The sequence below is a fragment of the Olea europaea genome, unplaced genomic scaffold (genome assembly GCF_002742605.1).
Source record: "Olea europaea var. sylvestris unplaced genomic scaffold, O_europaea_v1 scaffold490, whole genome shotgun sequence".
NCBI lineage: Eukaryota > Viridiplantae > Streptophyta > Magnoliopsida > Lamiales > Oleaceae > Olea > Olea europaea.
The window spans coordinates 177,218-249,306 of record NW_019263214.1 but is presented as its reverse complement, the minus strand read 5'-3'; the positions used below and the strand labels follow the sequence as shown (position 1 = coordinate 249,306).

Below are 72,089 nucleotides of genomic sequence, written 5' to 3'. Positions count from 1 at the left end.
ACTCATTTAGAATGTTAGACTCGATTTTCCGATTTTAGTTAATTACCTATCTTGAATGAAATTATCCTTAATGAATTGGTTTAACCTATTATAACTCTATGTGGATTATAACCAAACCACATTAAAAGAAGAGCAATCACTAAACACATACATTTATTGGCCAAATAAATGAAGAGCAACAACACAATAATAAACACAAACAAAAATAAATAACTTAACATTAAAGAGCAAGTATTAAAATAAATAATGTTAGGTTAAGCTACATCATAAATCCCAACATCAAGAACTAGTTCATTATATATATAAATGATAAAAAAAGGAGAAGATTCATAGAATACATTACAAATAGGGGAAAATAATGGTAAAATACAAGATTAAAGATAAACCCCTTTTTGGTTGGATTATTGAAGCAATGATATGTATTGATCTTGATTTTCTCAAATTTTCTCTACTTCCTTTGAGTTATTTCCTTTTTTGTGTCCTTGTTTAGGTCTTTTTCTCCCAAAAATGAAAAGAAAATGAAGAAGAATCAAGAGAGGGATGAAGAGTAATGGACTTAGTGCTAAAAATTTTAGTATATATTTGACCCAAAAACGAGCCCTAAAAAATAACAAAAAGCCCCCAAAATTGAATTGAAATTTTAAACATGAACCAAACTTTTTTTTTGTCTCGAAATGGCCGGCGTAGCCGAACCAACAACCCTAGTGTAGCCACGTAGACAATGGGTTGAGGCTACTGCCCAAACATTTGCCAAGTCGTGTGATTGAACTGATTTGTAAGTTATGGCCGTGGTACCTTGCTGTAGTTTCTTTGCGAGTTTTGTCCTCTCTAATTGCATATCAAGTCCCTCAACTTTAATCTTATACATTTTAATCTTCAAATTTTGACTTTCCTTTTGACTATGCCCTCCCTATGGTTTCTTTCCATCCTTACATGGGCTCGGACAAGGTGATCCCATCTCACCTTCCTTATTCATTATTGCTGTAGATTATTTATCTCGCTTCTCACTCAGAGGTTTCAGGCCTACTCCAATATACGATATTGGCATGGAGGCAACACTCATGTCTCACACCTTTCTTTTGCTGATGACATGATCATATTTGCTAATGGCTGGAAACAGTCTATCAGAAGGTTCTTAATCGTCTGGATCATTGCGAAAGGGTTTTTGGCTAGTTGGTGAATAAAGACAAAGCGGTCTTATACTACCTAGACGGGCATAAGATATTTGGATGAGGAGACTTGTATCCTTAATTGGGTTTACTTATTAGCAGCAGTCGTTTACTTATTTGGAAGTCCCCTTGTTTAAGGGGGCCAAGAAAAGTTTTTTTTTTTTTTTATGATGACCTCATCATGAAAGTCAAGAGCAAGATATCAGGCTAGGCTTCTCGACTACTATCACGTGGGGGTTAAATTACTCTATTAAGATTAGTACTATCCTCTCTACCACTTTATCTTTTCCAAATTATATGGCCTTCTAAGGCTATACTGAAAAAGTTGGAGAGCATCTTTACATGGTTCCTATGGGATTCTAAAGAACAGGTATGCCGATTACACTGGAGGAGTTGGTACTGGACAAACGTTCTTCTAGCATGATTGCTGGATCGTGATACTACACTGGCATCCTTATTCCCAAATAGGCAATACACATCTGCAAGGGTATAGAAATTTTTTGATGACACTAGGTGGGATTTTGGATTATTATTACAGGCTCTTCATCCTTACATGACAGGGCAAATATGGACGATACCTTTATGTGTAGATGCCCCGGACCATATTTTTTGAAGGATTACATTAGATGATAGCTTTTCTACCAACTCAGCATGGTAATTAATCTATTCGGTTCACCAATCTCAGGGCTCGTATCGATTACTGTGGAGTTCCATTTTCCCTACTTCTATTTCATTTTTCTATTTAAGATTATAGTAGGATCTCATTCTAGTAGATATAGTCATTTAGAGGAAGATTAAGTACCAGTTGGCTTCTCGATGTTAGTATTGCTTTGAGATTGAGACCATCAATCATATTTTCATAGGCACTAGCATCTCTGATCTGGTATGGCAACACTTTGAAGACATTTTATAAATACCTATGAGATTAGAAGAGGGAGTTAGATAGAGGTTCTAGAGATGGAGATATTATAGACAGTACATTCGCTGTGTACGCATTCGCACTATCATTCCTCTACTAATATTTTGGTTTTTATGGACCGAAAGGAATGATGTGAAGCATAAGAAGATCCACATGGTAGCTTGATGGATTATTTTGAGGGTATATCGTATGGTCTCTTTTCTTCATATTGCAGGACTTTTAGAGCTGTGTGTTCACGAAATATTTTCTTTCGATTTAATTCACCACAAGTGTACGATTCGTTAACAAGTAATAAAGTGGAATGCTAAGTTCCGAGCATCATCCCACAGAGATTGAGCATTTCAATTCTAACTATTTTAGCCTTAACCGAAACAAATTTATCAAAACAAGAATTTATTCTTAGAAAAACTCTAATTTAGGAAAATCCTAATTATGCAAACTTGAAGATTGGAATGAACTCAGTATGCAAAATGATATTTTAATGAATTAAAATGCAAATTATGTGTTTAGAACGTGAATTGGTTGTATTCAATGAAAATTAAAAGCACTAGGATCACGAATTCCTATGCAATGATCAATCTTAACCCTAATTTCACACAATGACAACATTATTGACAAATCAATGATCCTAAATCTATTCAATACTCTCTTTCGAGATATATTGGACCTATTCTTATACACCACCGGCCTATATCTCTATGACAAATGCATATATAAGAATGCATGTGATTTTATAAATATCTAAAGATTCACGCGAAGTATAGGGGTATATCTCTACCCCCTATTGGACCCTACGATGATTTATACTGTATCTCATTTATTTCTCTTCTCTCAAACAGATTAAATAAACCACCAAACATCACATAATTACGTGCACTTAACTATGGACGAAAATTATTGTATATAAATCATTCAAATATTCAATACGTGTTTATTGTCAAATTGAAAATTAGAAATTAGAGAAATCACATTATATGGTACATCGATCTCCTAGTGCATGAAAAATCTAGCTTATCATGGAGAAAATTACTGAATACATGATAAATTGAAGAAAAAACGTCACCGGGTTATGAAATTGCTTGAAATCTTGATGATCTTCATGTAAATCCTCGTTAATTCCACTTAAAGTCCTCTCCAAGATGTGGTTTCTTGTCTCCCAATGTGTTCTTCTCCAAAATATGACGGTTCTAGGGTTTTATATTGCGTCCCAATCAAGTTCCAAAAGAATTATAATGCAAAAAGGAAACTGTAGAATCGTGAAAGAAATTAATCGCATGGTGTTTGATCTATTTCTTTGGTTTGAGTTTCTGATGGGGGTTGTATGGTCGCATGGTGTTAAACCTTTCACTTTGTGTAACGCCCCCACCCCTAGTGGACCGGAACGCTACTTACTTTACTTAGCTTAACCTGTGGTTTAGTAACAAGTGTATACGTTTTAGCGGAAGCTTACATCTTCGAATAATAATTTAAATAACAATATTTCAAACAAAAACACTGAATCATTTTTCAAAACAACAAAATATAATTTATTTGAAGAAAACATAACTTGTTCTCGCATTCTGCGTTATTCAAAACTTTAAAGAAATAACATTGAAAAACATTTCATAAAAATAAATTCAAATCACTTATTCACCAGATTTCCATAGGCTCGTTGCATCACTCTCCATCTTCTACTCCATCCATGCCCGAGGTAGAATTTCTTCAATCTGTAGAGATGGAGTTAAACCCGTGAGTTGAAAAAGTTGCTTTTGAAACTTTGAAAACTTGGATTGAAAACTTCGATGAAACTTGGACGTTGAAAGAAATGTACTCCTTGGATATTTGAAAATCGTTGAGAATTGATGCTTGAAAACACTTCTTAAACTTCTAGGAAAAATAGTTTTCCTCCCTCTCTTTTTATCTCTTGGAAACTCTTTCTTTAGTATGTAAAAACTTTTTCTTTTGGTGTGAGAAAAAATGAATGAAATGAGGTCTCTATTTATAGGTAAATATCCCATAACTTAAAGCAAATGAAGGGTCAAATTTCATTTAAGAGAGAAAACATGGGTGCCATTTAAGTTTGAGGTTAAATGCTTCAATTTAGTGGGGGGTTTTATTGCCAAAAACGTGGGTGGCCCTTTGAGAAAATAATTGATGAAAACAAATATTTAAATTCTAGAGAAAAACGAGAATTTTCATTTCAGGCAGTTTCGGTCGACCGGTTGTAGTCCGGTTGACACTGCACAGCTTTCAGTAATTTTATCATAACTTCTTCTCCCAATATCCGATTAAGGTAATTCAAAGTGCGTTAGTTAACTCAAAGAGCTACAACTTTTATTCAGATATCATTTTCCAAATCGAATGTTTCCTATGTCAAAAATGGGTCTTAAATGAGACTAAAAATCTGAAATATGTTTTAGTCATCCAATATTCATGTCTTAGTGCCACTAAGGTGCCTAGAATTATTTGGGGTTCTACTCCCCCACACTTTAATTAAAATTTCGTCTTCGAAATTTACCTTCTGATTGGGCGAATAGCGTTGGATACTTGTCTTTGGTTTCTTCTTCTTTTTCCCAAGTGGCTTCTTTTACGCCGTGATGATTCCACTGTATCTTAACCAGCTGAATCTCTTTATTCCTTAGTTTATGCACTTGTTGATCCAATATCTTGATCGGTAGTTCCTCGTACAACAAATTTTTCTGTACCCCCAGGGTTTGATAACTCATTACATGATTAGGATCATGTACATACTTCTTTATCATCGATATATGAAACACATTGTGCACTGTCGATAATTCAGGTGGCAAAGCTAGTCGGTAAGCCGCATTTCCGACTCTATCAAGTATCTCAAAAGGTCCGATATACCGGGGTCGTAGCTCGTCTTTCTTTCCAAATCTAAGTACACATTTCATCGGTGCTACTTTCAGAAACACTTTATCCCCAACTTAGAATTCTAAATCATTCCTCCTTATATCTGCATAGCTCTTTTGTCGATCCTGTACTGCCTTTATTTTTGCACGGATCTTATTGATTACCTCAACCGTCCTTTCAACTATTTTTGGTCCTAAAACTCTCCTCTCTCTGACTTCGTCCCAATGAACAGGGGATCTACATCTTCTACCATAGAGAGCTTTATATGGTGCCATTCCAATAGTTGCTTAGAAACTGTTATTATAACCAAACTCTACTAGAGGTAAGTATGACTCCCAATTACTTCCTAGATCCAAGACACATGTTCTCAGCATGTCTTCCAAAGTTTAGATGGTCTTTTCAAACTGACTATCGGACTGAGGGTGATAAGCTGTACTAAAGTTCAGCTTCGTTCCCATAGCTCCTTGTAAACTTTTCCAAAATTTGGACATGAACCTTGGGTCTCTGTCAGACACAATGGATACAGGTACACCGTGTAATCTCACAACCTCTTTAATGTACAACTGTGCCAATTGGTCTAAACTAAATGTCATTTTCACTGGAAGAAAATGACTGACTTCGTTAGTCGATCCACTACTACCCATATAGCATTATTTCCTATTGCTGACTTCGAGAATCCAACCACAAAGTCCATCGTGATATTTTCCCATTTCCATTCAGGTATATCTAGTGGATTTAACAATCCAGCTGGTTTTTGGTGTTCTGCCTTAACCTATTGACATACCATGCACTTCTGCACGTACAACCCTATACTTCTTTTTATATTTCTCCACCAAAATGTATCTCAAAGATCTCGATACATTTTCGTACCACCGGGATGTGCGGTGTACGGGGTGGAATGAGCTTCTTTTAATAGCTCGTTTCTCAAGGCTTCATCCTTAGGCACACAAATTCTTCCTCTAAATATTAGTGCCTGATCGTTAGTTATTCCAAAGTCCTTTTTCTTATCGGTACCAACTTCATTCTTAATCTCCTGCAAAAATGAGTCTTTATTTTGTACTTCTATAATTCGATCTCTAAGAGTAGGTCAAATTATTAAAGTTGCTAGACGAGCAGTGACTTGTCCTGGTGTGGTAACCACTTCGATCTACAACTTTTCCAAGTTCTTGACTAACTCCACTTGAGAGGTGGGTAGTGACATCAATTTTCCCATTGATTTTCTACTTAGAGCGTCGGCCACAACATTAGCCTTACCCGGATGGTAGTGAATAGTGCAATCGTAATCGTTCACCATTTCCAACCATCGTCTTTGTCGCATATTCAATTCCTTCTGTGTGAAGAAATACTTGAGACTTTTGTGATTTGTGTGATAGTCCATACAAGTAGTGTCGCCATATCTTCAAAGCGTGTACTATCGCTGCAAGTTTTAAATCATGCGTCGGGTAGTTCTGTTCATGTTTCTTCAATTGTCTTGAAGCATAGGCTATCACTTTTCCATTCTGCATTAGTACACATCTCAATCCTCGCTTGGATGCGTTGCTGTATATAACAAATCCTTTCGTACCTTCAGGTATTGTTAATACAGGTGCTGATATCAACTTTTGCTTAAGTTCTTGGAAACTTTGTTTGCATTTTTCCGTCCATTGGAATTTTACTCCCTTCCTTGTAAGCTACGTCATTGGTCCAGCTATTTTGGAGAATCTTTCTATGAATCTCCTATAATATCCAGCCAATCTTAGAAAACTCCGTACCTCGCCAGCATTTGTTGGTGCTTTCCAGTTGGTTACTGCTTCTACTTTTGCTGGATCTACTTCAATCCCTTGGGCAGTAACTACATGTCCAAGAAATCCAACTTGTTCAAGCCAAAACTTGCACTTCTTGAATTTAGCATACAGCTTCTCCTTGCGTAATACCTCTAAGACTATTCTCAAGTGCTCTTCATGTTGCTCCTTACTCTTGGAATATATCAGAATGTCATCGATGAAGACTATGACAAACTTATCCAAGTATTGATGAAACACTCGATTCATCAGGTCCATGAACACTATAGGTGCATTGGTTAGCCCAAACGGCATCACCGCAAACTCGTAGTGTCCATATCGAGTTCCTAAAGCTGTCTTAGTATATCCTTTTTCTCTACTTTCAGTTGATGGTATCCCGATCGTAAGTCGATCTTGGAAAATACCTTAGCTCCTTTCAGTTGATCTAACAGATCCTTGATCCTCGGGAGTGGGTACTTATTCTTGATGGTCAATCGATTTATCTCCCTATAATCGATGCACATCCTTATGCTTCCATCTTTCTTCTTTATAAACAACACCGACGCACCCCATGGAGATACGCTTGGTCATATGAAGCCCATATCTAGGAGTTCTTGCAACTGCTTCTTTAATTCTTGTAGTTCCTTTGGGGCCATTCGGTATAGGACCTTAGATGTTGGTGCCGCCCCGAGAATTAAGTCTATGGTGAATTTCACTTGTCTATCAGGTGGAATACCAGATAGATCTTCTGAAAACACATCTACGAATTCCCGTACTACTGGTACATCTTCAACCCTTATCATCTCTTGTTTCCCTCCTGAGATACTTACTAGATATCCTTGACATGTTTCTTTTCTCAACATCTTCTCAGCTTGTAAGTCTGATACTAGTTAAATAAGGGGTTTCGTCTTCATTCCAAGGAACGAAAATGATTCATCTCCTGGTTTTTGAAATGATACTTCCATTTCCTTACGTCGAATGGTGGCGTAATTACAACCTAACAAATTCATGCCTAGTATTACATCAAAATCCTCATTTCTGTCTTGTATAGGTTCGCTTCCATTGGTTTTCCCTCAACTTTGATACTTACTGACTTGGCTATTCTATCAGTATTCGAAGGGTTATCCAAAGGAATACTAACTTCTAATGTACCTTTCGACTTATCACAGGTAATACTAGATTTAGCCATAAAAGTTATTGAAGCAAAGGAGTGTGTAGCTCCTGAATCAAACAGTACACAAGCAGGTGTATTGGCTATAAGTAGAGTACCTGCTATGACATTAGAGTTTTCTTCTGCATTCTGTTAAGTCAATGCAAAAACTCGTGCTTTCCCTTTTTGGTTTGGTCGCTGTTATCATCCTTCTTCTGGGAATGTGTGGGACAATCCCTAATGATATGTCCTGACTTGCCACATCGAAAACAGACATTTTTCCTTATAAGCACTCACCACAATGTGTCCTTCCACACTTAGAACAGGGCGCAATAACCAGCACAATGCTTTTGCTGGCATTGGCTCCACCATTAGCTTTCTTGTTCTGCCACTTGCCTTTTCCCTTGTCCTGGCCATTCCATTTCCTTTTTCCCATGTTACCATTGTCCGGTTGATTGAACAGTTGACCATGTTGTTCGACGCTAGTCTTCTGGTACCAAATAGCATGAGCTCTTTCCAGCATTTCACGATATGTGGTGAAGCGATGGGACATAAGTATCATGCTTATATCCGAGTTCAGCCCTTGTTCAAACTTTCATACCTTCTTATCCTTCGTATCCACCAGATGTGGAACATACCTTGAAAGTTGATCAAACTTCCTCTCATACTCAGTCAGGGACATAGTCTTTTGCTTGAGTTGGAGGAATTCACTTTCTTTATGATCCCTCAAGGACTGGGGAAAGTACTTTTCCATTACTTCCCCTTTGAATTGCTCCCAAGTCAATTCTGCTTGTTGCTCAGGGGTCCTTGTCCTTGACATTGAGTCCCACCAGTGACTTGCATCACCGGAGAACATGAACTCAGCACACTGGACTTTCTAAGCGTCTGTGCACCCTATCAATCGGAATATACGCTCCAACTTGCGAAGCCACTCCTCGACTGCACGTGGATCAGCTGCTCCGTTGAAGGTAGGGGGCTTGTGCCTTCGAAATTGATCGACCATTGAAGCATGGTTTAGAACATTAGGAGCTAGTGGTAGGGGTTGAGCTTGGTTCAGGTTTTGCCTGCCTAAGTCTTGAACCGCTCGGAGGAGGTCTCATATCAAGTTTTGGTTTGCGCGGGTCATTTCCTTTAGACAAAGCATATGGTTCTTATTAGTTTCATTCTTTGAATACTAAAGCAAAGAAGATAGTATTTTATTTCTTGACATAAGGGAAGCTATTACAAGGATTTAAATCTAATCCCAATAAGTTCTACGGATCTTCTTTGGTGGAGCTTCATCTTCGGAGGAGTCTTCCGCCTCAGGTCCGGACTCTATGTCCATCTCAACCTGTGGCTCAGGCTTAGGATCATTCTTTAAATCATCCTCGAGTTCTTCTTTGGGATCTTCTTCCTTAGCCAAAGGTTCCTCCTCAGGCTCCTCATGGATTACATCATCCCACAAATCAATCAGGGCATGGCAATGCCTCTCAAACTCGAACAGGTTTGGGTTGCCTTCTAACATTTCATCTCTAACCGTGACTCCTAAATCTCCCCATTGAGGTGGGAGGGAGTGTAAGAGGTTATTTATGGCCTCAATATGCGTGATCTCCATTCCAGCATTAACCGTCGTCATGCATCTCTTATAGATGTCATACACATGTTCTCTAAGCGGTCGGGTCAGATTAGTTACATAGTTTTCATAGGAATGAATAGCAATTCTATGACTCAATGCTTCTCTATATGCCCTAGCCGTTCTACGAGCCATATCTGTTGCGTTTTTACATACATCATACTTTTTCTTTGCTTAAAAAAATGCAAATATTTAAACTTTCATATCGTGCAATTCCCTTTCAGCCCTTAGCTTTTGCCCAAGTCCATTACATATCTTTAAATAACACATCTCTAAATTATATTAAAGCATCATAACATAAACATAATCATTAACTTTAAACATGAACATACCTGGGCCATAGGATGAGATTGATGGATGGATGCACGATGTCATGGAATACCTTAAACTTTTCATTTTCCTTTTGTTTAAAAAAAAAACATACTTGGTCTACAGAACCGGCTAAACCTTACTCTGATACCACGCTGTAACGCCTCGACACCTAGTTGACCGGAACGCTACTTACTTTACTTAGCTTAACAGGTGGTTTAGTAACAAGTCTATACGTTTTAGCAGAAGCTTACATCTTTGGATAATAATTTAAATAACAATACTTCAAATACTTTAAACAAAAACACTGAATCATTTTTCAAAACAACAAAATGTAATTTATTTGAAGAAAACATAACTTGTTCTCACATTCTGCGTTATTCAAAACTTTAAAGAAATAACATTGGAAAACATTTCACAAAAATAAATCCAAATCACTTATTCACCGGATTTCCATGGGCTCGTTGCATCACTCTCCATCTTCTCCTCCATCCATGCTCGAGATAGAATTTCTTCAATCTGTAGAGATGGGGTTAAACCCGTGAGTTGAAAAACTCAATAGGTGTCATAGGTGCATTCGTGATCAAGCTATACAGTTCAAAACATTAACTTTATAGCTTTTCATACATGCCGTACCTAGAGGCACCATTTGACATGAAGGGGTATGCCGTACGCGAGGGCACCATTTGACATACGAACATTTCTTCAATATAGAGGGGTATGCCATACCGGATTACCATTTGACATACAACCATTAACATAGAGGGATATGCCGTACCGGAGTACCATTTGACACACAAACATTAACATGAATCGAAATTTATAACTTAACACGATTAAACACATTGCACCTCTACCTACCTTGATTGATACTTTTGAAATTTTGAAAACTTAGATTGAAAACTTCGATGAAACTTGGATGTTGAAAGAAATGCACTCCTTGAATTTTTGAAAATCATTGAGAATTGATGCTTGAAAATAATTCTTGAACTTCTAGGAAAAATAGTTTTCCTCCCTCTCTTTTTCTCTCTTGGAAATTATTTCTTTAGTATGTAAAAACTCTTGCTTTCGGTGTGAGAAAAAATGAGTGAAATGAGGTCTCTATTTATAGGTAAATATCCCATAACTTAAAGCAAATGAAGGGTCAAATTTCATTTAAGAGAGAAAACATGGGTGCCATTTAAGTTTGAGGTTAAATGCTTCAATTTAGTGGGATTTTTATTGTCAAAAACGTGGGTGGCCCTTTGAGGAAATAATTGATGAAAATAAATATTTAAATTCTAGAGAAAAATGAGAATTTTCATTTCAGGCAGTTTCGGTCGACCGGTTGTAGTCCGGTTGACACTGCACAGCTTTCAGTAATTTTATCATAACTTCTTCTCCCAATATCCGATTGAGGTAATACAAAGTGCGTTAGTAAGTTAACTCAAAGAGCTACAACTTTTATTTAGTTATCATTTTCCAAATCGAATGTTTTCTATGTCAAAAATGGGTCTTAAATGAGACTAAAAATTTGAAGTATACTTTAGTCATCCAATATTCATGTCTTAGTGCCACTAAGGTGTCTAGAATTATTTGGGGTTCTACACTTTGTGTCATTTTAGTCCCCAAATTCAGTCTTCTTGTTTCTTGACCTCTTTTTTCGACTCTTTTGTTCCATCTACTCATTTGACCTCCAATTGGTGCTTGGCACTCTCAATTTTTCGATTTCTCCTTTGGCTCATCTTTTGGATATTTGTACTTTGGTCCTTGAACTATCACTTTGATTCATTTTGGTCCTTTTTGCTTCTTTTTCTCATGAGTTCGATCAAGTCCATCAGAAAACCCTACAATCCAAGAATCAAGCAAATTTAGGTCACATTTCGTACTCTTTGCTCATATTTTGGTTATGTTTGTGAGTTATATAAGTCCATAAAAATGCACTTATCAAATCTCCCAAACTTAAATTGTTGTTTGTCCTCAAACAAAATGGTGACTTAAATCTCAACAATCATGGTTCAATAACTTGCCATATCTTAGGATTGGAATTCAATAATTAACATAAGAAATAGTTTCAATAGTGCAAGAATAGAATTTACCTTTACTTGTCGGATGCAAGACTCATCGTGTGTGTGTGATCTCATACCAACATAGCAAGCTCATGATTAGTTCAATTCTATCCCCAGAATGGTCAAATATATCCTTACCTTGCTCGAGAGACACACAACCCCCCAAACTTATTCTTTTTACTCAATTATCCCGGGGTTGTGTTTTAAGGTTAAGGGTTTATTTAATTGTAGTCCTTACTCTCTCTTTGTTTGGACAGATCCCACCATTACAGGTTCGCAGGTCAACAAGTGAAGGGTGATTTTTATCAACCAAATATCCAAGGGCTTTTTCCATACTATGTTACTCTGTATTTTAAATTTTTTTTTTTGTTGCCATATTTTCTTTTGCTTTCTATATAACCCCTATAGCGAGCTTTAGACCGATGACTTCCAAACCAGTTGGCTTTAGGGAACCAGGTTTCAAACCCTTACAGGCTTATTCACTTGAGTTATAAAGGATCGATCGAATGACTTTTTATTGACCTCTTTCCCTCTTGCTTTCTACATGACTCCTATAACGAGCGTTGGGCTGGTGACTCCCAAACCAATTGGCCTTAGGGCACCAGATTTTGAGATATCCTTAAGGGCTTACTTCCTCAATTCATAAAAGCTTGGAAAGGTGTCATATTTTTTTAACCTATTTTTATGCCCCTTCATTATTTTTCTAGACATTTGGTCTTTGGAATCAACCCCCGAATTAAGACTTTCTCCTAGTCTTCATCTCAACTGTCTAGGCAATCCACATAGCGTAATTTATGCACGCAACCCCCACTTATCTCAATGTTCCCCTATAATTGTTAAACTGTCTCCAAACAATGCATTAATGCATTTTGGTTTATGGATCTACATTATGGCTAAATCTAGTCGAGATTTTCTAGTTTCTTATGCTTTATTCAAACCCAATCACTTCCCTGACATGTATGGTATGAGTGGCGTGCTTATGAAATGTCAAGTACTATCCCAACACGTATCGGTTAATTAAATTCTAGACTATATTCACAGTTCCTAACACATACCTATTCCAATAATCACATAATTATCGACAAGGCTATCAAACCCACACAGGTATGCAATGAGCCAAATACAGCATATTAATGTAATAGTCACTCGTCAAGCACACACTGTTCAACTAGTGTCAAAGAATTGATGGATTGTGATCATTTCAAAAAATTTACATTACATGCCGATAATTGCATTTTAAAAAGGATCACGTTCAAAATATGCCACCACCCACCAAACTTATACATTACATTGCCCTCAATGTGAAAAATAAAGGTTTCAAAAGGCATATTTTGAAGACAAGTCCAAATTAGAGTTAGCAAATGAGTGAAATAAAACTACCTTGATCACTGTGGTGGTGGCGGTGCCTGGTAGCTAGGTCCTATGGTGTCGTTGCCCGGTGGATGTAAGAAATGAGCCAAAATCTGCCTCAGTAGATCCGACTGCTGGACTTGCTCTGCCTATATGGCTTTCATCATGCTACTCTGTACTCTAACTTTGCCCTCCATGCTATGCAGTCGGTCCCAAGTGTCGTTCACTCTTATCTGTATTCCATCCACTCTTCCCACATATACACTCAGATGCTCGTTCATGGTTTCCATCTCCCTCCTTGCTGATCAGGCCTCCTGATATGCAAACTGTGCCATGTTTTAAGTAGTATTGATATCACGCCGGGCTATCTGCATGTCAGTCATCAAAGCCCCTAGAGCTTGCTGGATTCCCTCTATATCACATCTAGTTCTTGTTAGAGTTATAGACATCTGACGCAGTACCTGTGTATTAGCTCCCATCTGTGGTGGTGGTGGTGGTGCATCTCAACATCATCGGGTCCCTGGCCCTGTGCAGCTTGCTGCTGTCTTCTTTGCTCTCTCTCTCTTGTTCATCCCCATGTCTTATCTGAGCTCGCTCCTGAGCCTCAAATGTAGTACGCTTTATTAAAGGGCTGGATTTTTCTGGTACCTCTTCTAGTAAGATTGTAACACCTACAGCTCGGCATATGTTGCTGATGAGGCTGGGAAAGACCAAAGTGGTACGCCGATCCCGTCAAGTGCCTAATGTCTAGATTTGATTATAGATAAGGGTGGTGAGGTCTGTTTCGCAACCTCAAACCAGATGATAAATGAACTGCTATTTGATTAGGAAGTGTGGTTCTGTGTGATGTGGGCTCGATGTTGTGGCACATGAAGAGCTATAGAACGGTTGTGGATGGTGTGAGCTCTATTTGATGCCACTCAGCAGTCGCTAGGGGCCATATATTTTCCCTTCCCAATAAAATCTCAGCTACTTCAGGCCAGTTGAATTCGGTGGGAATGAGAACCACATTCTCCATGTTCAACTGATAATAATAATGGATAACTTTCTGAGAAAACATAATCCATATCCCTATCACCTATGTCTGATGTATGTGCTCTGAACTTGGGGTATCGATTTCACTGTTGAAATTTGCATAGAATTCTCGGACGAGATTCTCATAAACTAGGTGAGGTCTCTCTACAACTTTTTCCCAACCACAAATATGGACCAAATTTACCAATTCAAACCCCGGGAAATCTTCAAGTTTAAATGCTCTTTCATGTTTCATTGTCCAGTGGCGTATGATATTCTCATACCGGGCAATGGTTTCGGCACTGAAGAACCTCTGTAAATTTCCTCCAAGCTCCCTAGTTCTCGCAGTTCCAGAGGATGAACCGACTTTTTCTTTGCATTTCGAAGTTCTTTTCGGCAGTATCCTGCAAAAATAAGACTTCGAATGTCAAAACCATAGAATGCAATAAAAAAGGCATGTCAAAAACACGAAAGTTGATTATAGATGCATGAATCCCCCAAACTTAATCCTAGATACATGTGTAACATGTTAATGTGCATTATTCCAAATATGATGTTCAAGATAGTAGAAATATTATGCCAATAGGAAAAAACTCAAAAAATTAGGCCCAAACATGCACATTATCAAAATTTGGCCCATGACTAAGTGCTCACTTTCGACCTCGGGCATCATCGAGAATTATTTAAAATTTCCAGGAAATCTCTAGGCATATGGAAGTATTCAATGAGGTCTAGCATATACTCAAATTTCAAATCAATTGGATTTCGTTTGGTGTGTCAAATTATGTGCCAAATTAGGTAACGTGAGGTGCCGTGACGTATGTGTTGCAAAATGGATATAGATGTTTTCTATTTCAATTGATGTGGAAATTCATCACAATGTGTTGGTCACCAGGTCTGTCAATCATTACTTACGCAAAAAGCACCAAATTGCACACAAATTTTCACTGAGGCATTTCATCAAACACATTATGAGCATTTTGAAGTTCTCACTACTTTGGTATATAAAGCTTCCTAAACTGGCATCCAATGTCACACAATAAGCACAAACATGGCATAGCATTCTATATTCACCAATTGTTGGAAAATAAGAAAACTTAAGCCCTCCAATTCTAAGTAAAAATTTAGGGCTTAGAGAATTGTACCTTGAACTTGGTGTTAATGTGGATGACTTAGTTGCCCTCCAATTCTTGATAATGTGATGAACTTGCGTGTTGGTTGTGTGAATATGGGTAGAAATCGTGCCCTATGACTCGAGTGAGGTGTGTGTTTTGGTGTGCTGGGCGGGAGAGATGAACGGAGAGGGAGTGGTCATTGAATGGTCAAGTTACGGGTTAAAAACCCGTAACTGGTAATACCATGAGGCTGCATGGTGTTAATCCATGCGATCGCATGGATTTGAAGTTTTTTTTTTTCATTTTGTTTGCAGTCAGTGTACATGCGGTCACATGGACACTTAGTTTATATGACCGCATAGACTAAATTTTTTGTATATATAAAATAAAATGAAACAAAATAAAGTAAAAAATTTGATTTCCCCCAAAAACACAACCTCAACCAAACTTTGAACTCTCAATCACACATCGGCCCTTAAATTTTTTTGAAAATGACCTTTTGTCTGGAAATATGTGAATTATACCCCTAATCACCCAAAACCACTTCAAGCTTACCGAACATGTGTCCCATTGATGTGGGATTCGTGTGAAGGGTGCTTAGACTCCATTAATATGCATGGATGATCGATGACCTAACTAATCATGTAAACATGAAATCAAAATTTCCTAAGTTACTACAAACGAAGATAAGATAAATTAAAGGATATAGTGGGTTGCCTCCCACCCAGCGCTAGTTTATAGTCGATAGCTCGACTTTTCCACTTCTACTTCAGTTAGGCATTCCGAGTTGAACGGTGGACTTTTGCTTGGAGAAGTCCCCACCCCAGTAGTGTTTTAGCCTTTGTCAATTAACTGTGAACATTCCTTTTATTTCATGGCTGACCTGTATAGCTCTATATGGCAGAACTTGAGTGACAGTGTAAGGGACCAACCACCTTGATCTTAATTTTCTAGGGAATAGCTTGAGCCTTGAGTTATATAATAGGACTTTTTGCCCCACTTCGAACTCTCGTCTCTGAATGTGTAGATCATGCCACTTTTTGGTGCGTTCTTTGATAAGCTTCAAGTTCTCATATGCTTCCATTTTGAATTCATCCAACTCATTAAGTTGCAATAAACGCTTTAAACCGGCGGCCTTCAAATCCATGTTCAACTGTTTTATAGCCTAATATGCCATGTGTTCTATTTCCAGTAGAAGGTGGCACGCTTTTTCAAAAACTAGACGGAATGGGGACATACCTATTAGTGTCTTAAATGCTATTCTATATGCTCAAATGCATCGTTCAACTTTTTAGACCAGTCCTTCCGGGAGAAATTCACTGTAACTTCTAATATTCTCTTCAGCTGCCGATTGGATACTTCAGCTTGCCGCAGGTTTGTGGATGATATGGGGTTTCTACAAGGTGTTTAACCCCATATTTACTCAATAATTGTCGAATTGGTGATTGCAGAAGTGTTTGCCCCTGTCACTGATTATTGCCCACGGTGTGCCATATCTGGTAAAGATTTATTTCTTCAAGAACGCAATTACCACTGTCGCATCATTTGTTGGCAATGCAACTACTTCCACCCATTTTGATACATAATCAACTGCGACCAGGATATACTAATTTGTTGATGATGGGGAAAACGATTCCATAAAGTTGATTCCCCATAAGTCAAATATCTCGACCTCCAATATGCTGTTTAGTGCATCTCATTCTTTCTTGAGATGTTTCCAGCATGTTGACATCTATCAGACCTTTCAACAAACTCAAAGGTGTCTCTGAACAAGGTAAGCTAATAGAATTCTGATTGTAAGATCTTAGCAGCAGTCTTTGAAGCTCCCAGGTGCCCTGCATAGGTAGATGAATGACAATGCTCAAGAATTTCAGGTACTTCATCTTCAAGTATACACTTTCTCACAATTTGATAAGCCCCTTGCCTATAAAAAATAGGATCTTCCCAAAAATGATATTTTAGCTCGGCAAAGAACTTCTTCTTTTGGTGACTCGAGTATTCTAGCGGTGGGATTGACCTAGCTAAATAATTGATGATATCTGCATACCATGGGGCTTCTTCTATACTGAACATCTACTCGTCTGGAAAAATTTCATTGATTTCCACTAACGCTTCTGGTTCTTCTTGTTCTAATCTCGATAGGTGATCTACCACCACATTTTCACTACCCTTCTTGTCCCTATTTTCAATGTCAAATTCTTGCAGCAATAATACACAACAGATTAATCTTGGCTTAACATCCTTCTTTGTCATTAGATACTTCAATATAGCGTGATCTGTGTAGACTATGACCTTAGATCCCAAGAGATATGATTTGAATTTGTCAAAGGCATAGACCACCACCAAGAGTTCTTTCTGAGTGGTCACATAGTTGATCTGGGTATCATTCAATGTTCAGCTTGTGTAATATATTACATGGAAGATCTTGTTCTTTCGCTCTCCTAATACTGCTCCTACGGCATGATCACTAGCATCACACATTAACTTAAAAGGTAACTCCCAATCAGATGCTACAATTACTGGTGCTGAAGTGAGTTTCTCCTTCAAAGTGTTGAAAACAGTTAGACATTCCTCATTAAATTCAAAGGGCACATCTTTCACTAACGGGTTGCAGAGAGGTTTGGTGATTTTTGAAAAATCCTTTATGAATCTCTTGTAGATTCTGGCATGTTCCAAGAAGCTGCGAACCCCTTTAACTGATGTTGGTGGTGATAACTTTTCAATAACCCGAATCTTTGCTTTGTCTACCTCAATCCTTTTTGCTGAGACCCGATGTCCAAGTACGATCCCTTCTTGTACCATGAAATGACATTTTTTCCAGTTCAGTACTAAATTGGGTTCCCTGCATCTTTGTAATACCAAATTCAAGTGTTCCAAACACTCGTCAAATGAAAACCCGAAGATTGAGAAGTCATCCATAAATTTTTCTATAAATTTTTCTACCATGTCTGATAAAATCGCCATCATACAATGTTGAAATGTGGTAGGGACGTTGGAAAGGCCGAAAGGCATCCTGCGGTATACAAAAGTACCGTAAGGACACGTGATTGTAGTTTTTTCTTGATCATCTGGTGTCACTGGTATCTGATTGTAAACTGAATACCCGTCAAGGAAGCAGTAATGTGAGTAGCCTAACAATCTCTCAAGCATTTGATCCATAAATGAAAAGGAAAAGTGATCTTTCCTTGTTGCTGCATTGAGTTTGCGGTAATCAATGCAAACCCTCCATCCTGTGACTGTTCTGGTCGGTATCAACTCATTCTTCTCATTGGGCACTACCATTATTCCTCCTTTCTTTGGCACCACCTGAACTGGGCTAGTTCATGCACTGTCTAATATCGGATAGATGATTCTAGCATTAAGAAGTTTGATTACCTCCGCTCTGACCACTTCTTTCATATTTGGGTTTAACCTTCGCTGATTTTCTATGGTTGGCCAAAAATTCTCTTCCATGAGAATCTTATGCATGCACAGTGATGGGCTGATCCCTTTGATATCTGCTATGTTTCATCCAATCGCTGTCTTATTCTCCCTGAGTACCATAAGTAGTTTTTCTTCTTTCACTTCACTAACTGTGTTTGAAATGATCATAGGGAGTGAACAGGATCCCCCCAAGTAAGCATATGTGAGATGTGGTGGTAACTGCTTGAGTTTTAATTTTGGTGGCTGCTGAATGGATGGTAGTGGTTTCGTAGGTCCTGTTACAAGCTCCTTAAAATGCCTTCTGCACGTATAAGGTGGGTTGGTATCCAGAAACCTTGCACAAGCTTCCATCTCCATTGAATCAGAGTGCGTTGACTGCGAATGTGCAATGTAAGCTTCATATATATCTGATGGGTTGTGTAACAAAAAGGAGTCTTGGATCACCATATCAATCACGTCGATCTAAAAATAGCTATCTATCTCTATAGGTAGTTTTATTACCTTGAAAACATTAAACAAGATCTGCTCTTCTCCCAGTCTCAATATCAGTTGCCCGTGCTGAACGTCGATCAAGACTCTTCCTATTGCCAAAAATGGTCTGCCCAATATTAATGGAATATCCTTGTCTCCTTCCATGTCTAAGATTAGGAAATCCACAGGGAATATGGATTTTTCCACCTTGACAAGCACATCTTCAATTATTCCCCTGGGATATGTTAACAATCTGTCTGCCAGCTACAGCGTTACAGTAGTTGCTTAGCCTCTTATAAGCTAAGTTTCCTGAAAACAAATAGAGGCATTAAATTAATACTTGCACCAAGATCACACAAAGCTTTATCAAAATAAACTTCACCAATAGTGTAAGGAACAGTAAAACTCCCTGGATCTTTCAATTTTGGTGGGAGCTTTTTCTGAATTCTGGCGCTGCATTCCTCTGTTAGCATTACTGTTTCATGATCCCCTAGCTTGCGTTTATTTGATAGTATGTCCTTCAAGAACTTTGCATAGCTAGGCATCTGGAATAATGCATCGGTTAGTGGGATGTTGATGTGGAGTTTCTTAAAAACTTAAAGAAATTTCTTTTATTGCTGCTCTAACTTCTGCTTTTTTAGCCTATGTGGAAAAGATATGGGAGGCTTGTGAGGGTTAACGTTTGCTTTACTTTGTGTGTTGCTCGATTTTTCAGTTGGGTGGATTCCTCCATCTGTTCATCATGCTCTATAGGTTCTTCTATCATTGGAGATTCTACTTCTTGATTTACATTCGACCTTTTTACATGGATTTCTGGTAGCTGCTTTCCAGTTCGAGTTGTAATTGCCTTAGCATGCTCCTTCAAGTTTAATTTCATGTTACTCGATAGACTACCTAGTGCTCTTCCGATCAAAGCAACTGCCATCTGTCCCATCTGAGTCTCTAAATTTTTTATAGTTGTATTCTGGTCTTGAAGAGTGGCTTCAGTTTTCCTCATGAATTGATTGTTAACTTCCATTTACTGATTAGTCTTCTCCATGAATTTACCAACATCTTTTCCAATTGACGCTTTTTCTCTGACTGCTGATATTGACCCTGGGTTATTCTAGTTTTGATTGCTCCAAGAGAAATTTGGGTGCTTTCTCCAACTTGAATTGTATGTTTTCCCATTGGTGTTGTTTTGCTACCGCTGTCCCCATTGAGCAAAATCTGCCTGCTCTACTTCTTGTGCCAAAATTGGATATTCTGTTGTTACATGTTTAGCTCCACATTCTTCACAACTGGTCTTCTTCGACTGTGCTACGGTGGTTGATTGTGTCATGTTTTCTACCTTGTGAAATAATGAATCAATTTTCGCTGACAAGGTAGAATAAACATCCATTTCATAAACCCCTGGCGTCTTCTTCTGAACTGCTCATTCCGATGTCTACATAGCTGAAGTGATAGCCATAGTCTTGAAAAATTTTAGTGCCTCATCAATTGTCTTTGTGGATAGTGATCCGTTTGATGATGAGTCAACCATGCTTTTAAAGGCTGGAAGTAATCCTGCATAGAAGTATTGGACTTGAAGTCCCTTGCTAATCCTATGGTGTGGATACTTTCACAGCATATTCTTGAACCGATTCCAGGTTTCATCAAAATTCTCCTAGTCGCCTTGGCGAAAAACAGAGATGTCGTGCTTGAGCTTTTGAATCTTAGCTGGTAGGAAGAACTTAGTGCAGAATTTCTGGGCTAGATCATTCTATGCGGTGATGCTTGCGATTGGTTGCAAATTCAGTCATTCAATTGCATTGTCACGTAGTGTATGTGGGAACAACCTTAATCTTATTGTATCGTATTAGATTCCTAGATATCTGAAGTGCTGGCACATCTCTAGAAAACGAGAAACATGTGTATGTGGATTTTCTTCGATCCTTCCATAGAATTGATGGCCATTTTGAAATAATTGTATCACATTACTGTTCAGTTGGAAGTTTGGCTGTCCAAACGGTGGATACACGATACTTGATTGGCTTTGAATTATCTGAGGGGTCATGAAATCTCCCACGAGCATATTTCCTTCATTCGCTGTCCCTTCTTCATTGGCCTAAAAAATTGGATTATTCTACACGTTAGCCATTTGTTGATGTGCCTCTCTATTTTCTTGCTGCCTTGATGGAAAGTTCGTTCGATTTCTGGATCAGCTGATATCAATTCTCCTTCAGCGGATCTTAGCATGCAAATCTGCGAGAAGAGTTAATAGGAGTGCTTAATGTTAAAATGAAATAATAACTAGAACAAACCAAAATAAAATTAAGTGAAATAAAATACAACAAATTAACAAGAAATGTAAATATGGATGTCTGAATTAGTGCTAATATAGATAAAATTAAACGGATACTCAATCCTATGCAACGGCGCCATAAACTTGTTCACGAAATATTTTCTCTCAATTTAATTTACCGCAAGTGTACGGTTCGTTAACAAGTAATAAAGTGGAATGTTAAGTTCCGAGTATCGTCCCACAGAGATTGAGTAGTTCAATTCTAACTATTTCAACCTTCGCCAAAACAAATTTGTCAAAACATGAATTTATTCTTAGAAAAGCCCTAATTATGCAAACTTGAAGATTGTAATAAACTCAGTATGCAAAATGATATTTTAATGAATTAAAATGCAAATTATGTGTTTAGAACGTGAATTGGTTATATTCAATGAAAATTAAAAGCACTAGGATCATGAATTCCCATGCAATGATCAATCTTAACCCTGATTTCACAAAATGACAACACGATTGAATTATTGACGAATCAATGCTTTTAAATCTATTCAACACTCTCTCTCGAGAAGTATTGAACATATTCTTATACACCACCGACCTATATTTCTATGACAAATGCATATATAAGAATGCATGTGGTTTTATGAACATCTAAAGATTCACTCAAAACATAGGGTTATATTTCTATCCCCTATCAGACCCTACGGCGATTTATACCGAGTCTAATTTATTTCTCTTCTCTCGAACAGATGAAATAAACCACCAAATATCACATAATTACATGCACTTAATTATGGACAAAAATTATTGTATATAAATCATTCAAACATTCAATACGTGTTTATTGTCAAATTGAAAACTAGAAATTAAAGAAATCACATCATATAGTACATCGATCTCCTAGTACATGAAAAATCTAGCCTATCATGGAGAAAATTGCTAAATACATGATAAATTGAAGAAAAAAAATCATCAGGTTATGAAATTGCTTAAAATCTTGATGATTTTCATGTAAATCATCGTTAATTTCGCTTAAAATCCTCTCCAAGATGTGGTTTCTTGCCTCCCAATGTGTTCTTCTCCGAAATATGATGGTTCTAGATTTTTATATCGCGTCACAATCAAGTTCCAAAGGAATTATAACGCAAAAAGGAAATTGCAGAATCGCGACAGAAATTTACACCATGCGGCCGCATGGTTTGATCTATTTCTTTGGTTTGGGTTTTGGATGGGGGTTGTGCGACCACATGGTGTTAAACCTTTCACTTTGTGCCATTTTAGTCCACAATTTCAATCTTCTTGTTTCTTGACCTCTTTTCTTCGACTCTTTTGTTCTATCTGCTCATGTTGACCTCCAACTGGTACTTGGCACTCTCAATTTTTAGATTGCTCATTTGGCTCATATTTTGGATATTTGTACTTTGGTCCCTGAACTATCACTTTGATTTGTTTTGGTCCTTTTTGCTTCTTTTTCTCATGAGTTCCATCAAATCTATTAGAAAACCCTACAATCCAAGAATCAAGCGAATTTAGGTCACATTTCATACACTTTGCTCATATTTTGGTTATGTTTGTGAGTTATATAAGTGCACAAAAACGCACTTATCACTATGCACTGGCAAGGGGATTTAAAACTCGCACCACTCTTTGGTATTTATATGACCCTCCCTCCTCCACCGCCACCTATTATAATTGTCTAGCCACCTAATCGGTGAGATCTTACAAAATCAACACTGATGGATGCATGAAAGATGGATTTGCGAGTGGAAGAGCATCATTACGAACTACACAGGACACTGCATCAGGACATTCTCATCTTCATATGGCCCACGTAGAGCTATATTGGATGGAATTCTATTGGTCAAAGGAATTGCGTTATCAGCAATTTAGGTTGAAGTAGATTTGACCATGGCTATCCGTTGCATCACCAAGGGCGGAGGACCACGGAAGATTTAGAGCACTCTTTGACAAATTAGAGACCTCATCTCCTTCGATAGAGGTATAGTTTTCCACATCTACAGAGAGATGAACTAGGTTGTAGACTCACTTACTTTAGAGGATTGAGATCACTGTCGCTATCAAGAGTATGAACCATCCAACCTACCATGATAGATTACAACACTGGTTTTGATTGGCAGACATGGACTGTCTAGCTTTAGAGGTTTGTAACTTAAATTCCATTTTTTACATTGATTCCATTGTACAAGGAAGTAGCACTCCCCTATTTATTGCATTAGCTTCTTATTTATTCACTTATTGCATTGTTCGGAGATCAGGTTTTCCCTCCTTCCTTGTATTCTTATATATATATATGGCTGGAGAACCTCACCCCCATCTACCTTCCTCGGTGGACCATAAAAAGTCACTAAGGATGTGGTTGTCTTCATTAAAAAAATTGCATGCCTTTTCTTTAACTTTTGGTACAATTTGGTCTCGAACTTCACATTTTTGTATGTCTTTAGTCCTCTTTCCTTTTCTTTTGCCTTCTTATCCTTCAATTTAGTGTTTTTTCCCTATAAAAGTCAAAATTATACAATTGTGAATAAAAATTTAACTAAGGATGCTTGTACTGCAACACTTAGTGAATAGTTCTTTTTTTTTTCAAAAGGAAATTCCTTTGGATCTGCCCTTAAATAGTCTGATCCAAGGTTCATGTGCTACAACGTTTAGACTAAAAACTTTTCACTTATCAGACTAGCACGATAAACCAAAATTGAAGAAAACATATCTATAATTAATACAAAATATAGTCATTCATTCATAAAAATATTAAAATAACATTGCAAAATAAAAACCACATTCAAATATATTGTTTTAAAGACAATTCGTTTAATAAGCAGATCAGGCAGTTGGGGGGTCAACTAGTCTTGATCTTCATCAGATTCTTTATCTTTATCAACAGGTGTTATGATTATCCCTACTGCCATAGACATCTCCTTCAGTACCTTTGCTTATCTAAAGCTTGTGAGAAGCCAACATCATACTTAGGCCACATCTTCTTAATGTGTTTGATCACCTCAATCCGACTAACCATAAGCATCTTTAGCTAGTATATCAAACTTAGGAAAGGTCCAACTCACCTACCTTAGCAGCCTTGACGTCAACCTCTTCAGCTCTTTTTATGGCTTTAGAAGCCCAAATCCTTTCTTCTCAGGCCTTTTTCCCCTTTTCAGATGAACCCCTCTCATTATCATTTTCACCCTAAATCTTCAAGGCTTTTATTTTATCAAAAAGTTTGAGCCCAGACGCTGATTTGACCTCGAGCTCAACGTCCATCTTATTAAGCCTATCGACATCTATCTTATTAAACCTATCCTTACATCCGTTCTCCTTCACGATTCCCTGAGCTTTTTTGGCCTCCATACTTTTGCAAAGCTTAGCAGCCTAGTTCCTTATCTCAACCATCTTTTCCATCTTGATCCTTACATAGAAGGAGAATTATGTAAGTAAAATGGTTTCAAAACAAATGAAGCATACCAAACTACAAAGAATACAAATGTTAATAGCTTGTTCGCTACTAACATCATGTTAATGATAGATTTGTGCTTGTGCAACTTAACAATTATGCACGCCTCATTTGTTGACATATTATTTAGGAATTTTTAGTTTCTTTTCATTAGAACTCTTTGTTAGTATGTTAGCGGAATCCTTGATGGGAGGAGGAAGAGCTAATGCCATGTTCCTTGAAGAGGAAGAAGCTCGAAGGAAGTTTGAGAAGATCTCTACATGAATTCCAACCATTGTCTTCACATCCAGCTTATTGGAGGTCAAGCCAAGGAAAATGATAAAACCAATATGGGTGGTGATGCAGGGCCAATAAAAACACCTAATAGAATATGAGAAAACCAATTAGCAAGAAGAAGAAATCAAGGGTAGAGATAAATGAAGGAAAAGGATAATGAAGGAAGAGAGGAATTTCATCACAAGCCACCAATATTTTATTCAATCATTATCTGAATCACAAGTACGAATCTCATATAAACAGTAAACCAAACCCTAAAGAGGGTAGGTTTGGACAAAACCCCATTGTACAAGTCCAATGACATAAATATAAATAAGAGTCCAAATAGAAATAAATAAAATGGAGATGTCATCAGCATAAACAAAACACCCAATGGAATATGAGAAACAATTCAACATGGAAGAAAAATCAGGGGTAAAGATGACAAAAGAAGAAAACAGTAGAGAAAGAAAAAGAATAATGGAGGAAGAGAGGAATTTTACTACAAGCCACCAATATTTTATTCAATCATCAACTGTCTAAATTACACAATGAACTAATATAAATAGTAAAACTAAATCTTAAAAAGGGTGGGCTTGGGCCAAACGCATTGTACAAGTACAATAACATAAATATAAATAAGAGTCCAAACATAAATATAGGTCCAAATAGAAATAAATAAATAGGGGATGTCCTCGTTAACTCTTCTAGGATGGGAGAAAACTCAACACTGTCAAGTGAGTAAATCACAAAATACTACTATCAATCTGATACACAAAATGCTCCAAGTCATGCCATAGGGACTATCTTTTTGATGAACAGAAAATCGACATTGAAGTGCAACTTGTACATACTCATTCAGCTCATTTCCAAAATCGTCACATGGTTGTGCATAATGCAGAACACAATAAGCATGTCGATCTAACCAACAAACAAGGGAGTACCGATTTTCTCTATCAATTGTTAACACAACCCATTCATCTAAAAGAGCGTCAATTTTATCTTTTGTGCTATGATGAGTGTTATTGGAGCAGGAATGGTAGTATATATAGGTTGGGGGTCCACATATGAAAGTAAAAAAGGATCATCAAAATAATTAAAATGACCGTCGTAAGTAACTAAGTCTTCAAAATTTAAAGTATGGTTGTAGCCAAAATGTGAGAAATGATCAATGACATATGCATTTTGACCAACATGCTTTAAAATTTTAAAAGAACAAGTACTACAACCTTACAACATAACATAATTCCCAATATTATATTCATCATGTCATTTATGCAAATGAACTCGAAGTTTATATGAAGCATTACTTGTCTCAAGTTGATTATTGATATCAATATGCAAGTCATGATAATGATGTACAAATACTTGAGTTGACATCGACATACTAGCATGTGGTGACATGATAATAAAGTCTAAAGGCCTCCTAGGCTTATAACCATGAATAAGTTCAAAAGGACTTAGATCTAGAGATTGATTTATAGTATTGTGATATGTAATTTGAGTTGTTTGGAAAATCGAATCCCAATTTCCAAGATTTCCCTGGACTAGACACTTTAAGAAATTGTTAAGACTCAGGTTAGCCACTTCACTTTGACCATCAGTTTGAGGGTGGTCAACAGTGGAGAATTTCCAGGTAGTAATACCCATAGGTGACAGGTTCTCGAAGAGCGACTAGTGAAATCATTTGCCTCTTTAGTTTGGGTACGAATACAACATGCAACACGAAATCAATAGGTTTCAAGAACAAATGGTATGGTATCTAGATTATTAGGAAGAGTCCGAATATTACCTAAGGATGTGTCCTCACTATTATCCAAGTCATCAAAATCATCAAGTTTAGGTTCATCTACTAGATCTTCTAATGGCTCGTTTATGAAATTATTTCGTTCTTCAATGATTAAAGCTCGCCTAGGAGATGTGGAAGAGATGTAGCTAAAGTCCTTACGGTTGAAGTACTGCAACTTAGAAGAAGTCCTTGAAATATTAAGAATTTTACTCTTATTTTCCAACACATAAGGAACATTAGACAGAGAAGGTCTTCTGATAGACTTCAAAGGAAGCGATGCTGATGAGATGGATGCACGGTTGTCACTACGCTTTTCATAGGGAGTGTCAATAATTAACTCATAATCTCGAGCTATAGAATAAGCATGATCAAGAGTGGTGACACCCTGAAAGAAGAGTTCACGTCTAAGATCATCTTGTAGTCCTTAGCTACATCTACTCAAAGCAAGGGTCTCATACTCATTGACTTGGCATTTCATTCGAAGTTCTTCAAATTGAGCGGTATACTCAGTTACTAACGATTCCCCTATGTAAGGGTATTACATTGAGTAAAAACTCCAGGATGTGAACAATCATCAAAGGTAAAAGCATATGATTTGATGTTTCTAGAGAGACATTTCTCATGGCAAGGACGAGAATGAGTACCGTGACGGTTACAACCACGTTCCTGCTTATAATCCTGATCCTATCAATATGATTGTATCGAAACTATTTTAGATTACCTTGTTGATTACTATAATGTCTATTATAAGAAACTTCAAAATTATCAGCATCAATCGAATGAGAGATTTGCTTGAAATTGTTCAAACTAGCAGATAAATCCCTACTCTCTTCAAGAGTACCAGTCATCTGGGCTTTAATGGTTGCTATTTACCGTGTGAGTAGATCAAATCGTGAGGGTTCCATGGATAAGATACTAAAACTAGAAGTGATAAGACCATCACTACGTAATCGCATGCATTGTATTATGAGCTAAATGAGGTGCAATGAAGAAATCAATGAACCACATGTACTAGCAATGAAAATAATAACTTGAGCATTTCTTTTATTTTTTTATGTTTATTCTTTTGAGGGTTTAAGAAAATCCAAATATTGCAAACTGATACTGTTGATACATATAAATTAGCAAAGGGTAAAAAACTAGTCAAAATCTTAATCACGTTAATAAGTGGGGAATAATGGAAAGTAAATTCGTTTAATAATTCCGATCAAGTGGGGTTTAAGGCTAAAATTATCAAGATAATAGCAACACAAAGAATTTAAAATGATGCAATTTTAAAATAAAGCAGTATTATAAACTAACAATAAATAGAGAGCATTGACTTCCCATTGTTTAGTTGCCCGAATTGCTGACACATGGGCCCCAGTTATGCTTGTGTCCTTTCCTTCGTGTTAAATGTCTTTAGCTCCTGGAATTACCCTAGTCTCATTTTGTAATACAGTCGTGCGGTGAGTAGAGGATGGAGGGTGATTGTGATGTATATAGGTTTATGGCTCTGGATCTGTTGGGGGTGATTGAAAGTAGTGAAATGGTGGTGTTGGTCACTCTTTGAGTAATGAAACAGCAAGTGAGGGACGAAAAGATGTCATCTTGGAGTAATCGGTGGTGTGATGGAATGTTGGAGACAAGAAGAAGCAAGTTGGTGGTGGTAGTGGTTCTTTGAAAATAACATTTTATTTCATTATAAAGACATTGAAATTACATATTTCCAAGTATAACCAAATTAAATGAAAATAATTTTAAGATAAATATATACTTACAAGTAAACTTTTTGATCTCAGCCAAACATATCAATTATGTTTAACATAACTCGAGTATTTATACTTGTTTCTTTTGAGTTTCTCCTAATCAATTTTCAGAGATATCCTGTGATATTCCACGTTTCAATTTTTCCTAGTCAATTGTCATCATTGGTGGATCCAGCACCTAGCGAGCACCCGTGACCATGCGTGCTGGATCCGTCGGCAACCCTCTTTTTGTTGACAACATACATTTTTTAGGTTATATTACTGATATTCACTTTTAATTTAGACACTGCTTCTAGCCAACTTGGGTAGAAGTGGCATTTTCGTCTTGCGAGTCCCGGGTTCGATTCCTTTTTTCAACGAAAGGGTAAGGACTGAAAAGAAATGAAAGAGGATCAAATTGCACATTCGAAGAAAGTTTGATACTAAAATGAAAAATTGGCAAATTTTGGCTCAAATGTTAGCATATAATCATTCATTATCTAAAGATACTTAAACCTATGTTTGGCTACCATAAATAATTATAAATTTGCCATAATCGATTAAGAATAATCAGCGTAGTTATCCTTTCAAATTCTATGCAATTAGTTATAAATTCTGCCATGGTTACCCTTTCAAATTGTATACAATTTTCCCCTGTGGAATCGACAACTCAAGGGGTTCACTCTTGATTTTGAACTTTTGTCTGACATAACATCAATATACTTATTATTCTAATCTTAAAAATAAAAATAAAAAAGCATTATATGTTTAACTTTCTGGAATATAATGACCTGTTAATAATAAAAGTAACTTCAATAAATTATGCAAAAAAATCCAACGTACAAAAGTTAGGTGTAAGTATTCCACAGCTTTTTCTGACCTTATTCAGAGGGTGTTTGAGTCCCATTTTTATGAAAAAATGTATTTTAGAATAGTAGATTGATGTAAAATGTGTGGTTGAAAAATAAGAAATTTTTTTTTATTTACGTGTAATATCATTTTAATGAATAATATGTGATTGAAAAGAAGAGAGAAAAATGTATTTTAAAAAAAAATGGGAATCAAACAAAGCCTCATTTCTTGAATAAGTAATTAAAGGATCTTAGTTTTAAGTAGTCCATATCTAGATAAAATTTCTTTGCAACTGAAATTTATGTGCAATGAAACGATATAAATAGCTAGGTCATATTCATTGAAAATTCGACACGAAAGAGGAATAAATAGACGGGGATGAAAATAAACAAACAAATCTGTTTTATTAAGGCAAAGACTGGAACTTTGCTAAAATTGCATCTTAATGTTGTACCGTAAATTTTGATGACAGTTGGATAAGAACAAACTTCAATGGAAGAGTAGAACAAAGTTCTTTATTAAGGAAATATAGAAAATAAGAAACATAATTGGAAATTATTTAGACACAAATATGAGGATTGGCAATCAGGTAATCCGCACAAGACTTGTAGAGTCCCATGGTATGTTCCAAGGTTGCTTTAATATCCTCTTCTTTAAGTATAACATCACCCTTGGAATGATACTCACTGGAGATCTTGAGAACACATCCTCCATCCTTTTGTGTCCTCAAATTTCATCTCATAACATACCTTTTCAAGCTCGTGACCAAGTGCGTCTCCCTCAACCAAAGTGAACTTGCCCACGTAGTTTTCTTTGTCTAGAAAGTCAACTCTGGTCTTCATGTGTTTGAAGTAACCCTCTGGCATATAACGTAGATGCTTATGAGATTATGAATAACGAACAAAACTTCGGACATGTTTTATCTGGTCGAGTGTGAAAAAAAAAAGTAGTTTTATGCCTATGTTCTCTGTCTCTATTTTTTTTTTTTTTTTTTTTATTTTCAAGTAAAAATAATTTTTTAGAGTAACGAATAATTAATTATAGTCACTGACTATGGATCCAAACCGCCGCATCCAAAATTTCCAAATTGTTTCCAACTTTCCACGATAAATCCCAGCCGTTGCTTTCAATATTTTCCTTTTTCCATATTCTCCTCTCTCTCTATAAATATTGCGCCGCACCCTGCAAATCTCAACTCATCTCTGTTTATCGCTTTCGTTTTGCGTCTAATAAGCCTTACCAAACACGTCAACAACTCAAAGCGAAACGATGTCGAACGAGGGTAAGAAGATTACGCTGAAAAGCTCTGACGGCGAGGTTTTCGAGGTGGAGGAGTTGGTGGCGCTGGAGTCTCTGACCATCAGACATATGATCGAGGACGACTGCGCCGATAGCGCCATCCCAGTTCCCAATGTTACCGGAAAGATCCTGTCCATGATCATTGTATACTGTAAGAAGCATGCTGAAGCCGCTGCCGCCAATGCCAACGACGTGGTCGCAGAGAACGACCTCAAGGCTTTCGACTCCGAATTTGTCAAAGTCGATCAGGCCATACTCTTCGACCTTATTATGGTATACTCTTTGATTTTTCCCTTGTTGATTCTGCGTTTGTAGGATTATGGTGGATTCCGTTGTGAATTGTGCGTCAGGGCTTTACTAGGCTGAAATTGGTTTGATCATGTCGAGAATTGCTTTTATCATTGTTGTTGTTGCCATTGCTAGTGCTGTTTTGTACTAATTTCGCAGAATTATGTGTAGATGTTTTTATAAGTGGTCTTTTAGGGTTTATAAATGGATTCTGTTATGAATTGTGCGTTAGGGTTTTGTTAAATTGAAATTGGTTTCATCATATCAATAGTTAAGCCTATTATAACTGTGGCTATTGATATTGCTGTTTGTGATAATTTTACAGAATTGCATAGATTTGGTTATGAATTGCGTGTTATGTACTATCGTTGAATTCTATTACACCAAATCCGAATTACTGCTTCTCATGGCATTAACTAATCCTTTTCACCATCTGATTTTTCAGGCTGCAAACTATCTGAATATCAAGAGTCTTCTGGATCTTACTTGCCAAACTGTTGCAGACATGATTAAGGGAAAAACGCCAGAGGAGATCCGCAAGTTATTCAACATAATAAATGACTTCACTCCGGAAGAAGAAGAGGAGATCCGAAGAGAGAACCAATGGGCTTTTGAGTAGAATTATTTCAATATTTTCCTTTTTTTTAGAAGTTGTTACTATGTCAGTATTAAATTTCACATCCCTTTGCAGAAACTGAAATTTTTTAGTCGAATATAGACTCTTATATTTTGTGCCTATTTTATTCTATATTTCGGATATTAAAAGGAGAATGAGAAAGCAAGGAGACTTTGTAACATTATAAATTGAAATGCGATGGTTGAAACAATTTCATAAAAAGTTTTTGGGATGGGGACCATGTTTCCTATTTTTTGTCCCGTTTACCATTTGGGGCGCGAATTTTCTACTGCAGGACTATGCAGGCAGCGCAGGGTGCAAATTTTTTTCATTCCTAATCGAGCATTTGATAGTATAATAATGTGGTCTGAGGTTTCAAAATAATAATAATATGGTCTGAAGAGCCTGACATCTTCATTACTTTGTATCCAACGTTCTAATCATTTTGCTGCATGTTCTAAACTTCCAAAATCACAAAGGTACGTGCTCTGTTCAATTTTGTTGAGTACAGTTCTTTCTAATAAATCTGGAAATCAATTTATTCTATTGCTATAATCAATAGTACTGCATATGTACAAAATATTACGTTCTCATTCTTTTTTCGCGATTTTAATATTTGGACTAACCTTCAGATTCAGAAAAGTTTGTCTTTTTGACACTTCCAGCACCACCATCTCCTTCAATTGTCTCAATGCTCTTGATGGATGGGGAGACTTTCGGCAAAACATCGTGGTTATCGGTGATCAAAGCCTTGAACAGCCTCTTGGGAGAAACATTAGTTTTGAGTTCATGGAAATAGTTGGAGATACCCATATTTACCTTGAATAGTATAACCTATGAAGACTCGTTGAAAACTTGGAGTGAATTACAACAGAAAAGAAGTGTAGAGCTGTGCAGAATACAGAAGCTGAACATGGTACATATAGCGGTGGTGTTGTGGATAACATCATTTTAATATTATAGCTAAACTACAGTTTAAAATTTAATATTTTAGCACGCCATTATTGACGATACATTTTCTGTTTATAATCAATTTATTCTTTTGCTATTTTCCCAAGTCTGCTATGAATAAGAAAATATTTTTAGTGGACTGTCTCGTTGGAGCTTTAATCATCAAAATTGTACAGCTTCTACATTTATATCTACTAGTTTAGATTTAAATACAATACCCCACAGCCGGCCTAATTGATGTGAATATATTTGAACATGAGAACTTTTAGCCATGTCTAGAATTTCTTTAGAGCCCATCATGAAGCTGTTTCATTTTTTTTTTTTATGTTTATTTGAGAAAATTTTAATTTGTCACATGGACCTCCTTTTGTATTTCATTGCTATTGATTATAGTAAATTTTTCATCTCTCTGCTCGTGGTATTCCCGAATTTGGGTTTGTGCATAAATCTTATGTGATTCATTATTTTTATGTTGTCCATATTTCTTGTCTTTAAAAGGTTAAACCCTAACTTTAAGGGTCCCCCACCACCCCTGTCCTGGAGTATCGTGAGGGAGGTAAATCGCAGGTTATGCCTCCAAGGGTAAAGGGTGAAAGGCTGCTTGTACACTTGCACTTACCCAAGAGCCAAATCCATATTTCAGGATTCGAACCCTTGACGCAACAACCTCAAGCAAAATTGGATTTCTCCACTCTCCCCTTTTACCACTTGAAAATGTGCCCTGGGGCCCATATTTCTTGTCTTTAATATTCATAACAAGTGGTTTAAGTTCTATCATCATGTTATTGCATATTGGCGTTATCTATAACATAGTACGCCATTATTGACTATCCATTCCATTTGCAAAATCTATGCATTCTATTGCCTTTCATTCAAAGGCCATGAATAAGAAAAAAATTATTATTTCTCAGGATGCATCTTAGCTTTTTTCTATCAACATAGTCCAATTTGTAGGGTTCCCAGAATCCAAATTGAATATTTAATACTTGAATAATACCATTACAAATAATATAATATTAGGAACTATTGGAGTCAAATAATACAATAGCTTATTTGATGTCAATATCTCTGAATGCCAGAAACTGGATCAGTTCTGAATTTTCTCATTATGAAGTTAAGTTTACTTTTATCTCTAAACTTTTCTTTAACATATTTTTAAATAAAAATATGCTCTCCTTGAAATAACGTTTTATTTCATTATCCAGACATTGAAATTACATATTTGCAAGTATAACCAAATTAAGCGAAAATAATTTTAACAAAAATACATACTTACAAGTAAACTTTTTGATCTCAGCCAAACATATATATTATGATTAATATAACTCGAATATTTATTCTTGTTTCTTCTGAGTTTCTCCTAATCAATTTTCAAAGAGATGCTGTGATTTTTATTTCTAGTCTGTAAGACTGAGTTTACCATGTTAAATTCGTCGTTTCTAATCTTAATTAGTTTAGGTTTAACGAATGTTTTATTCGGCTTGACTAACTGGTCAAATAACATTAACTTTTTAAAATTCTCTTAAAATCAATTAAGAACAATCAGCATGCTTATCCAATCAAATTCTATGCAATACTTCTGGTTTGAAATCACTCCTAAGTCCGAATTAAGGTTTAAATTAATTTGAAATGAATATCCTTCGGCATAAAATTTGAAATTGATGAAAACCTATTCGAACCTCTTCCTTGATTGTTTTAACTATGGATGAATATATTGCCACCACACAAATCTTTTGTTACACCGCATATTTGTGTTTTATATACATACATTTTAAGTATATTTTTTATTTACTTAATTAAATGTATATAAAAATTGTTGGGAATTTATTTAAACATGCACAGCGGAATTAAACAAATTTCAATTCCCATTCAGGATTCAACTTTGTATTTAGATAAGAACTGTGATAAGAAATATACCTGTTCTTGATTTTGCAAACTCCTTCGCGTTATTCCTTTCCAACAGCTTGAATCTGCCTCCCACAACTGTCCAATTGTTCAGCCTCCAATGAAATCCACACAGAGAATAGACTGCAACTGGTAGGGTTTTTCCTCTTGTGCCAGCAAGAATAATGAAAACCTTATGGACCTCAAACCCTAGTCATGTATTTATATAAACCCAAACGGGCTCGATCCGATCCGGTCCAATGTTTAATTAATCCATTTAATTAAACCGGTCCGTGAATTAATTAATCCAATTAATTAATTCGAGAATATAAATAACAAATTCAATTAATTAATTTATCCAACGATTGTTAAATTAATCAATTGGCAATTTACAATCTTCCAATTCTCCTTTGTGTGCAATCCATTAGGTTCCCGACCACGATGCCTAACGACGTGAAATATTATTTTGATTTAATCAAAATTGATAAATTAAACACCCTTTTAATTTATCACAAATTCACACTCGCCGTCCCAGATTAACATCTAACAATGTATCAGGGCAACACATGTAATGGGAAATGTCACGTGGTATGACAAAACCAAAACTGTTCGTTTACCATGAAATTATAATCCCTTCGTCAATATGATCCGATCAACTACGAGATATGGAAGTGTGTCAATCTCGATTATCGATCATATCTTTCATTCTACTATTAAGTCAATATGAGTCGAAAACTCATTTTCGACTTATATGTATACCTTGGCCAAGGATTTCGTTATTGACTTAATTGAACGAAATGCAGATCATAATCTCTTACTATCTAAGAGTGACGAATCCTCTATTGGTCATTCACAACCTTCATATGGTTCTTGACATACCCGAACGATGTCGTATTAGCGGCCATTGGCAGAGCAACATTCAACACCGTCAAAGTATGACTGCCCTCATACAAAGCACTATGATGACCTCAAGTTATAGGACCAATTCCACTATCGAACGTTAGAGATTAACCACTGGCACTCAGATAGTTATCCATGTGGAATCTCTCAGCGGGTCTCCAATGTTTTGTTCTATGACAAAACATCCACGTGTTCATTTAATTGTCACCACACTTTAACTCGTGAGATCAGCTACTTACTTCACAAGTAAGAAATGCCACACGTGATGGTCTAACTGTATTAACGATATCCGTATCTCGTTATTACTTACGACCACGGTTTATTCAAAATCCAATTATATGTAATTTGTATCTCACAATCACAACTCTTTGTGATTAACAAATCACTTAAACTTGGATCTTCGGATTCTATTATTTATCACAAAATTAATTTAAATAAATAATAGATCTCGCCAAAATTAAATGCATTAAACATATTAAAAGTGTTTACAACCTACATAGATTAGATCTAGGGCATAACACTTACAAACTCTCACTTGCACTAGATCCAATCATTCATGTATCTAATACCATAAGCGTCCACATAATGATCATGTTTTTGTTGTGACAATGGCTTTGTCAGTGGATCTACAATATCGTCTTCTGTCGGAACTCGCTCTATCGTTATGTCATTTGTTTGTATAATCTCCTTGATGAGATGATATCGCCTTAGCACATGTTTGGATCGTTGATGAGACCTCGGTTCCTTTGCTTGTGCGATGGCTCCATTGTTATCACTATACAAAGGTATGGGATCAACAATACTAGGAACGACTCCAAGTTGATTAATGAACTTCTTAATCTAGACAGTTCCCTTCGTTGCTTCAGAAGCAGCAATGTACTCGGCTTCTGTTGTTGAATTAGAGGTTGTCTCCTGTTTGGAACTTTTCCAAGTAACCGCTCCATTGTTGAGAGTAAACATATATCCTAATTGAGACTTGCTATCATCTTTGTCAGTTTGAAAGCTGGCATCAGTATACCCATGAATTTTTAGTTCATTTCCTCCATAGATCAAGAACACATCTTTAGTCCTTCTCAAATACTTAAGAATGTTCTTAACTGCTATCCAGTGTTTCTCACCAGGGTTTCCTTGAAACTTGCTCGTAACACTTAGAGCATATGAAACATCTGGTCTCGTACATAGCATCGCATACATGATAGATCCTATCGCCGAAGCATAAGGAATCTTATCCATGTGACTCCTTTCATCATGTGTTTTAAGACACATATCTTTTGAGAGGTAAATCCCATGCGACATGGGACATAAACCTCTTTTAGACTCTTCCATATTAAATCTTCTCAAGATTTTATCTATGTACGAAGATTGGGATAAGCCTAGTAATCTTTTAGATCTATCTCTATAGATCTTGATTCCCAAGATATACGCTGCTTCTTCCATATCTTTCATGGAGAAATTCTTTGACAACCATAATTTTACCGATTGAAGCATTGAGATGTCGTTTCCCATTAATAATATGTCATCGACATATAATATTAGGAATACGACCGCGCTCCCACTTGTCTTCTTGTAAACACACGGTTCATCTTCATTTTTGATAAAATCAAATCTTTTGATTGTTTCATCAAAACGAAGATTCCAACTCCTGAGACTTGCTTTAATCCATAAATGGATTGATTTAGCTTACATACTTTGTTGGCTCCTTTGGATTCAAAACTTTCAGGCTGTGTCATGTACACCTCCTCTTGTAAGTTTCCATTAAGGAAAGCAGTTTTGATATCCATTTGTCATATCTCATAATCATGGTATGTAGCTATTGCAAGCAAAATCCGAATGGACTTTAGCATGGCTACAGACGAAAAAGTTTCATCAAAGTCAACACCTTGTCTTTGTGTGTAACCCTTCGCTACTAGCGTTGCTTTGTATGTATGGACGTTTCCATCTACATCGACCTTTTTCTTGTAAACCCATTTACAACCTATCGATTTTATCCCACCTGGAAGGTCAACCAAGGCCCAAATATTGTTCTCATACATTGAGTTAATTTCGGATTCCATGGCTTCTTGCCATCTCTTCGAGTCAACACTTGACTTCGCTTCTGCGTAATTTGTAAGTTCATCATCCTCGAATAATAATACTTTATTAGTAATGGTGAATCCGTACCTTCTGGGAGATCGAATGATCCTACTTGATTTACGCTGAGCTGGAGTGTCCTCAGAGTTCTCTACATCCTGATCAAGAGTCTGTTCGTCAACAGGTGTAGGATCAGACTCAGGTTCATCTAATTGGTCAACAGTATCTATGAATTCTTGAACTTCTTCAAGTTCTAGTTTGCTCCCGCTACCCTCTACTAGAATAAACTCTTTCTCTAGGAATATGGCATGCCTTGAGATGAACACCTTTTTCTCAACGGGATTATAAAACTGATATCCAATTATCTCTTTTGGATATCCCACAAATACGCATTTGTCAGATTTAGCCTCAAGCTTATCTGATTCATTTTGCTTTACATAAGCGTCACAGCTCCAAACTTTCATATGAGATAAGTTTGGTCTTTTTCCTCTCCATAGCTCGTATGGAGTTTTGTGGACTGGTTTAGATGGGATACGATTAAATGTGTAGCACACAGCAATTAGTGTATGACCCCAAAATGATTTTGGGATGTTTGCATGGCTCATTATAGATCGCACCATGTCTAACAAAGTGCGATTCCTCCGTTCAGATACACCATTATGTTGCGGTGTATATGGCAGAGTCCACTACGAGAGAATCCCATTCTCTTTAAGATAATCTAAAAATTCTCACTTTAAATATTCTCTACCTCGATCTGATCTCAGCATGAGAATATTTTTACTAGTCTGTTTCTATACTTCAAGTTTGAATTTCTTGAACTTTTCAAGTGCTTCATGCTTGAATTTCATCATACACACATAAACATATCTAGAATGATTATCAGTGAATGTAATGAAGTAAGAGAAAACACCTCTGGCAGTTATTGACATGGGTCCACATACATCAGTATGTATTAGTCCCAGCAATTCTGTGGTTCTTTCTCCTTTTCCAGTAAAAGGAAACTTGGTCATTTTGCCTAACAGGCACGACTCGCATTTGTCAAATGATTCAAAATTAGTTGACCCCAAGTATCCATCTTTATGTAACTTAGAAATGCGTTTGTCGTTAATATGACCCAATCTGCAATGTCAGAGATATGTATTATTTAGATTATCACTTTTATACCTTTTATTTTCTATATTCATAATAGACGACTCAGTATTAAGAATATAAATTCCATTTTGCAACACACCACAACATAAAAGATCTCATCTTTATAAAATGAACAACGATTGTTCTTAACATCAATTGAAAAACTATTCATGTCCAAACACGAAATAGAAATAATGTTTTTAGTAATGGTGGGAACAAAATAGCAATTTTCTAATGCTAATACTAAGCCCGAAGGCAGTGGTAAGAAGTATGTCCCTACAGCTAATGCAGTAACTCTTGCTACATTTTCCACGCGCAGGTCAACTTCTCTTTTCTGCAGTGGTCTACTTCTCTTTAGTCCCTGCATATTTATACAAATATGAGATCCACATCCGGTATCTAATACCCAAGAAGCTAATGCAGTAGACATATTAACCTCGATAACAAAAATACCTGAAGTAGAAATTTCAGAAGACTTCTTTCCCTTCAAACTAGCAAGGTAAGCCTTGCAGTTCCTCTTCCAATGACCTTTCACTCCACAGTGATAGCATGGGTCATCAGATTTGGTATTGTCCTTGCCTGCTTTGTTATTGCCCTTAACCTTTTTGGATGTTTTTTTAAAACTTCCTTTGATTTTCCTCTTAGTGTCCTTGGATGAATGAATAGCTAAGACATGTCTAGTGCTAGCCTTGACATTGGGCTCCACAGTTTTAAGCATATTAAGCAACTCAGAGAGTATGCATTCGATCTTATTCATATTAAATTTCATAATGAACTGTGAATAACTATCTGGCAGAGATTGCAAAACCAAGTGAATACTTAGTTCATGATCCATGATAAAACCTAGTGAACCCAGTTTTTCAATGAAACCAATCATTTTCAGCATATGAGCACTGACTGAAGATCCCTCTACCATTTTGCACCGGTATAGTTGTTTAAAGGTCTCATACCTCTCCACACGAGATTGTTCATTATACAATTTCTTGAGATGAAAAATCATAGTGTAAGCATCCATACCCTCATGCTGTTTCTGCAACTCAGGTGACATAGCTGCAAGCATCACACATGCTGTAGTATTATTGTCGTCACTATGTTTGTTGTAAGCAGCCACCTCTTCCTGAATGGAATTTTTAGTAGGCACCACTGGAAAGGGCTACTCAAGGACATATCTAATTTTCTCATGCTTGAGAATGATTCTCAAATTGTGGTGCTAATCGAGAAAATTTGGTCCAGTCAGTTTGTTGGCATCCAGTATGCCTCTCAAATTTATATGATTACTCATGATTCAAAAACTGTAAATGACGAAAAACATAGAATTAATATGTATTATAATGCATATGCATAAATTCAATATGGACTTTAATTAAACGTGCTCCCACTATTTAAAATAAATTCATGACCCTCATACATAAATTATTTGAATCCACATTTGATTCTCAGTGGGCTGGGATCCCATTCATTGTATCAAGATCTTGAGTGTACTCAACAAATCCTAATAAAACATTTGGGTAGATATTATTATCAATTGTATCTCCATATAACTTCCAGATCATTAAGCTGACAACTCTTTTGTCTTCACACATGTTATATGTTAGCTTAACATGCCTCTAAAACTTATCTCCTTGAGTGTACTCAACAAAAGATAAATTTTAGTTAAATCAAACCCATCATTCAGAAATATCAAATATTTCATAGTGTCAAACATATCCCTAATAGACCAGCCTTGAGTATACTGAACAAGCTAAAGTCAATTTAAGATTCTCGTTTTACACTATAATGATAAAAGGCAAATAATACTAACTTAATATTTTTAACGAGGAATTTAACGTGCAATAGTCTCATCAAGTTATTATATGTGTGTGTGTGTGTGTGTGTGTGTGTGTGTATACACACACACACACACACATATCTAATATGCGAATAAATATATATATATAAGTAATAGCATGGATGATTATGGACTTGTTCTATTTAGTTTTCCCGAACTAAAAGGAAAACTAGTTGGTCAATTCCTAAGGGATACAACATTGGATCAACAGAAAGCACCATCTTCATGGTGTCCACCTCTTCTTGTGCCTCCAATTAGTCAAACTGCAACATGTATCCTATACTAATTGACACGCAAGCCTAAAAGAAAACGGACTCGCATGCCCATAATAATAACAATAACAACGGACTCCCAGGTCCAATATAATAAAGAGCTCGCAGGCCTATAACAACAATAATAACAACGGACTCCCAGGCCGATAAAACAAAAAGAAGTAAATCAATCATTCAACACATCCACATGGTCGAGTCCATAATCATCCATAAACATTCATCACATAAATATTTCTTATGTATAATATCTAATATTATATATAAAGTCTCATAAATCTAGCAATTATAGTCATCAAAACAAATTCAAAATTTTGGATCGAGATAATTAAATAATTAATTAATCATATTAATTAATTAACTTAATTGGCGAGCCAATTTAATTAAAATCAAATTTTAACTAAATCCCGAATTAGAGTCCAACTCTAATTCCATAACTATTCGGCGAAGTAATTTAATCAAAATCGAATTTTAATTAATTATTAAATTAGAGTCATACTCTAAATTTTAATTTGCATTGGGAAGTGGTATTAATTGAAATCAAATTTTAATTAATATAATATTAGAGTCCAACTTTAATAAAATTGAATTAATATTTTAATTTAGGACAAAATTTCCAAATAAAATAAAATTCAATTAAGGGTCAAAATTAAATATTTAAGTTAAAACCTAATTTTAACAAAAATATAAAAGTAGTCAAATTTTAAATAAATTTTAATTTTGGATCAAAATTATGGTATGGGTCAAACCCAATTAAAACATCATTTTAAAATCAATTCAAAATCATTTTTGACAATTTACAAATTTAACCCAATTTGGAAATTAACACCGGACCCTTCCAAATTAAAAATTGTAGAACAGGTCCCCCTTTTAAATTTTGCAAACTGACCCCATTTTTGTAATTGCAATCAGGGGCCCCTAATTGCATTATTTGCAACAGAGGCCCCCGTCTCCGCCAAAACCTTAAATTTTTTTTTTGTTACCCGGCGCCGCCCTGCCCAACAGCCGGTAGGGGAACTGTCGACAGTTACCCCCCAGCCCACCACAGCAGCAGCCTAGCCGCCGCTTGATGCGCCTGCAGTACGCAGCAGCGCACGCTACGCGTGGCTGTGGCGTGCGCGCAGCCGCCACTGTCCCGCTGCCTCGATCCAAGAAAAAAAAACTTTTTTTTGTGTTCTTTCAAAATCAGATTCTGGAAAGAAAAATAAAACTAAAACTACAATTGCTAGATTCATGGATTAACATGATTAAATTAACTTTTAATTTAATCAATATATAGATCAATTCTTAACAAATACAAAGTTGGCTCTGATACCACTGTTGAGAATTTACTTAAACATGCACACCAGATTTAAACAAATTTCAATTCCAATTCGAGATTCAACTTTATATTTAGATAAGAATTGTGATAAGAAATATACACTTTCTTGATTTTGCAAACTCCTTCGCGTTATTCCTTTCGAGCAGTTTGAATCTGCCTTCCACAACTGTCCAATTGTTCAGCCTCCAATGAAATCCACGCAGAGAATAGACTGCAACTGGTAGGATTTTTCCTCTTGTGCCAGCAAGAATAATGAAAACCTTATAGATCTCAAACTCTAGCCATGTATTTATATAAACCCAAACGGGCTTGGCCCGGTCCTGTCCAATGTTTAATTAATCCATTTAATTAAACCCGATCCGTGAACTAATTAATTCGGGAATATAAATAACAAATTCAATTAATTAATGTATCCAACGATTGTTAAATTAATCAATTGGCAATTTGCAATCTTCCAATTCTCTTTTGTGTGCGACCCATTAGGTTCCCGACCACGACACCTAATGACGTGAAATATTATTTTGATCTAATCAAAACTGATAAATTAAACACCCATTTAATTTATCACAAATTCACACTCGCCGTCCCATACTGACATCTAACAATGTATCAGGGCAACACATGTGACGGGAAATGTCACGTGGTATGACAAAACCAAAACTGTTCGTTTACCATGAAATTATAATCCCTTCGTCAATATGATCCGATCAACTACGAGATATGGAAGTGTGTCAATCTCGATTATCGATCATATCTTTCATTCTACTATTAAGTCAATATGAGTTGAAAATTTCTTTTCGACTTATATGTATACCTTGGCCAAGGATTTTGTTATTGACTTAATTGAACGAAATGCAGATCACAATCTCTTACCATCTAAAAGTGATGAATCATCTATTGGTCATTCACAACCTTCATATGGTTCTTGACATACCCGAACGATGTCGTATTAGCAGCCCTTGGCAGAGCAACATCCAACACCGTCAAAGTATGACCGTCCTCATATAAGGCACTATGATGACCTCAAGTTATAGAACCAATTTCACTACTGAACGTTAGAGATTAACCACTGACACTCAGATAGTTATCTATGTGGAATCTCTCAGTGGGTCTCCAATATTTTGTTCTATAACAAACATCCACGTGTTCATTTAAGTGTCACCACACTTTAGCTCGTGAGATCAGCTACTTACTTCACAAGTAAGAAATGCCAAATGTGATGGTCTAACTGTATTAACGATATCCGTATCTCGTTATTACTTACGACCACGGTTTATTCAAGATCCAATTATATGTAATTTGTATCTCACAATCACAACTCCTTGTAATTAACAAATCACTTAAACTTGGATTTTCGGATTCTATTATTTAATATTATTTATCACAAAAATTTGAATATATTTCGTTTGTTAGGAGAAATTTGAAACAAAATGATGGAGTTGGACGAAATGAGTGAAAAATGGAAAAAAAAAAAAAAAAAAGGGAAAAATTTTAAAGTTTGAGGTCTAAATTGAAAACTCTTAAAAGTTGATTCAGATATTATATCGACGATTGGAGAGTGCTAAGAGTCAGTTGGATAAAAAAGAAAGGCTAAGGATTGAAAAGAAATGAAAAAGGACCAAATTGCACATTGGAAGAGAGTTCGGGGACTAAAATGAAAAATTGGCAAAATTTGGCTCAAACGTAGTGTGTGTGTGTGTGTATTTTTATTTTTTTGTAGAATATACAACTCAAGGATTTACTTTTGATTTTAAATTATGTCTGACTTAACATCAATATCCTTATTAGTCTAATCGTAAAAATAAAAATAAAAAGCATTATATGTTTAACTATTTCTCAAATATAATGACGTGTTAGTAATAAAAGTAACTTCAATTAATTATGCAAAAAAATCCAACGAACAAAAGTTATGTGTAACTATTCCATAGCTTTTTCTATCCATATTCATTTCTTGGATCAGGTAATAATTAAAGGGATCTTAGTTTTAAGTAGTGAAAATCTAAATAAAATTTATTTGCGACCGATTTTTATTTGCAATGAAACAGATATAAATAGCGAGCTTACATGTAATTTGATGAAATTTGGTACTATTCATCGAAAATTAGATATGAAAGAGGAATAAATAGACGCGGATGGAAACAAACAAACAAATTCGTTTTATTAAAGCAAAGACCTGAACTTTGCTAAAATTTCATCTTAATGTTGTACCGTAAATTTTGATGATAGTTGGATAAGAACAACATTCAATGGAAGAGTAGAACAAAGTTCTTTATCAAGGGAATACAGAAAATCGGAAACATAACTAGAAATTATTTAGACACTAACATGAGGATTGGCGATCAGATAATCTGCACAAGACTTGTAGAGTCCCATAGTATGTTCCTGGGCTGCTTTAATATCCTCTTCTTTAGGGATAACATCACCCTTGGAATGATACTCACTGGTGATCTTGAGGACACATCCTCCATCCTTTGAGTCCTCAAATTTCATCTCGTAACATACCTTTTCAAGCGTGTCTCCCTCAACCAAAGTGAACTTGCCCACGTAATTTTCTTTGTCCAGAAAGTTGACCGTGGTCTTCATGTGTTTGAAGTAAGATCCTATTATATAACGCAGATGCTCATGAGAGTATGTAAAATGAACAAAACTTCGGACATGTTTTATTTGGTCTAGTTCTTCTTTTTTTTTTTTTTGGTGACAACTACAAATTTATGACTTATTTAGTATGGTATATTTGATGACGTTTGACACAATAGTACTACATATATACAAAATATTATGTTCTCATTCTTCTTTCGCGATTTTAATATTTGGACTAACCATCAGATTCAAAGAAGTTTGTCTATTTGACACTCCCAGCACCACCATCTCCTTCAATTGTCTCAATGCTCTTGATGGATGGGGAGACTTTAGGCAAAACAGTAAGGCTCCGTTTGATACGCCATATTATTCATGGAAGTTGGAATTGAAAATGTCATTTTCACTTTTTGTCATTTTTGATAGGTAATATATTCCTGGCAATTCATTTTCTAGTTTTCTGGTTCGTGATCCTATTTTCCACGAAAATGAGGAATTTGTATTCCTTTGGGTTAGTTGGGAATTGGTTTTTTTGGTTGCTTTTCTTTTTTTATTTTTTTGACAATGGAAACAAATTCTATCCCTAATTGTGTAAAATATATATATATATATATATTCCTTTAATTGACAATTTTCATGTAAAACAAAGTCAAACGAACGCTAAAAGATGGATGATTTTCTTGTCTTTTTTTTTTTGGCAATGGAAACAAATTTTATCCCCTATACCAGTAAATTCTATTAATTTAAATGACAATTTTCATGTAAAATAAAGCCAGACAAATACCAAAAAATACTTTTATTTCAACATTTTCAACATAAAAAATTATACCAATCAAACATAATAATTGACAATTTTCAGTAAAATACTTTCTAGACAATTTCACTCCCTAAAATTCATTTTCTCTTCATCCAAATTCCATCTTTGCAATCAAACAGGCCCTAAAAGTAACTTCAATTAATTATGCAAAAAATCCAATGTACAAAAGTTAGATATAACTATTCCACAGCTTTTTTTGTCCTCGTTCATTTCTTGGATCAGGTAATTATTAAGAGGGTCCTAGGCTCCGTTTGATTGACTTCAATTCAATATAAAATGTCATATTCGAGGAATTTGTTTTCTATTTTGCCTGTTTGATACGAAAGTGAAAATGGAGTTCGAATTCCAGGTTACAAACACTTAAAAACATGTTTTTGGCCAATTCCATTGAAAATGCATTCCTATGGTTTTGGTGGTTTTTCTTTTCCAACTTATATCAAATTGATTTGCCTTTTTCACCTTTACAATCAAATGGAAGTTTTAATTACTCCATATCTAGATAAAATTTCTTTGCAACTGAAATTTACGTGCAAAGAAACAGATATAAATAGCAAGCTCACATGTAATTTGATGAAATTCGGTACTATTCGTTGAAAATTCGACATGAAATAGGAATAAATAGACGTGGATGGAAATAAACAAACAAATTCGCTTTATTAAGGCAAAGACCTGAACCTTGCTAAAATTTCATCTTAATGTTGTACCATAAATTTTGATAACAGTTGGATAAGAACAAACTTCAATGGAAGAGTAGAACAAAGTTCTTTATTAAGGAAATACTGAAAATCGGAAATATAACTAGAAATTATTTAGACACAAACATGAGGATTGGCAATCAGGTAATCTGCACAAGACTTGTAGAGTCCCATAGTATGTTCCTGGGCTGCTTTAATATCCTCTTCTTTAGGTACAATATCACCCTTTGAATGATACTCACTGGTGATCTTGAGGACACATCCTCCATCCTTTGAGTCCTCGAATTTCATATCGTAACATACCTTTTCAAGCTCGTCACCAAGTGCATCTCCCTCAACCAAAGTGAACTTGGCCACGTAGTTTTCTTTGTCCAAGGAGTCGACCTTGGTCTTCATGTGCTTGAAGTGAGACCCTGTTATGTAACGCAAATGCTCATGAGAGTATGTAAAATGAACAAAACTTCGGACATGTTTTATTTTGTCTGGTGTCGTAAAAATAATAAAAATAATAAAAAATTTAAAAATTTTAAAAAAAGGAGAAAAGAAAAAAAGAAAAAGAAGAAGGACCTTTGACACAATAGTACTGCATATATACAAAATATTACGTTCTCATTCTTTTTTCGCGATTTTAATATTTGGACTAACCTTCAGATTCAGAAAAGTTTGTCTTTTTGACACTTCCAGCACCACCATCTCCTTCAATTGTCTCAATGCTCTTGATGGAAGGGGAGACTTTCGGCAAAACATCGTGGTTATCGGTGATCAAAGCCTTGAACAGCCTCTTGTGAGAAACATTAGTTTTGAGTTCATGGAAATAGTTGGAGATACCCATATTTACCTTGAATAGTTGAAAAGTTAAGTGAATTACAATAGAGAAGAAGTGAAGAGCTGTGCAGGAAACAGCAGCTGAACATGGTATATATAGCGGTGGTGTAGTAGAAAACATTTGAATATTATAGTCAAACTGCGCCTTAAAATTTAATATATTAGCACGCCATTTGACGATACATTTTCGGTTTATAATCAGTTTATTCCATTTCTATTTTCCCACGTCTGCTTTGAATAAGAAAATATTTTTAATGGGCTGACTAGTTGGAGCTTTAATCGTCACATTTGTACAGCTTCTACGCTGTATATCTACTTGTTGAGATTTCAATATAATACAACAGCCGGCCTATTTGGTGTGAATATATTTGAACATGAGACTTTTATCCGTGTCTAGAATTTCTTTAGAGCCCATCATGAAGCTGTTTCATTTCAATTGGTTTCTCCATATTATATAGGTCCACATGACAAATATGTTTCTTTTTCTTATTGGGAAAATTTTAATTTGTCATGTGGACCTCCTTTTGTATTTCATTGCTATTGATTACAGTAAATATTTCGCCTCTCTGTGCGTGGTATTTCCGAATTTGGATTTCTACGTAAATATTGTGTTTCTGTGTGATTCATTATTTTCATTTTATCCATATTTCTTTCCTTTAACATTCATAACAAGTGGTTTAAGTTCTATCACCGGGTCAATGCAAATTGGCTCTATCTATAACATAGTAGGCCATTATTGACTGTCTATTCCATTTGCGTAATCTATACATTCTTTTGCCTTTCATTCAAAGGCCATGAATAAGAAAAAGATTATTATTTCTCACAGATGCGCTTTAGCTTTTTTTTCTAAAGCTTTTTTTCTATCAACATAGTCCAATTTGTACGGATTCCAGAATCTAATTTGAATATTTAATAGTTGAATAATACCAATACAAATTATATATAATTAGGAATTGTTGGAGTAAAATAATAGAACAGCTTATTTTATGTCAATATCTCAGAAAGCCAGAAACTGGATCAGTTATGGATTTTCTCATTAAGAAGCTGTTTAATTGATATAGGTATTTATTTTGTTTTTGTTGATACACTAAAAGTGCAGCCCAAATCGAATAGCCCAAGGAATGAAGCCTAATTGAGGAATCCCAAATCAAATAGCCCAAAGAATAAAGCCTAATTGGGAAATTTAGGATAAAGACCCAGATAGGATTATTAATGAATGCAGTGAAAGCCCACAAACATAGTAATATCATCGCCCAAGCTTGCAAGACGCCCGAAATTTGAGCGAATGGAGTGCCTTACAGTCGCCCAGAGCGATAACCCTGTTCTCACCCATACCTTCGAATCGTCCAGGATCTTAGCAAACATAAAATGTTATGGTTATCCAAAAATGCAATTATTAAAGCAGTTATTGAGTAACCTTATCACATTCCACGATTCAAGGAACCCAGTTGAAGGCGGTTGAACGACAAAGAGTAGTAGCAACAGTTAGAAACAGCAGTTCCACGACAAGTTAACCACTATAAAGAAAGTGAGTAGTTATAAAGCAATCAAACAGTTTCCAAACGGTTTGTCACGAAGAAATCATCAAGGGAATATAAAAGGAAGAGAAGACATAAAGAGAAGGACCCCGAATCAAACACTCTCAAACAGAGAATATGTAATTTCAATATCTTAATTTAAACTTAAACATTTCTTTCAGTACTCGTGTGCTTGCGCTCCTTGGAGGTATTCTGTTTAGTTCCAATTGTAAATCATCGCGAATAAAACACCCCTTTTTGAAACTTCGTTTCAAGAGGTTTGTTCCTTACACAATCGTCTGATCCCTTTTTAATTGTTAGCGACTACCCGCGCGAAACAATTTGGCACGCCCGGTGGGATAATGGTGTTTGGTGTTGAAGATATAAAAGGTAAAACAATATACCTCACAAATCTGATAAGGAAGCAGCAAGTGAGGGAGGAGTCCAGTCTGTGATCGAGCGATATGAGGAGCAGCATAGCTCTCCACGACAGAGGGACAGAGTCAGAGTAGTAACAGTCGTTACGAACTAATGACAGAGTTGAGTCCTCGAACCATGCGTGTATTACTTGGAGAACTCACATAGGATGTCGTTGAACAGGTAAATCTACGAAATATTCATAATATGGAAAGATTTACCCATAATGGGAATGCACATTATGACAACATGGCCAAACAACTGAATACTTTGAATGAACTAAAAAATAAGTTAGTAGGTCGAATTTGTCAGCCAGTTGTGCCTCTTGCAAATCACTTTCAAGATAGGACAATTGTGGGACATAATCCCCCTGTCCTGAGTCCAAATCAAGGGATAGAACCACCTTTTGGTCCCTTTACTTCAAACCAAGGGATGGTGTAATGCCAAATCCGAATAGTGATAATGGTACAACTAACTTGGGGGGTAACCTAAATGTAAGAGACAATGTCCTAAATAATGGACAGAATGCCCCACGTGTTAATGATGGAATAAATATTCAGGGTCATTGTAATAATGGCCCAAATTAAGGCAACTTTGTTGCCAACCAAGGACCAAACATCAGGCCTCAAGCAAATCAACCGATCAACCAACCTGTAGGAATTCCATATGACCCCAACGTCATGTTGAGGAATGAAATTATGGAAACAGTACGGGATCAGATGGCTTTTGGAGTACGTCTTGTCATTAGGCCAATTTACACAAAGCCATATCCTGATTGGGTAGACCAAGCATATCTATAGCTTAGAGGGTATAAAGTGCCAGAATTCTCACTATTTACCGGTTTAGGAGAGGTATCTACTCTAGAACACATAGGGCGATTCACACTGCAAAGTGGTAAAGTAACAGACTACCATAAAATGAGGTTGTTCCCTAGTTCATTAACAAGAGTAGCTTTCTCCTGGTTTATCAATTTTCCAGCGAACTCTGTTCAAACATGGCAACAATTGGAGAAATTGTTTCAGGCTCAGTTTTATAAGACTGGGTTTGAAGTTACTTTGGCCGATTTGGCGAGTCTGCGTCAAATGCCAAACAAATGGACAGAAGGTTTCCTTCAAAGATTCAAGACAGCAAGAAGTAAATGTTGTGTACCTTTGCTCGAAAAGGAGTTTGTCAAGATCACTCAAGATTGAAGCTTTGATTTGAAAAAGAAATTTCAAGACAAGGAATTTCCTGATCTTTTTCAATTGAGCGCAAACGTGATTAGGTATGAACGATTAATAAGAGAAAAAGAGCAAATGAAAAATTCTAGTAAGGGGACTTATTATAGAGACCCAAATTTTGATGTTCATACCATTAATGACGAATATTACGATCAAGCCGAAATGTGTTTGGCCGAATTGATTAAAGGATATACGTATACTTGTCCTATAATGGCTAAACCTAAGCCGTCGGGCAAGGATAAGCCTATAAAAGATGAAAACAAAAAGGCTAGAACGTTCTCATTCAATGTAACCAAAGCTGACTTATATTTGATAAACTATATAAGGATAAACAGATAAAGCTGAGCGATAAACATAAATTGCCAAGCCCTGAACATGTTAAGGGTAAAAAATATTGTAAGTGGCATAAGGCATGGTCACATTTGACTAACAACTATTTGGTTTTTCACCATGTGTTACAGGATGCCATTGAATCAGGACGAGTTACGTTCGAAGACAAGAAGAAAATGGCAGTGGATGAAAACCCTTTTCCACAACCACTTGGGTGAACATGGTGACGACTGGTTTCAAAAACAAGTTACCAAAATTCAAGTTGGTTATAGATGACGGGGAAGAGGACCCTGGGCCACATCCTAGTGTCTTTGAACGTATCAAAGGGAAAGAGCCCAAAAAGGATGAAGACGTCCTATGTGCAAGATGCAAAAGAGAAGTGAGTGCAAATACAGAGAAATCAGGGATATGGCAGCATCACCATCTCCCTAGTTTTTTCCCAAACGTTCAGCCTGGTAGAGGGTGAGGTACATCATTCTATAGGGGACCATCTTTTGAGAGGCAGTTCAGGCTAGTAAATAATGGGAGAACATTCAGGCCACAACCTTGCAAACCAAATGTATGGCATTCGTTCCAGTATAACGCAGGAAGAGTGATACCCTTCAACGAGATGACTAGAACCCAACAAAGGCGTTTTCAATGGAACTATGTACGAATGATAAGGCAACAACAGGAAATGCCACGTCCTAAAGTGCCTAAACTACTCGAGGTAGCCAATCAAAATATTCGCAAAGACAGTGAAGAGACTGGTACAGGTGAATCAATGGAAGAATTACCAGAAACTTCTTCTGGGAGATCGAAGTTTGAGCGAGACAGAAGAGATGGAGAAGATCCAGATCAGCTCCTTACTATTTAGTTCGGTACGTTACCTCCTATCATGGCTAATAATTACTTACTAGCCAACGACTTCAAGAACAAAAAGAAAGAAGAAGAAGAAAGGGAGGATAATGAAGAAGAAGCATGTGTGCTGGAATGTGAAGAAGGTCAAACTTCTAGAGGGGCCTACGATGATGAAGAGGATGATGGTATGACGAACATCGAAGAGACAATTGATCTGGAGCAGAAAGAAGAAAGAGAGGGGTATCGCACAATACTCTGTTGAAGCAACTACATCGAGAGGGGGTTCTGGAGTGGACTTGTTAGGAGAACCGTCTAGGCGTTCTTTCGATTATTACGTACTGTACGGGACGCCCAAAATGAAAAAGAAAGTTCCTTACTCTGAAAAATATGGATCACCTCCAAGGATAATGCCTCCTCCCACAGGTTGGGCAACCGAAGAAGAAGCATTAGAAAATAGTAAAAAGAAAATTCAGGAAACAGAAACTCAGTGTGACATACTACACGTTGACTTATCACAAAATGATAACTTGACAGAGGACAAACAGGAAGTGGAAATAGATGCTGCTGAAAGTTATTTTTAAGAGACCAGCCATGAAGTTAACTAAACACTTGAGGCCATTGTACGTTAAAGCTTTAGTTAACGGCATACCTATGGCAAAAGTACTTGTTGATAATAGAGCAGCTATAAATACTATTTCATCTAAGATGATGAGGAAATTTGCAAAGACAGAAAGTGATATGATTCCAACGGAAGTCATCCTTACAAGTTTCAATGGAGGAGCAACTTTAGCTAAAAGGGTTATCTCATTAGATATAACTATAGGGACAACTACTAGGACCACAGTCTTCTTTGTAATAGATGGTCCTACTAGTTACAATGTGTTATTAGGAAGAGATTGGATATACGGAAGTCGTTGTATACCCTCATCGCTCCATCAATGCCTGATTTTTTGGAATGATAAGGGTGAAGCAGAAGTTGTGCAAGCCGATCATAGGCCTTTTGTCGCAGAAGCAAACTCAGTGGAAAGGTTCATGTACGAAGGAAATTATGGACCTGTCAGAGTAGTCCAAGATGGAGAAGAAACTCAAATTGTTGCATAGAGTGAAGAGCCGTTTTCGGTAGATGCACTCACTTAAATGTTTAGTCAAATGAGGCCAAATATAGTGGCCCTAGAAGAGCCAGTAATTGGCAAAAGAGTAATCAAGGAGTTTTAAATGAGTTGTAAGCAACAAAGGCAAATGACCGATGTTCAGGCCTTAAAAGTCAAATTAATGGCTTTCAATAAAGAATGTAAGGACAAGACAAAAGAAGAAGCAGCCTTGGAAGTATTGAGAGACAAATTGGCAGTGTTTGAGTTGGAACAAAATATTGGCCGAAAAGTCAACAAGGTGGATTGTTTAGAAGAAGAAATGCCTATAAGCGAATTGGACGATGAAGTAGTGAGGATCACCAAGCCTGGATACGCTCAAGCACAGGACCCTCTGATTAAAGTGAATATTGGCAATGAAGGAGAAGATCGCCTAATATTCGTCAGCCAGATGCTCGATCAAGAGGTTAGTGATAAATTAATCACTTTATTAAAGAAATATAAGGATTGTTTTGCTTGGGAATATGAACACATGCCTGGTTTAGATAGAGGTTTGGTGGAACATAGATTACCAACCAAGCCAAATTTTAAACCTCATTAACAACCTCCTAGACGTTTTGCTCCTAATGTACTCCCTGAGATTAAGAAAGAAATAGAGCGATTATTAAAAGCACGCTTTATTATAACAGCCAGATATGTCGAATGGTTGTCCAATATCGTGCCAGTACTAAAAAAGAATGGTAAATTAAGGGTGTGCATAGACTTTAGAAATTTAAATATAGCCACACCCAAAGATGAATATCCAATGCCCACGGTAGATTCTTTAGTAGACTCGATTGCCGGACACGTAATGTATTCTTTCATGGATGGGTATTCAAGATACAATCATATTTATATAGTTGAGGAAGATATACACAAAACTGCCTTTAAATGTCGTGGGTCTCTAGGATGTTTTGAATGGGTAGTTATGTCTTTCGGTCTGAAAAATGCAGGAGCAACTTATCAAAGGGCGATGAACTTGATTTTTCATGATATGATAGGCAAGTTTGTTGAAGTGTATGTAGATGATATAGTGGTCAAATCCATTAAAGAAGAGGACCATTTTGAACAATTGAGATATTCATTTGAGCGAATGAAGCAATATAAACTAAAATTGAAACCCTTGAAATGTGCATTTGGTGTTAATGCAAGAAACTTCCTTGGTTTCTTAGTACACAAAAGGGGGATTGAACTTGATAAAAATAAAGCGAAGGTCATTTTAGAGGCCAAATCACCTAACAATAAAAAATAATTGCAAAGGTTTCTAGGCCAAGTAAATTTTTTAAAACGCTTTATTTCTAACTGTGTAGGGTGAACTAAAGCTTTTCGCCGCTTTTAAAGTTGAAGAATCAGGACGAATTCTTCTGAAAAGAAGAGTATCAAAAGGTTTTTGAAAGTCTAAAGACATATTTATCAAGTCCAACAGTGTTGATGTCACCAATCCAAGAACGGCCAATGAAAGTGTATGTATCGGCTGAACAAGAATCAATAGTTGGAATGGTCGCGCAAGAAGACCAATTTGGTGAAGAAAGGGCGATTTACTACTTGAGTAGACGGTTAACAAAATGTGAATGTAATTACTCTGCCATTGAAAAATTATGTCTTGCATTGTATTTCACGTGTACGAAATTAAGGGCTTATTTACGACTCGTAACCATTTATTTGATTTTTAGAATAAATTTGGTTAAGTATATGTTCTCTCGCCCTATTTTACACTAAAGGGTAGGCCTTTGGACGTTAGCATTATTAGAATTCGAAATACAATACATACCCCAAAAGGCAATCAAAAATCAGGCTTTGGCTAACTTTCTGGCCGATCATCCATACCTTGACATGCCTGAAGAAATTGAATTAGAAGCCAATTCATTCGAATTAAAACCTTAGGTTTTGTATTTCGATAGGTCAAAAACCTCTAAAGGTGCAGGAGTAGGAGTAGCATTGATAAATCCTTTAGGGATTTGTTACAAGTTCGCATTCACTTTGGATAGGATGTGCACCAACAATCAAGTCGAATATGAAGCCTTAATCGTGGGCCTAGAATTAATGATAGATATGGAAGTAAAGAATGTGATCATTAGAGACGATTCTCAATTGGTGATTCACCAATTGATTAGTGATTTTAAGTGCCAAAGTGATTCCATTATAAGTCAATATGAAATCGCCCAAGATTTTTTGGAAGAATTCGACCAAGTAGAGCTTCAATGTGTTAATAGGATATATAATGACGTAGCAAATGAGTTGGCCCAGATGGCCTCAGGGTATTCAAAGGTTTTAAATTGGAAATCTACTTATGAATATGGAGTAATATTACCCGTAGTTCAAAGAAGGGCGAGAAAGATTGAAATTCATTGCATACAAGATGGAGATACAATAGATTGGAGGACAGAGATTAAAAGATCCCTTAAAGAACCTAATAAAGGAGATAGCAGAAAAATGAAGTTGCGTTTGCTAAACTATACACTGATAGATGAAGAGTTATTTAAGAAACGCTCTGATGGTATATTGCTAAAATGTGTAAATTTGCAAAAAGCCAAGACAATCATGGTTGAGGTGCACGAAGGGATATGTAAAGCTCATCAAGCTGGTCAAAGGATGAGATGGTTAATTATTAGGAATGGATATTTTTGGTCAAAGATGGGAGAATCATGTGTTCAATATGCAAAGAGTTGTCTAGCATGCCAAAAGCATGGTCCAATACAAAGGGCGCCAGCAATAGAGATGACACCTATTATCAAACCTTGGCCGTTCAAGGGTTGGACGGTAGACCTAATAGGGAAGATTTATTCCCCGTCGTCCAAGCAACATACCTTTGTTATAGTTGCAACTGATTTTTTCACTAAGTGGGTAGAAGCGATACCTTTAAAAGAAATCACCCAAAAGAGTGTCGTAGAATTTATCCGTGATCATATTATTTATAGATTTGGGAAAGTGAACAAATAAAAGCGTAATCAAATCACGTTGAACGATCATATATAAAAAGGGCCAGAACGAAATACGTTCAAATAAATTCCTTTATTATCAAATATTTATTACAAATTGCGAGATACAAAATACTAAATGCTCTATAAGCTACAATTGAGAGCAAACTAATCTCTCGGTCGATCGCCAAGTAAGAGGGTGAACTGGCCTTGATTGCTATCCTGATCGCACTGCTGCAAAGGCAGGCAGAGAGGCCAAGAAGCATTCTCAGCAAGCAAAAGGGAAGAAAAGCACCATCACATCGCTTGCCTAATCGCATTGCTGCAATAACGGGCAAGGAGACTGAGAAGCACTCTCAGCAAGCAAGGTGGCTTGACAGGCATCCTCAAAAATTACCTTCCATCATTGAACTCCTTGTAAAGAACATGAAGACGATGGGAAGAACTTTGCTGGTCAAAGAATATTTCCTATATCTCCTATACTAAAGGTAACATCAAAACAGATAGCAAAATGGGCGGATCAAATGATTCATTTCTATGGAAGACGAAAATTTTGGATCGATTGTTGAAATGCCAAACGATGACAGCAAATTAGTTTTTGAAGAAAAGAATGGAAATGAAAATGAAAAGTGCGAAATATACGTGCATTTATAGGGGCATGAAGGTAAAGAGACAGAATATGAACAGCCACATTCGTGCCTAGTAATTGGAGTCAAGTTGCCCAAAGTCTTCAGAAAAGAGACAAAAATACCAAGAGAGAATGTACAAGAATTTTAGCATAAAGCATTTAAATGCTTGGGGGATTGAAAATTACGGACAACGTCAATTAGCACACAAGTAGTCAAAATAGTCGTTCATTAATGACAATGGCTGCTGTTACATTCAAATTTAGCAATGACAGTTAGTACGAAGTTACAAAAGGAAAATTTAAGGCATTAGATGTCTTAATTACAATTCACCCCAGGCCGATCGAATTCTTTCCCTAAGTCTCTCCCAATCCTCGCTCTGCTGAGAAGAAGGGATATTTAATTCAGCTATAAAATCGTCATCAACCTCCAGCTTTTTGTACTGCTCGACCAAAGACTTGGTTTGCTCAATTCCTTGGGAAGCATTATACTTTTTAGCAGCCATTCTCGCCTTATAGTCGTCCATCCTTACTTGAAGCTCCTTCATATCTGCAGCCAAACTGGTCATCAAGGAGTCTTCAATCATAACTTCGGAAGAGATTTCTTTCAATTCGTCCTCGACTTTGTTAATCTCTAGAAGCAAAGACTCTCTTTCAGATGCAGCGCTAAGATATTGAGTACTCCCGGCCTTCAGTTCAACATTTTTGGCCAGCAAGGAGAGGATGTCAGAGTGAAAAACCTTCAACGTCGCTTTAAAATCAGCAGAAATATTGAGCGACGAAAGTGTCAGTGCTTGCGCCAACTTCGCACTCAATAGCTCAAGCTTATCCTTATGTTTTTCAGCACTAGCCTGACCGATGTCCATGTCCATAAAAGACACATACTCAAATATCGACTGCTTAAGGAACTTGATATCTTCCTCTGAAGAAGCAGAAGGATGACCGGTTGAAGTAGGACGAGACGTCTTGACTTGTCCTCAGGAAGTGAACAAGTCCTGAATGGAATGTACAATGTCATCAATACCCTGCAAAGAAAAATGCCAACATTGAGGGCTTTCACTACAATAAACGAAGCGAAAATAAAAGTGAAGCGAAAGATTACCTCATCAGCAATCTTGGGAAGTGGCATATTACCAGTTGGCTCCACCACCTATGGAGACTTCCCATTATGTGGGCGAGAAGACTCTGCCACAACGGGCAGACCCATGGGAGCCTCTGCAGAATTCAAGAAGCAACAAATCAGAAACCAATAGCACAAGCAAAGGTAAAACATCAAAAAATGTATTACCTTCTAGTTTGATGTTTGAGGGGTCGGTGCCCTGGGAAGAAGGTGGGTCTTCCATTGGTTGTGATAAAGGTTTCGGGACTGAAAATTTCTCTTTAAGCATAGTCCCTTCATCAGCTGATTTGGACGAAGTAGTATCAGCAGCAGAGAGTGATGGAGCAGGAGCTACCAACACCAAAGCCTTCAAAGGAGAGGCTGAACGTTTTTGAGAAATTCAAGTAAATCATTAGCACATAGAAAGGTTTCAGGTAAACCATTAGCACATAGAAATGTATGTTTGTGAATAAACAGAATTCAATTACCTTTCTCCTAACGATGAGAGGAGCATCATCATCGTCATCCTTCAAAATGGGAGATGTTGAAGCTAGCCGTTTGCGGGTTAAGGCACTCTTAGCTGCAGTAGCCTTGGCAGATAGAGAAGTAGATAGATGAATAGATTGTTCAGCATGAGCAGGGGAGGAAGGATTCCTAATGGACATAGGGGTGACCAAAATAGGAGAAGTGGAAGAAGTGTTTGGCTGATCCAGTTAATGGAAAGCACAATTGGCATTAGTTGCAAACAATCTGCGCTTCACTGATGGTCAGAGTTGTTCAAAAAGGAGATAGATGGCACGACTAGAATTGAAGGGGGCTAATGAAAATTTACTCGTCAAAAGAATGTTGCGAGCATCTATTGCTTGTTGTGCCTCTGCCTTATTAATGATGTGAAAGCGGTCTGTCAAATTTTTTGAATAGTAAGGAGGAACAGGCCAAGTTTGGCCAAAATCAAGTTGGCGAGCAAAAATTTGGGGAACATATATTTCAACCCCAGCTTTGGCATTGGTTCCAGTTAAAATATCACGGAACAACTCCCTCACAGTCAAAAACTGAATCCAAATTAGTAGAGAGGCGCTCGTACTGTCTAGGGTGGATGGAGGTTGCACATAATCTGGAGTCAAATGAGTAGGAAAAGGAAAGAAGGAAGGAACTGAATTTAAGGTATAAAAGAATGAAAAAATGTCCCTACTGGACATATTTACAGGGCTCAATGGGTCAATGGCTAGTCCATAGCAGCTAGCAGAATGAAGAAAAATGGACGGAGCACTAAGTGATGGGAAATATGCTCTCAACCACAGTTGAGTGAACCAAAGAAGCCCACTGTCAGTGGGAGATGCACCATTCTTCAATTGAAATTGAAAAGAAGCCATGCCTCTATAAAGGGGCAGCCAAAAAGAAGGAACACAAATTCAAAGGCCTACCACGTGTTAATTCATGCGCTATGGGTAAGTAACTCATGGAAGGCTTCATACTTGGCACGCAGAGAATATATTTACATAGCCAAATCTGAAGAAAGGCCACACGCTCAGCATGGGACGTTCAGCGTTTGAGTGATTATAAAAGCCTTGCAGGCTTGAGTAGGACTCAGTGAGTTTCTTGTCAAATTTTGGGGCGACACCGAAAATCAAAATACCAGGGAAAATGGTATCGCCCAAAGGTGAAAGATTTACTAGGGCACCAACATCCCTTAAAGTAATAGACATGGGACCAAGAGGGAAAACAAAGTATTATATTCAGAAGACCAAAACTTAAAGCAATAGAAAAAAACACTGGGTCAAAAATTGGGGGTTAAAGAGCAATTTCTAATAAATCAGAAATCTTAGTACGATAAAAAATTGCCTTGGTATGACCATGGCCCACAAGGTGAGCATGTCATCTATGGAAAATAACATCAGATTTAGGCCAAGTGTGAATACCTTTTTCGCGAATCGGCCTCAGCGGCAAAGAGTTCAGGAACGGAGGGCCTTGAGCGCAAGGGAACAGTTGGCCCACCGCCACTTGTTCGACGGCTTCGACGTTATTGAATGATAGACTCAGATAGAACTCATTGAGTTCCACATTGGCTAGTGCAAGGAAGTTCGGATTTACATATGGCCGAGTAAAGATTTTTTGGAAATCTTCGAAGCTAAAAGAGTCATCAAATTGGGTATGTGGAGCCGCCATTGGGAACGAAATACAGTTTTGTTAAAGTTTGCTTGAGAAACGAAGCAGAGAAGCAAGAAAATGAATAGTAATATTGTGAGAAAGAAGCGCGAAATAATTAGGCGTGATTTAGTGATGTGAGGAAATGACGTGTCTTTAGGGTTTATAAGGGTTTGTAACGTCGCACCTTTTCAAGCTATGGAAGGAAATAATGATTGAAATTCTTGGGAATTTCAAATGTTACTGGAAAACACAAAATAAATATGGCAAAGATTAATAATTAGTATTAATTCTGCCATATTGGGGGTAATTGTTGACACATTTAAAGTGCAGCCCAAATCGAATAGCCCAACGAATGAAGCCCAATTGAGGAATTCTCAAATCAAATAGCCCAAAGAATGAAGTTCAATTGGGAAATTCATAATAAAGGCCTAGACAGGATTATTATTGAATGCAGTGGGAGCCCACGAACACAGTAACATCATCGCTCAAACTTGCAAGACGCCCAAGATCTGAGCGAATGGAGTGCCTTACAGTTGCCCAAAGCAATAACCATGTTCTCGCCCATACCTTCGAATCGCTCATGATCTTAGCAAACATAAAATGTTATGGTTATCTAGAAATGCAGTTACTGAAACAGTTATTGAGTAACCTTATCACATTCCACGATTCAAGGAACCCAATTGAAGGTGGTTGAACGAAAAGAGTAATGGCAGTAGTTAGAGATGGAATTTCCACGACAAGTTAACCACCATAAAGAAAGTGGGTAGTTATAAAGCAATCAAGCAGTTTCCAAGTGGTTTGTCATGAAGAAATCATCAAGGGAATATAAAAAGAAGAGAAGACATAAAGAGAAGGACCCCGAATCAAACACTCTCAAACAAAGAATATGTAATTTCAATTTCTTAGTTTAAACTTAAACATTTCTTTCAATACTCGTGTGCTTGCGCTCCTTGTAGGCATTCTGTTTTGTTCCAATTGTAAATCATCGCCAATAAAACACCCCTTTTTGGGACTTTGTCTCAAGAGGTTTGTTCCTTACACAATCGTCTGATCCCCTTTTAATTGTTAGCGACTACCCGCGCGAAACAGTTTTATATTTATCTCTTCTTTTTCTTCCTAATAAATACACAGTATGTGTGATTGGATTGGAATTTCGACATGAAATTGTTAATTTCTCGTTAATTACTTATTTCTCTTTTCCTAGGGTAGGTGATAAATGATGATAAGACTTGATCTAATTATAGACAACTCAAAATTTGCAGCCATTGAAGCTCGTCGGTTTCTATTATCTATGTTTTGCTGAGAATAAAACTTTTTTATCTTTATATAATTTGCAACACATAAGAAGTAATTAAGCCTCCATTAGACAACCAATTTATAAATAATTTATAAAATAAGTCAAAGGTCAACATTAATTTCAATCACATTTTTAACTATTCATCATTTATTATACGCTTAGGAAAGTTAAAGTTAATTTTATCTCCAAACTTTTCTTTCAACATATTTTTAAGCAAAAAATTGCTCTACTTGAAAATAACATTTATTTCATTATCAAGACATTGAAATTACATATTTGCAAGTATAACCAAATTAAACGAAAACAATTTTAACATAAATATATACTTACAAGTAAACTTTTTGATCTCAGCCTAATATATCAATTATGATTAATATAACTCGAATATTTATTCTTGTTTCTTCTGAGTTTCTCCTAATCAATTTTCAAAGGTATGATGTGATTTTCGTTTTTCCTTGTGAACTGTCATGAAATGATTCTGGATAATTGGGACCTTAATTCATTTTGTATTCTTTGTTTTAGTTTCTTCGTCATCAATAATTATATTTGTTAGGTTTTATCATTGGCGATTCTGTGAACTAAAAGGACTAAATTGAATATGTGTAAAAGTCAAGAAGTTGGTGCAATTTTGTATAGATGGGTTAGGTAAGTTAGGGTTCGAGTCCGGAAGACATTGCTCGCCAAAACATTGCTTGAGCAACAAAAACAGAATGATCATCGCTCGCCTGTCGCAGGACTTTGCTCGAGCGAAACATCATTGCCTGCTTCTCGTTGGAGGATCGCTTGAGCAACGGTGTTATTCGGCCAACCCTAATTCGTGACTTTGAAAAGTTTTACATAGCCTATAATACCTAAACATCGCTAACTATAAATACCCAAGTCTTGCATGATCTTCTGTGGTAGTTGTTCATTGTGCCTCTCTTGCAAAACATATTCAAATCGTTCTTTAAAGATCCAAGAGCCTGTTCCTACCTTCATTCAATACATTTATCCTTGAGATTCTACAACCACATACTTGGGAAAACATCAAATCCTTTAGTCCAAAATACTTAGCTTCCTTAACACTGTAAGGGAGGTACATTCTCAATCGAAAATTCAGAGGCTACTGAATATTGAAGAATGTTAGACTACAAGCACAAAAAAAGCATAAGAATTGAAGATTCTTGGAACTCCACATGGAAGAGAAAATTGTACAAGATCAGAAAGCTAGAGGAGACAACAGTATCTTGAAGATTACAGGAAGTCTAATGGAATTGGCTAGGCAGCATCTAACTGTAAGGCCCATTGTCTATAGTGGATGTAATGTAACGATCCAAAATTTTTAAAGGTTTGAATCGCTACCAAAATTTTCATTCAAATTTTGGAAGCGTGGCATGCAACAAAATATGTAATTATGAAAGGGTAATTTACTTGAATCCGTGGAAAAGAGATATATATTAATTAATAGATAGGAAAGAAAGAATATTTTTCTATGCCATAACTTTAACATGTACATTTTTAAAAAAGCACATAAAATTGATCGTACTTTAAGAATTCGAGACAAAACCCTCTTCTTCTTCTTTTGTACACGTGTGAAATAATTTACCATTTGACTTTGTATGTGTATATATATACACATGCATGCACATGCACTGATGAATACCATATATACATATGTATTATATACAGGACAAAACAATCTCCAATTTAAAGCATACTGTACTTTTCTCTTTCTTCAAGGCGTGGGACACAGCCCCAAAATGAGAGAATTCTACCAAAAGTAGCCTTATTTTATTAAAGAAATCCACACACTACATCACAAGGCTATGGGAAAATTTATTACATAGCATGGATTTGACTGCCAGTCAACATCTATTACTTTGAAGTGAATTTGACAGTAAAGACGTGTTCCATTACTTTAAGCAGTGAATTTGGTGGAAGAAATAATATTTAAATCAAAACATTAAGTTTAAAAATGCAAATTTAATTTACTCTTTTTCCTTGTCAACAAGCATATTTCGCCAAATTAAGTAATTCTGTAAAGTTAATTGGAGTCACTAGACATACCACAAAAAGGGATTGTTTATCAACTGTAATTGAGGACAGACGTCCACACATATCATGGAGAACACTAATAGATTACTGCAGTTTTCAATCTTATTACAGGCAATTACAAAAATATCAACGGAACAAATAAACATAAATGATAATTTAGTCTTAAATAAATGTCTATGGCAAGGAAATAAAGTTACGTGCTGAATTCTTGAGATTTTCGTCCAACAAGACAAGGCACAACTACACCATCGAACCGCCACGCTCCGACACAACCCGACCTAACCTGTGAGGTGTAGAGAAAAGAGTGAGTACATGAGAGTACTCAGTAGGATATAAAAATTAATGGTACGATCTTGAATAATAATTTTAAACACGTATCAGAATATCATACCGTCTCATATCTTTAAAATCCTGTAAAAACTCATATCATTGTACCGAAAATGGCCATATCATTCATATCATAGCATTTTATATCATAACTTTAACTTTCATGAGTAAAAAATTCATCAACATGTAAATAAAATAATTAAACAAGACATAAAACACTGCACCTTGATATCATACCTTGTTAAAATGCTTTAATTTTTGGAAGATAAAACAAAAATCACGTTCCCTTCTTTTCTTTTCTTTTTGGTTCCTACCTCTACTATCACTGTGAGCAATGCACATATATGTGTGTGTCTCTATTCTCTGTGGTGCATCCATATACATATACAGTAATACCCATGGGAAAATGTGTGGAGATAGTGGGTAAATGGGATAAAGTTGAGGAAACCGTATGTGTAACAAAATACTAACCCAAATCGTACCAACTACCCATACCTACCAACAATCATTTCATTACCATACACGTGGCACTTTTTACATAGAAAAGGGAATTAGTTTTTTACCACTAGTCACGTGGCCTCCCATCAATCTTATCATTTTTATTATTGCATTCTTTTTAAATGAAATGTTTAGTTAATCAATTAATATCCAATTCCAAAGGCTGCTACATGTCACCCTATATATATATATATATATATATTCATTAAACACTAAACTAAAATATAATTTAAACATATACCTTTCGATCTCGATAACTTGGGCTCCGCTAATCCAAATTAACTTTTTTTTCGAGCCTAATATGCATGATTAATTACGATCTATCCAACGAGCTTAATATTCATATACTTATTGTCCCTCCGTCAACATCTACATTTTAACCCAAAAAAAATTGAAATTTACTTTATATGTACTTTGGTCCCTAAACTTTCATTACATTAAAATATAGCACACAATAATTAAATTCTATTCTATGAAATTTCGGGATATTACAGAAAACTGGCTTGGTCTCGAAGTTTTTACCCAGTTGAGGTTTCTCCGTCAACAATATTAGTGTTATTTATTGCTTTCATAGTACAAACTGTGGTAATTCAATTTAGGATAATTTGACTATCTGAATAACCATCTAGAACCTATTAAAAAGTGACTTGTTGCTTTTAATAGAATAATTCCACATGTAAGGTCAAACTAAATCGGATAGTAAACGAACTTTCAAGTGGTATCAGAGCCTTCCTTGCCTTAATTTATTTAGATGAGTAGTTCACTATCCATCCGGCCATATTTTGATGGCAGTAATTATGTATATTGGAAAGTTAGGATGAAAGCTTTCCTTAAATCTATGGATGAACGGATTTGGTTGAGTGTAGTTAATGGTTGGATTGCCGCTAGTACTACAGTTGATAATGTAATAACTCCCATTTCTATTGCTAATTGGACTAAAATAAACTTAGATAAGTGTAATTGGAATAATTAAGCTTTACATGCTCTATTTATGGCAATATTACCTAAAGTGTTTAGGCGAGTGTCAATGTATGAGGTTGCTAAAGATGTTTGTGATATCTTAGAAATCATTCCTGAGGAGAATAAGAAATACATTAACTTCACTGCTACGATTAGGAGTAGATCTGATCAGGAGAGTGAAAAGGTTAAGGATGTAGATGGTGATGAGAAATCAGATTCTGAAAGTGAGAAAGATATACATGAGGTGTATGATAAAATGTATGAAGAGTATATTAAGATTATGACTAAGAATAAAGCCTTGTGTGCTAAGGTCAATGAACTTGAGTCTGAGAGAGAGAAACATTTAACTGACCTTCAGGAATCTACCTTATCCCAGAGTAAGTTAAAGTCTGTAACTAAATCCTTGGACACTCAGGTTATGAATCTTACTAGCAAGCTTGAGAAGTCCTCTAAGAAAGCTAGTATGCCAACTATTGAGAATGAGAAGTTAAAAATCCAGGTTAAGAACCTTCTGAGCAACATTGAGTATTCAAAGTTTCTTGCCTTTTCTAGAGGTTCGTTGAAACTAGATAACATCCTCATGAGAAAATCGACTGGTAATAGGGAAGTCTAGGTTTTAAAGAGAATATTACAATACTGTGTGTATTTCAAAGATCACTTTTATTCCTGGCACTGACCAGTCTAAACATGCGCCTAACCCTGAACTAAAGAATAAAGGATTTGTAGGACAGAGGCCTACTAGACAGCGTAGGACCCATCAACCTAGGAATAGACATCAACGACCACATAACTTTAGTCCTAGTTTATCCCTACATACTTTCACTATAGTTAGATAGGACACATACGCCTTAGGTGTCATCAATTGTTGAACAGACATAGAAACAACAGCTTAAATAGGAGTAAAGATCAGGAGTTTGTTGGTTAGATTTGATTCCACTGATCGAGTGAGTCGATTTACCAAGTTGGTGACACAATTGTTTTGGAATTGTTCTCCCACTAGGCAAATTTGGGTGAAAAAGAGTGACCTAGAAAATTCTAAAATAGATCACGGCGCTCTTAAAGGTAAAATTTCTCTTTACCTAACTGACCAGGTAATTTTGGTGCATGCTTGTGTTTATCATTATGTCTCATTGATTTATGCATGCATCATATTTGTTCATTTGCTTTTCTAGGTAGTTTCATGTATGTGCATTTTCATTATGTTTGCACTGGTACATGCACATTTGCTCAAGTGTATCCCCTTATAATACAAAGTTCAATATCTTATGTTCTTCTTCAGAGCCTATTTGACTTGAGCAATTAAGCATGCGGGGTGCCTCAAAACCTTGTGCCTATGGTCAGTTGACTTGAGTTAACTGGCCTAAAGCTCGCTACAGGGATCATCTTAGTCGCACTTAAAATGTAAAAATTGACGAGTTTTAAAAACATTGATAAATGTGAAAGATGTATACTCAAAGTTAGGGAAGAAAAAATAAAAGATCAAAATATACATACAAAATGAGCTTTATTTAAAAGATTGAGAAAGGTTAGACTAAAAGCGCAGAAAAAGCACAAGAATTGAAGATTCTTGGAATTCCACTTGAAAAAGACAATTGTAAAAGATCGGGGAGTTGGAGGAGACAGTGGTATCTTGGAGATTATAGGACGTAGATCGAAAAGTCTTGTAGAGTTGGCTAGATAGCATCTAACTGTAAAGCTCATTATCTATAGTTGGTTTGGTTCCGGAGTTTTTACTTAGTTGAGATTTCTCCGTCAACAATATTGGTGTTATTTATTGTTTTCAAAGTAGAAAATACGGTAATTTAGCTTAGGATAATTGGACTGTTTGAATAACCATCTAGAAACTATTAAAAAGTGACTTGTTGCTTTTAATAGAATAATTCTGCACGTAAGGCCAACCTAAATCGGATAGTAAATGAACAATCAACATTAGTTTCAAAAGTTTGAAATGAAAGTATCCTTTTTTGAAGTGGAATTTAATTTTAGTCTGTAAGACTGAGTTTACCATGTTAAATTAGTTGTTTCTAATCTTAATTAGTTTTTTATTCGGCAACTGATCAAATAACATTAACTATTTAGAATTCTCATAAAATCAATTAAGAACAATCAGCATACTTATCAGTCATGTTCTATGCAATACTTCTGGTTTGAAATGAATAACCTTCGGCATAAAAATTTGAAATTGATGAAAACCTATTCGAAACTCTTCCTTGATTGTTTTAACAATGGATGACTATATTGTCACCACGCAAATCTTTTGTTATACCCATAGTTGTGTTTTCTTTGCAGACATATTCAGTATTTTTTTTATTTACTAAATTAAATGTTATCACTTTGATTCGAATGTACTCCACAAGTCTCCTAGCAAACTCCGTCTCTTCTCTCTTTTTGTCACGTGTCTTCACTTATTTTTTTGAACGGTCTTGCCTCATTGATAAGTGTATTTTTTTTAATATTTATTTGACCCATTGAATTAGATTGATTGCTATAATGGCTTAATTTTGAATATATTTCATTTGTTAGGAGAAATTCGATGCAAAAATGATTGGAGGAAATTAGCGAAAAATGGACAAAAATGAAAGACATTAAAAGTCTGAGGTCCAAATTGCAAACTCTCAAAAGATGATTCAGACATTATATCGACGATTGGAGAGTGCTACGGATCAATTGGGTAAATAAGAAAGGCTAAAGACTGAAAAGAAATAAAAAAGGATCAAATTGTACATTTGAAGAAAGCTAGGGACTAAAATGAAAAATTGGCAAAGTTTGGGTCAAATGTTAGCATATAATCATACATTCTCTAAAGATAACTTGAACATATGTTTCATAACTACCATAAACGATTATAAATTTTGCCAAAATCGATTAAGAATAATCAGCATGATTATCCTTTCAAATTATATGCAATTAGCTTTAAATTTTGTCAAAATCGATTAAAAATAATTAGCGTGGTTACACTTTCAAATAGTATGCAATATTTCTGTTGTGGAATCCACAGCTCGGGGTTCACTCTTGATTTTGAACTTATGCCGGACTTAAAATCATTATCCTTATTAGTCTAATCATAAAAATAAAAATAAAAAATAAAAAATAAAAGGATTATATGATTAACTATTTCTATTATAATCATGTGCTAATGGTAAGGTTCCATTTGATATGCTATATTTTTCATGAAAGTTGGAATTGAAAATGCCATTTTTCACTTTTTGCCATTTTTGATAGGCAATATATTCCTGGCAATTAATTTTCTAGTTTTCTGACTCATGACCCTATTTTCCACAAAAATGAGGAATTTGTATCCCTCTTGCGTAGCTGGGAATTGGATTTTTTTTTTTTTTCAACAATGACAACAAATTCTAACCCTAATTGTTAAAAAAAAAAAAAGAGAGAGATTCTTTAATTAACAATTTCCTTGTAAAACAAAGTCAAACGAACACTAAAAAATAGATGATTTTCTTGTTTTTTTGTTTGCAATGGAAACAAATTTTATCCCTAATACCAATAAATTTTATCCATTTAATTGACAATTTTCATGTAAAACAAAGTCAGACGAATACCAAAAAATATTTTTATTTCAACATTTTTCACATGAAAAATTATACCAATCAAACATAATAGATGACAATTTCCAGTAAAACACTTTCTAGACAATTCAACTCCCTAGAATTCGTTTTTTTCCCATCCAAATTCTATTTTTACAATCAAACGGACTCTAAAAGTAACTTCAATTAATTATGCAAAAAATCCAATGTACAAAAGTTAGATGTAACTATTCCACAACTTTTTCTGTCCTTATTCATTTCTTGGATCAGGTAATTATTAAAGGGATCTTAGGCCCCGTTTGATTGACTTCAATTTCATGGAAAATGTCATATCCGAAGAATTCATTTCCTATTTTGGCTGTTTGATACAAAAGTGAAAATGGAGTTCGAATTCTGGGTTACAAACATTTAAAAACATGTTTTTGGCCAATTCTATGGAAAATGCATTCGTATGGTTTTGGTGGTTTTTCTTTTCCAACTTTTATCGAATTGATTTGCCTTTTTCATCTTTGCAATCAAACGGAAGTTTTAAGTAGTCCATATCTTGATAAAATTTCTTTGCAATTGAAATTTACGTGCAACGAAACAGATATAAATAGCAACCTCACATGTAATTTGATGAAATTTGGTACTATTCATTGAAAATTCGACATGAAATAGGAATAAATAGACGTGGATGGAAATAAACAAACAAATTCACTTTATTAAGGCAAAGACCTGAACTTCGCTAAAATTTCATCTTAACGTTGTACCGTAAATTTTGATAACAGTTGGATAAGAACAAACTTCAATGGAAGAGTAGAACAAAGTTCTTTATTAAGGAAATACATAAAATCGGAAATATAACTAGAAACTATTTAGACACAAACATGAGGATTGGCAATCAGGTAATCTGCACAAGACTTGTAGAGTCCCATAGTATGTTCCTGGGCTGCTTTAATATCCTCTTCTTTAGGTACAACATCACCCTTTGAATGATACTCACTGGTGATCTTGAGGACACATCCTCCATCCTTTGAGTCCTCGAATTTCATCTCGTAACATACCTTTTCAAGCTCGTCACCAAGTGCATCTCCCTCAACCAAAGTGAACTTGGCCACGTAGTTTTCTTTGTCCAAGGAGTCGACCTTGGTCTTCATGTGCTTGAAGTGAGACCCTGTTATATAACGCAAATGCTCATGAGAGTATGTAAAATGAACAAAACTTCGGACATGTTTTATTTTGTCCGGTGTCGTAAAAATAATAAAAAATTTAAAAATTTAAAAAATTTTAAAAAAAGGAGAAAAAAAAAAGAAAAAGAAGAAGAAGGACCTTTGACACAATAGTACTGCATATATACAAAATATTACGTTCTCATTCTTTTTTCGCGATTTTAATATTTGGACTAACCTTCAGATTCAGAAAAGTTTGTCTTTTTGACACTTCCAGCACCACCATCTCCTTCAATTGTCTCAATGCTCTTGATGGATGGGGAGACTTTCGGCAAAACATCGTGGTTATCGGTGATCAAAGCCTTGAACAGCCTCTTGTGAGAAACATTAGTTTTGAGTTCATGGAAATAGTTGGAGATACCCATATTTACCTTGAATAGTTGAAAAGTTAAGTGAATTACAATAGAGAAGAAGTGAAGAGCTGTGCAGGAAACAGCAGCTGAACATGGTATATATAGCGGTGGTGTAGTAGATAACATTTGAATATTATAGTCAAACTGATCCTTAAAATTTAATATATTAGCACGCCATTTGACGATACATTTTCGGTTTATAATCAGTTTATTCCATTTCTATTTTCCCACGTCTGCTTTGAATAAGAAAATATTTTTAATGGGCTGACTAGTTGGAGCTTTAATCGTCACATTTGTACAGCTTCTACGCTGTATATCTACTTGTTGAGATTTCAATATAATACAACAGCCGGCCTATTTGGTGTGAATATATTTGAACATGAGACTTTTATCCATGTCTAGAATTTCTTTAGAGCCCATCATGAAGCTGTTTCATTTCAATTGGTTTCTCCATATTATATAGGTCCACATGACAAATATGTTTCTTTTTCTTATTGGGAAAATTTTAATTTGTCATGTGGACCTCCTTTTGTATTTCATTGCTATTGATTACAGTAAATATTTCGCCTCTCTGTGCGTGGTATTTCCGAATTTGGATTTCTACGTAAATATTGTGTTTCTGTGTGATTCATTATTTTCATTTTATCCATATTTCTTTCCTTTAACATTCATAACAAGTGGTTTAAGTTCTATCACCGGGTCAATGCAAATTGGCTCTATCTATAACATAGTAGGCCATTATTGACTATCTATTCCATTTGCGTAATCTATACATTCTTTTGCCTTTCATTCAAAGGCCATGAATAAGAAAAAGATTATTATTTCTCACAGATGCGCTTTAGCTTTTTTTTCTAAAGCTTTTTTTCTATCAACATAGTCCAATTTGTACGGATTCCAGAATCTAATTTGAATATTTAATAGTTGAATAATACCAATACAAATTATATATAATTAGGAACTGTTGGAGTAAAATAATAGAACAGCTTATTTTATGTCAATATCTCAGAAAGCCAGAAACTGGATCAGTTATGGATTTTCTCATTAAGAAGCTGTTTAATTGATATAGGTATTTATTTTGTTTTATATTTATCTCTTCTTTTTCTTCCTAATAAATACACAGTCTGTGTGATTGGATTGGAATTTCGACATGAAATTGTTAATTTCTCGTTAATTACTAGGGTAGGTTATAAATGATGATAAGACTTGATCTAATTATAAAAAACTCAAAATTTGCAGCCATTGAAGCTTGTCGGTTTCTATTATCTATGTTTTGCTGAGAATAAAACTTTTTTATCTTTATATAATTTGCAACACATAAGAAGTAATTAAGCCTCCATTTGACAACCAATTCATAAATAATTTATAAAATAAGTCAAAGGTCAACATTAATTTCAATCACATTTTGAACTATTCATCATTTATTATACGCTTAGGAAAGTTAAAGTTAATTTTATCTCCAAACTTTTCTTTCAACATATTTTTAAGCAAAAAATTGCTCTCCTTGAAAATAACATTTATTTCATTATCAAGACATTGAAATTGCATATTTGCAAGTATAACCAAATTAAACGAAAACAATTTTAACATAAATATATACTTACAAGTAAACTTTTTGATCTCAGCCTAACATATCAATTATGATTAATATAACTCGAATATTTATTCTTGTTTCTTCTGAGTTTCTCCTAATCAATTTTCAAAGGTATGCTGTGATTTTCGTTTTTCCTTGTGAACTGTCGTGAAATGATTCTGGATAATTGGGACCTTAATTCATTTTGCATTCTTTGTTTTAGTTTCTTCGTCATCAATAATTATATTTGTTAGGTTTTATCATTGGCGATTCTGTGAACTAAAAGGACTAAATTGAACATGTGTAAAAGTCAAGAAGTTGGTGCAATTTTGTATAGATGGGTTAGGTAAGTTAGGGTTCGAGTCCGGAAGACATTGCTCGCCAAAACATTGCTTGAGCAACAAAAACAGAATGATCATCGCTCGCCTGTCGCAAGACTTTGCTCGAGCGAAACATCATTGCCTGCTTCTCGTTGGAGGATCGCTTGAGCAACGGTGTTATTCGGCCAACCCTGATTCGTGACTTTGAAAAGTTTTACACAGCCTATAATACCTAAACATCGGTAACTATAAATACGTAAGTCTTGCATGATTTTCCGTGGTAGTTGTTCATTGTGCCTCTCTTGCAAAACATATTCAAATCGTTCTTTAAAGATCCAAGAGCTTGTTCCTACCTTCATTCAATACATTTATCCTTGAGATTCTACAACCACATACTTGGGAAAACATCAAATCCTTGAGTCCAAAACACTTAGCTTCCTTAACACTGTAAGGGAGGTACATTCTCAATCGAAACTTCAGAGGTTACTGAATATTGAAGAATTTTAGACTACAAGCACAAAAAAAGCATAAGAATTGAAGATTCTTGGAACTCCACATGGAAGAGAAAATTGTACAAGATCAGAAAGCTAGAGGAGACAACAATATCTTGAAGATTACAGGAAGTCTAATGAAATTGGCTAGGCAGCATCTAACTGTAAGGCCCATTGTCTATAGTGGATGTAATGTAACGACCCAAAATTTTTAAAGGTTTGAATCGCTTGAAAA

The 72,089-nt window shown here is 35.9% G+C and overlaps 4 protein-coding genes across 4 annotated transcripts; 1 reads left to right on the top strand and 3 right to left on the bottom strand.

Annotated features, from left to right (window-relative positions):
- Positions 1–30,098: 30,098 nt before the first annotated feature.
- LOC111388405 (major allergen Pru ar 1-like) lies at positions 30,099–30,405 on the bottom strand. The gene is made up of 2 exons (XM_023013096.1): positions 30,289–30,405; positions 30,099–30,209 (listed from the first exon to the last, which is right to left on the bottom strand). The coding sequence occupies exons 1-2, from the start codon at positions 30,403–30,405 to the stop codon at positions 30,099–30,101; spliced, it is 228 nt and encodes a 75-aa protein (XP_022868864.1).
- Positions 30,406–30,575: 170 nt separating this feature from the next.
- LOC111388409 (SKP1-like protein 1A) lies at positions 30,576–31,953 on the top strand. Its single transcript, XM_023013100.1, has 2 exons — positions 30,576–31,111; positions 31,572–31,953. The coding sequence occupies exons 1-2, from the start codon at positions 30,809–30,811 to the stop codon at positions 31,743–31,745; spliced, it is 477 nt and encodes a 158-aa protein (XP_022868868.1). The 5' UTR covers positions 30,576–30,808; the 3' UTR covers positions 31,746–31,953.
- Positions 31,954–46,125: 14,172 nt separating this feature from the next.
- LOC111388408 (pathogenesis-related protein STH-2-like) lies at positions 46,126–47,187 on the bottom strand. Its single transcript, XM_023013098.1, has 2 exons — positions 46,831–47,187; positions 46,126–46,598 (listed from the first exon to the last, which is right to left on the bottom strand). Exons 1-2 carry the CDS (start codon positions 47,129–47,131, stop codon positions 46,300–46,302), a joined length of 600 nt encoding a protein of 199 aa, XP_022868866.1. The 5' UTR covers positions 47,132–47,187; the 3' UTR covers positions 46,126–46,299.
- Positions 47,188–68,586: 21,399 nt separating this feature from the next.
- LOC111388413 (pathogenesis-related protein STH-2-like) lies at positions 68,587–69,606 on the bottom strand. The gene is made up of 2 exons (XM_023013103.1): positions 69,299–69,606; positions 68,587–69,065 (listed from the first exon to the last, which is right to left on the bottom strand). Exons 1-2 carry the CDS (start codon positions 69,597–69,599, stop codon positions 68,767–68,769), a joined length of 600 nt encoding a protein of 199 aa, XP_022868871.1. The 5' UTR covers positions 69,600–69,606; the 3' UTR covers positions 68,587–68,766.
- Between the last annotated feature and the right edge of the window lie 2,483 nt (positions 69,607–72,089).

Excerpts from the sequence above, each read along its gene's own strand:
- LOC111388409 (XM_023013100.1), top strand. The coding sequence starts at position 30,809 with ATGTCGAACGAGGGTAAGAAGATTACGCTGAAAAGCTCTGACGGCGAG. Across the intron at positions 31,112-31,571 it reads TACTCTTCGACCTTATTATG|GCTGCAAACTATCTGAATAT; the intron begins GTATACTCTTTG and ends CTGATTTTTCAG.
- LOC111388413 (XM_023013103.1), bottom strand. The coding sequence starts at position 69,599 with ATGTTATCTACTACACCACCGCTATATATACCATGTTCAGCTGCTGTT. Across the intron at positions 69,066-69,298 it reads AAACTTTTCTGAATCTGAAG|GGTCTCACTTCAAGCACATG; the intron begins GTTAGTCCAAAT and ends GTTATATAACAG.
- LOC111388405 (XM_023013096.1), bottom strand. The coding sequence starts at position 30,405 with ATGCCAGAGGGTTACTTCAAACACATGAAGACCAGAGTTGACTTTCTA. Across the intron at positions 30,210-30,288 it reads TTGGTCACGAGCTTGAAAAG|GGTGATGTTATACTTAAAGA; the intron begins GTATGTTATGAG and ends TATCATTCCAAG.
- LOC111388408 (XM_023013098.1), bottom strand. The coding sequence starts at position 47,131 with ATGTTTTCTACTACACCACCGCTATATATACCATGTTCAGCTGCTGTT. Across the intron at positions 46,599-46,830 it reads AAACTTTTCTGAATCTGAAG|GGTCTCACTTCAAGCACATG; the intron begins GTTAGTCCAAAT and ends GTTACATAACAG.